The sequence below is a fragment of the Papaver somniferum genome, chromosome 10, assembly GCF_003573695.1.
Source record: "Papaver somniferum cultivar HN1 chromosome 10, ASM357369v1, whole genome shotgun sequence".
NCBI classification, from domain to species: domain Eukaryota; kingdom Viridiplantae; phylum Streptophyta; class Magnoliopsida; order Ranunculales; family Papaveraceae; genus Papaver; species Papaver somniferum.
In genome coordinates, this window is record NC_039367.1 from 41,061,507 (window position 1) to 41,133,595 (window position 72,089).

Below are 72,089 nucleotides of genomic sequence, written 5' to 3' on the forward strand. Positions count from 1 at the left end.
CCAAACGCCATAACATATTCCAATTAGGGTATTCCAAACACGGCTCTACCTTAGTGGCATTAGTCGAAACCCTAATTTCTAGTCGTGACCTAATTACGCCACTTTGGCCCTACAACATGCCACGAGTCATGTGGGACCCTCCAAATCCTAAAAACGACGCCATTCTATAATGTGGTCATCCTTGCGCCTGTGGTTATTCCCATATTATGGCATGCCATGATTCCTTTAATGTGGCCATGGCACCGATTGCATAAAGCGCCACCGTGCCGCGGCTATGCCGTACGCGCTAATTAGGGCTTCGATATGCCAAACCCTAATTTAGCTAAAGTTTCCACGCCAACTAAGTCAAGTAATTCTCCTAAGGACTTAAGTTTGATATAGCAACAGGACCAATGTTGCCAGAGCCACATTTGGGTCTAACACCAATATGCCAAAATAGCTGCCATGGCTACGCCAGGCGCCACTATGCCACTGGCATGCCGCTACATGCCACTACACCATTGGCATGTGCCAGTGACGCCATTGTGCTACCATCAGGCGCCAACAGAATGTGGCCATAATCAATGGCCACCCTTTCTCATGAGTTACGATCTCAGCCGTCCAAATTCGCCACATAATTGACAGGCTTGTGGCAAGTTTTGGGCGACCAACTAAGAAAAGCCAAATAACATCACGTGTTATTCTCTTGTGGAAAGTCTCCTGATTTTGACTTGCCACACATAGCAACCTGCTACATGTTTTCCATGAAAACACTCGAGACATCAAACATGTCACAAACTGGAGGATGCTCATCAAGGTATTGGTCTGGCGGTTTACAGCGTGCGGCGTGCAACACGCCCATTATAAGAAAGTGTCAGAAAGCAGGTCAATCAGTGGCGACAAGAAGTTGTGGGTGTAAACTAACTAGTTACTTCCATAGTGGGAACACGGTTTCTGACAGTTACACATAACCCCACTTCTCCATCACTTAATCACTCCCACTTTCTACGAGATCAGGGTGCGTTCAATATGACTTGTATAAATAGGTTTTACCTATTTTCGACCAGACAACAAGTTTTGGTTAAGACAACAACACAGTATCCAGAAAATACCAAAGAACTGATAGCTTTCATTCCGCAAGCCAGTTCCATTCTGATACAAGTCATAAAATAGCCACACCTTCAGAATTAACCATTCTGGTCTCAACACCTTCTTCGCTTCCCTCCCTAATACCAACCCTTCTCATTCACTTTGTGACCGAAACAAGGCTGGAACGATCATTTCTTGGTTTAGGCCAGGATTGTACAGATTGATCTCTCGAATCTAAAGTACTCCCGTGCAGTGCATTTGTTTTAGGTTTAGATTTGCTTCTCATCCACACACCCAAATTTACCAAAACCAACAGAAACAGTTTTTACCCATAAACATTCACGAGTAAAGATGAACTTGGCCAAAGCGAAAGCTTACCAACACATATTTCGAGAAATAGATAAGCGACATAAACTCAGCTCGAAATAGCAAATGTGTATAATCGAAGTCTATATAGCAATACGACTATTGTCTCAAAATAGGAGATAGAATATATAGACTTTTGAGTGATAGATAAGTTCAAGTCTCCACATACCTTTTGTCGATGAAGTTCCACAAGTTCCTTGAGTAGATCTTCATCTTCATATGATGAACGCCGTGGAGTCTAGATTTCAACTACACTTACTATCTTAATCCTAGACTTAGATACAAGTAGAATAGAAATCAAGACTTATAGTTTTGGAAACGAAACTTGACAAACAAGTTTGAGATAGTAATGCTTGCGAGTTCGACCGAGCAGTGCTCTAACAGGATCAACTACATTCTAGTCCGAAGTTAACTTGTAGTAGGCTAGAGTCTGTAGCGGCTTAATACAGTGTGGTGTTCAAGTCTGGACTAGGTCCCGCAGTTTTTCTGCATTTGCAGATTCCTGGTTAACAAAATTTCTGGTGTCTGTGTTATTTATTTTCTGCATTATATTTTCATTATATAATTGAAATGTCACAGGTTGTGCGTTGTTAAATCATAGTTGTTAAATCCGACCTTGTTTGTTGGATAAAACTTGATTGACACTCGAACATTGGTCTTTGGTACCATCCGAGTTATTCTCATAACAATCAGGTTCACGGATTTCTATCTGTTTGATTTACTGATTGTGTTGAGAAAGAGATAAAGATCTTTGATATCTTTCTTAATTGAGTTTCATTAAGTTGATACTCTCGGAATTATATTGGAGTTTAGTCCATACATATTTCTGAACGAAATAATGGGCGTGGTTATTGTACCCCCACGTTTTCATCATTCTAGTCATTCTCACAAACCAAAGAATATCTCTCTATCTGGACAACTCGGTTAAAGAGAATATTTCTCTCTCTCAATACATCATCATAAAGGCTGACTCGGCTTCACACAAGTGGGGAAATATCAATTAGGGTTTTGATCTGGCGGTCTACGACACGTATGAAAAATACCCGGGCTATTTCTCACCACAGAAGAGAATAAAGGCGGTAGAATAAAGAAATAAACTCAACCTAGGTTATCTTTATATATTCCTGAAGAGATTGGAGAAGTGTTCCGCACGGAAGCAATCCCTATCTTCACCAACCTGAGATTAGAGAATTCAACTATAAATAGGTCATTTATTTCTCCAAGCTAACACATAATTTTCTCATAAACTCTCAGAACAATTGCAAGTTCTCTGATCTCTGTCTTCATCTGCTTCCCTCCCTAAGATCATCCCTAACCTTTCATGTGAATGAAGAAGCCTTTGAATGACTATTGTGTGTGGTTTAGGAGAAGACTGTTCATGCTTAATGAAAATACAAGGGTACCCAAATATTCCTCAATCTAAAACTTTTCCACCTATAAGTTCTTTCTCCGAAAGTGATTGTCTATCGACTGAGCCGAGACAATACAACTAAACGGTTCACACTTCGTGTGATCGTCTACGGATACGAGATCGATACAATACGACAACAAGATAACTTGCATGATTGACTATGGATATAAGATCGAGACAATACAACAACGAAGTATGATTACTTGATAATAGGTTCGTGCTTAACCAAATACAATAGGATTGCTATCAAGTAATTAGGAATTAACGTTTCTGTATTTTACTTCTAATTATAATAAAAACAATTATAATTGCGGAAATAGAAAAGTAAAAGACACAACAAGATTTTTTTAACGAGGAAACCACAAATGCAGAAAAACCCCGGGACCTTGTCCAGAATTGAATACTCTCAGGATTAAGCCGCTATACAAAATCTAAACCAACTTCGTATAGTTGAGACCAAGCAACTAAACCTATAGTTCACCTAGTTCCATTTGTATCCCTGCGCCTCCAACTTGCAATAAGTCACGAACTTGGAACAATTCATTTGGTTCGTATTCCAAACAGTAAAGAAACAACAAATCTGTTCGGTAAGAACTCTTTCCAAACAACGTGATATGAGTTTGACAAAAGGCTCTTCTGTTTATCCCAATAAACTCCTTTTTTGGGTTCTTAGATCAATCTTTTAAACAACTACCAAAGTAATTGTTAAGACTATGAAATCAATACTATGAATCACAAAGAAATGTATTGATGCTGATCTACTCAACTAATTAATTCAATCTATCAAAGATAAACCGATTATAGTTGGATTCCCATCCGGTCAAGTTTTGTGCACACCAAAGATTATGAACTCAAATAAGAAATCTTCTTTGTCTTCAAATCTTCTTAGATCTTCAATAAACACCTGCACACAATCAACTTGAATCTCTTGTGATCAATCACACACAGAAAGGAGACTGTTAACAATGGATTATCATAAGACGTCTTTAGATCTACAAAATTCCTAAAGATCCCCGTCGATACTTCAATCTAGTTTGAGTGAATCTTATATCAGAAGAGAAGATTCTCAATAATAAACAAACTATGTGCAATCAAAGTTCAACAACCGTTAGTCAATCAAATCAATCGAAAACTAATAATAAACTGCAATTATCTAGTTTCCCACCAACGGTACTCGTAGAGATTCCCAATCCCAAAGAAGTCTTTAAAACGAGCGGTCGTAAGATATTTTGCTTAATTAGGGTACTTTCCTCTCCGAATAGACGGCTCCACTAGTAACAACACAACAAGGTAGTTTTGCTGCCTCTGAGGATTAGTTTGCTAGAAATGAAAACTTCAATATTTATAGACCAAAGAAGTTTGGACACCAAGGAATTTCCAAAACCGAATATTCTCAAAGATATGCAATAAACCCAAAATCGATTTTCATAATTCCTGGAAATGCTCTGTCCAAATATTGACTGAAATCTCAGTAGAAAATCTCCAATTAGTAAATGCACATTACCAATTTTTATTTTTTAAGGATATGCATTTAATTGCTGGAAATTAAAAGCATATAAAACTAAAAACCTTAATTAAAAGATTCTCAATTTATTTCGATCCGGGATTCTCCTTTAGTTATTAAGGAATATCTTTGAACAATAATAGATAAGAATTATTGCACGTGTTCAAAGTATGTCGACATATTTACTTTGTAAATCCTCTTTCATATTTACAATCTTGGAACCGATTCGCTACACTTCCAAACGAGTTTAAAATTGGTTCATCTGATTTCCAAGAACTATGTGATTGATCAAAACCATTCAATCACCATTAATTGGTTTAACGGTTCTACCAAAAACAAGTTTCGGTTCTACCTCCAAGTGGCTACTAGGATCGATCACACTAGTTTCCATAAAATGGCTAACTAAGTACCAGGATCGGTTACCACTTATTTATGGTACTTACTTGTGATCTGTTGCATAAGTTATAGGATCGGTTACACCAGTTACTAAAACTTATTAACCTACTACAAGGATCGATTACACATCTTGTGATTAGTCCCACCAAGTTCTAGGATCGTTTACCCAATGACTAGGAATGGTCACACCAATTACAAATATCGATCATACCATCTCAGGTGATTACTTAAGATTGGTTTCACTAATAAAAGTCATACCGATACATAAGTCAGGCATTGTGAATAATTTTACCAAGATAGATAAACAAGTTATGAGCGGTTATACTAAAAACACATATTGGTAATCCAAAGATTTGCAATGAATAACAACACCAATAAGCCTAGCGATTTCCATTTTGATTCACAAAACAAGTTTATGAATGTATTTCTTTTAAACGAATGTAAAATATTTTTTCCTTGGACGAAATCTTCACCCATACCCATACATAATCACAATAGCATTCATACGATTATGTCGATGTCTTATATACGAAGTTCAAAAGATAGGCGTTATACTTCGTATTATAATTCCTTAATACTATGTCTAACTAGAGTATAATCATTCACAGCTTCGCAGTTGTGTTTTCAATATAGCACGACTTGAAAGATATGTTAGGAATGAAATAGTTCAAGTCAAAATATTACTAACCTCAAGAGGAAGGATGATGTCGTCGTTGTAGCTCTTTACTTTTTCACATTCTTCAAGTCTTCGAGTAATACTTGTATGTCTCATATCCTAATAACTTTCTAGATAACCTACACGAAGTTGACTCTAGTAAATAATCAAGCGACTCTTTAAAAGAGTTTTGGTTCACTAAAATATGACAACCAAACTTGACATACCAACGCTTGGTGGGTTCAACCGAGCAATGCTCTAACACTCAACCTCCTGTAACTCACTTTTAGAAACCCTAAAACCCCACTTTAACCTCTCACCGATTTTAGGTAACTACACTTTAGCGACCACGGCGTGAGGTTATCCGCGCAGTTACATATCTCAATCATGGTCTCTATTAGGAAGGAAGCCGATTCCACCAATCCAAATATAAAAACGTCCCATTTATCCAGTCTCTGTAATCCATTGGTCGAGAGGGTTATCTCTATCAAGACTTTTCTCTGTCAGACGATTGTTTGACCTTAGTGAATAGTTTAGTGACATTCAGGATCACATGGATCTCTCCATGCATAACAAAACGCCCCGGTGCCCTATTTCCATGAAAATATGCTACTAATACTTGAAAATATTGGAAATGACCAAGGCGAGCTCCCGAGGACTCAACAGAGTCTTGCAAATACTCATATCGACGTCCTGACTTATCTGTAAACCTCTTTATAATATTCACCAGGGATAGATCTAATAAATCTAGATCAAGTACATGTTCCCTAGAGAAGTAGTACTAAAACTATTAAGGATAACACAGATGGGATCCAGTTTGTCCTCAATTGGCCTCACGGAGCAACCATCCACCTTACCTCGTCGCTCTCAAACACCATATGGCGCTCTACACTTGGAGATTCTGACGAATAGTTTCTCCAAAATTCGTTTACGCTCTACACTTGGAGATTTTGTCGAATAGTTTCTCCAAAATTCGTTTAGGTCAAGGGGCCCTCAACCCAATCACAGGGGACTCGGGAAGTTTACTTCACTTCACTATTTTACTCATAACTCTATCATTCCGTATCCGATTAACCTTGTTTTTTTTCCATTGGATTCGTATTTTCATTGTATACATGATAAAGTTAGCAAATACTTGTAAAGTCTCCAAAATTTTCATGACCTAGTCAAAAGCATTGCAAATCCACCTACGGTCATAAACCGTCATACCCAGCCAAGATACAACTTTTCGCTCTTCCTGCTCCAGAGGGTCATGACCAAAGCGCTGCAAAGTATATCTCGAGACTAACTCTCAAGAAAAAGATCATCCAAATATGCTAATCAATATGCTACCTCAACACCCATCCGCGCGTCTTTGTTATTCCCTTTGTAGTTAAGATAACCACAAGTATCAATATGATATGTTACTCCCCCTTAGTCTATGCTTTACTCTTTCATTAGATATAACATTTAAGCACCATTGTCCTTTCCATAGTGATACCAAATCACTTGTTTACTCCATATATTTCTCCCCCTTTTAGTCACAAAATGACAAAGGTACGAGCAACTAAAGGACAAACCAAAAGGATCTTACAAATCTCAAAAGACTTGCAACCTATAAGAGTTAAGCACGAGGGTTTAGATAAGTCTAACTAAGATCAGAATTAACTTAGTTTATTGTTAAGGCATTCGATTAGACTTGAATAACCAAATCCTCCACTTAGATAAGTCTAACTAAGATCAGAATTAACTTAGTTTCTCTTATCCGGAATCGAATTGGACTAAACTGTTAGAGCATTACTCGGTTAAACTCGCATGCGTTGCTATCTCAAGCATGTTTGTCAATGTTAGTGATCAAAATTATAAGTCTTGGTTTCTAGTCTACTATATCTAAGTCTCGGACTAGGATAGAAAGTGTAGTTGAGCTCAAGAACTCCATGGAAATCATCATACAAGACGAATGACTACTCAAGGAACTGGTGGAACTTCATCGACTAAAAGGTATGTAGATACTTGAACTTATCTATCACTCAAAATTTTATCTACTTTATCTCCTATTTTGAGACAAAAGTCGTTTTGCTATATAGACTTTGATTATACACATTTGCTATTTCGAGCCGAGTTTATCTCTCCTATCTATTTCTCGAAATATGTGTTGCTAAGCTTTTGATTTGGCCAAGATCATCTTTACCTAGTGACGAAAGTCATAATACGTTTCAATCACTTTGCAAATTGCTTACTTTGACGAAAAATAGTTTGTGAATAACAACTATATAATAACGTCCTCTAAGAATGTTTCAATGATTGAAATGAGAGTTTAGATCATATAACCAATGATGGATATAAGCATTATGTGGAAACACATATATGTATAAGTCCTTTTTCCTTGAACCAAAGTTTGCGAACTTTGTTGATCAAGAGAACCGGAAGAAGAGTCATGAACTCAGTCCGCGAACTGGCGGAAGTTCTCGACCCGAGAAAATCTGCTGGAGTTTGAGAACTCCTTCCGGGAACTTAAGTCCGTGAACTAAGTCTTAAGTAGGTTATATCTAAAGACGATTGTTTGTGAACTTATTTATATTAACTAAGGAATGCAAAATGCAAACCGTGGCTATAAAGTTCATGAACCGATTCGAGTGAATCAAATCGTTTTTTCTTCGATTGTGTCTTGTGTAGTTACATAAGATTTCCTTGCAATTGAAAAACTCTCTAACTAGTTCATTTGAGTCATTTGAACTAGTTATGGTGAAGAAGAATATGGTTGATATGAAAGTGCTCATATGGCTAACCATTTGGTTAACTATTGTTGAACCAACAAATGTACATGTTTGGGTACAGTTACACAAACCTATAATCGTGCATTTCATGTGTGTGTAACAAGCTAAGTTTTCGATCCAACGGTTGAAAGATATTAGATTGAATCTAATCAGGTTTTCATCTAACAGTGAATATTGAATGCTTTGTTACCAAGCTAACATTGATTGCAAACCCTCATTTGAAAGACTATATAAGGGAGAACTCTAGCAACTGGAAACATAATCCCCGCACCTCCTGTGTGATACTAGTTGTATTATCTAGAGTTGATTCTCCTTTAACCTTAGGTTTCTTCTTATAAACCAGGTTAACGACTTAAAAACTTCATTGGGATTGTGAAGCCAGACCGATACTACTTTCTCGTAGTTGTGTGATCTGATCTTGCTGATTCTATCATTTTGAGTATAATCGTAACGATTGGCTTGAGATTTATATCTAGGCAAGATAGAAAAGTAGTCACAAACATCTTCGTCTCATCGTTTGTGATTCCACAATATCTTCTTTCGCCGCGTCGATTAAGATTATTGTGAGGTGATTGATAATACTAGGTTGTTCTTCGGGAATATAAGTCCGGTTTATCAATTGGTTCCTGTTCACCTTGATATATCAAAAGACGGAACAAATTTTTTAGGTATTTCTGTGGGAGACAGATTTATCTATTCCTGTAGACTTTTCTGTGTGATACATATTTGTTTATTAAAGTCTTCGACTTTGGGTCGTAGCAACTCTTAGTTGTGGGTGAGATCAGCTAAGGGAATCAAGTGTGTAGTATCATGCTAGGATCAGAGACATAAGGAGCGCAACTGTACCTTGAATCAGTGTGAGATTGATTGGGGTTCAACTACAGTCCATACCGAAGTTAGTTTGTAGTAGGCTAGTGTCTGTAGCGGCTTAATACAGTGTGGTGTTCAATCTGGACTAGGTCCCGGGGTTTTTCTGCATTTGTGGTTTCCTCGTTAACAAAATTCCGGTGTCTGTGTTATTTCTATTCCGTATTATATTTTGTTATATAATTAAAATATCACAGGTTGTGCGTTTGAATCAATCAATTGGAAATCCGACCTTTGGTTGTTGATTGAAATTGATTGATCCTTGAACATTGGTCTTTGGTACCGTTCAAGTGATTTCTCGTGTATTCAATTAGACTCGCAGATTTCTATTTGCTTGAGAAAGAATTGACTCAAGAAAGAGAGATATAACTCTTTGATATACTTTATTAAGATTGAGTCTAGTTGATTCTCTTGAAAGTATATTGGAGTTTGTCCATACAGATTGCTAATCGAAATATTGGGTGAGGTTGTTGTACCCCCGCTTTTTCATAAACAATTGATCCCGAAAACCTTTTTGTTAAGCCATAAACAATTCATACAAACCAAAATAAATCAACTTGTATAATTATTTATCTCAACCGGAAGCAATTGAAACAAAAATAGACATTAAAGCACCGCAATTGCACCGAAATTTCGTTAAGCCTAAACAATTGATACCAAACAATAAAGAAAGATAACAATAGTTTTTCTCAACCGGAAACAATTGAATCACACACACATATCCATACAAATAGTGGAATAAACATCAATTGTACCGAAATTTTGTTAAGCAAAAGTAAAATAAATGCAATAAAATCAGGCTTTTCTTAAAACAGGAAAACGATTAACTAACAAATTCGTTACCTCAAATTCTGCATCCTCTTCTCTCCAAAGATATGTCATTAAGCGCAAGTTCAAGTTAGAACTCTCCCCCATTAATGTTGTCATCCTCTCGCAAGAACAAAAGAACAACAACAAAAAAACCAACCTTTACCAGAGAAAGGTTGAAAACCGGTTTTAACTAATGCATAGCAAAAGTTGAAAACCCCGAAACACATATGCTTTTATGCTAAACCAAAACGATTCAACATATTGTGACTTTTCACACATGATTTTCAATCGGAACCCCTTATGATCCTTTGATAAATTCTACCAACATGGGCTAGAACTTAATCCCGCTAAACCAAAAAGTCACCCAAACCATAAGGGTTCACACAATATGAGATCGAATATCAAGGTCATGAAGACCAAAATCAAACATCCCATAAGCACATAGCAATAAAATAAAGCATTCAAGCACATGCTATGTAATTGAAAACTATCACTAGAGAAATTATAAAATAATAATTTTATTCATATAAGATAGTTTATTCAAAAATAGACCTTATACAATTATTGAAAGAAATCAAACATTGATGTCTATTTTCTTTGATTAAGTATTACAACAAATAACTTAATCTTTAGAAGTGCTCTCATTATTCACCGAAGATTCCTCAGTGTTCTAATTTTTGAGTCCTCTCTTTTCTTTCAGATGATTGAGTCTCCTTTTCAAGAGATTTACTTCCACGATCAACTTTAAGAGATTTGACTCAAGCAGCTTTTCATTCAAAACTGCAATTTCCATAAGTTCACGAGTAACTTCAAAATCTCTCATTAACATAAGCATAAGTTCAAAAAAAATATGATTCTTTCTATGTTCTTTTGAGAAATAGCATTTGAGCTCAACTTGAAAGGTTTCAAGTTTTCGTAGTTGAGATTCAACGTCAATAGTATTTTCACCCATCTTTGACCGCAACCAAAACATAAAGAGAAGTACCGGTCCTATAGATGGTTTATATAACAAATCAAACTTGGTTTCCAAGATTGAGATACCTAATCAAGGTATATTGTTTGTGAAAATATACACTTTCGGAAACAACATAAGAATTTTCCGAATCAGTATGATTGAGAGGATCCGAAAATATTTTTTCCTAAATTTTCTCATGGACTTTTCAAAGATCGAAAGTATTTTTCTAAAAATAGAAAAGGTATTCCAAACATACAAAAACACTTTATATGTTCATGAAATAGATAGATTGAGTATAATACTATACTTCCTTCATGTTCTTATGCTCCTTTTAAGAACTTCCCATTTATTTGAATCGAGCACAACTAGGGAAATTCTGATTTCCAACATCAGGTGTTGAAGTGAGCTTTTGATAGCTCAATTTTTGTGGAACCTGATCTATCACGATATTTTCGAATATCTTCCCATTTGGGAATATTCTAAGAATAAACTTCTTTTACTGAGTCACAGCTGGAGTGATCTTATTTAACAGATCAGTTTGATAAACAGGATCATAAGCTTGACTTGAAAACTTTTGAGTCGTGAAAAAATAAGAACTCTTATATTGACCCAGGAATTTCTTGGAATATGACAACATCATTTGGTGATATTTTTTCCTGGATTCTATTTTAGACAGTTGATCAACAACAAAACAACATGATCTGAAATCATTTGTTTTTGTGTACTTGAGTTGATCTTTCCTTCCGTCTAAGAGATAATTGATGTGTGTCGTAACCACAACAAATTAATCAAGATATTTCCCACTAATTAACTGGTAATATAGCGGTAGTAAGAGATCGTTCCCACAGAGAGTTGTGTAATTGATATGTTATTTAGATAGCAAAACAAAGTAAAAAGGGGGGTTGGTTTATGAATTAAATAAAAAGAGAATAAGATGAAAGGGATGATCAAGGAGTCCTTCGCCGTTACCAAATGTTGACTCAATAATGTACTTATCTATCTTTGTTAGAACCATTCATCACCAACCGTAGGAAAGCATCTAGAGCAGTGTTATCCCCAAAGTTCCTATTGTAACCGGATACCTAAGCGCTCGCATATCAATTTCTATCCAACTGAACCACCAAGTAGTATCACACTCAAGGTGTAAGCCAACGGAAGTTTTAAGTTATGTGAACTTAGGTTGATCCTAGCAGTTAGACTCTTAGCGCAAGGTCCACTTACTAGTGTTGTCTTCACACACAATTGCTCCACAGAATCCCTCTGCGAGGTCTCACGTTCTCTACTTGTGTAAGGATTATTCAACAATTACACGGATATCCTAACCCTTTACTAGCAATAGAATGATCAATAGATGAATCCAGCGTGCACTCCAAACAATCTAATTAATCAATCATAAACCCTAGAAATAGTGAAAACAAACGATTATGTGATTATAACTCCGAATAGATTTATATAACTAATAAAGCTTCACGCTAGAACATTGAATTCATCCTTAATCAACAAAGGTTTAGCTTCTCATGATTACACAATTACCCGGTTTCCCCCTAAAGGGAAAAACCCTAGAATATTTATGAAGAACAAAAGTATAATATGAGATGATTGTTTTGATATTAGGTTAAGAATTGTTTCTTATATAGTCTCCAAATTGTAGAAGTGCCCGTGTCGAATCCCGTGCGAAGTAGGTTGCCAAATTCCAAATTATGTCACGTCCAAAGGGTTGGCCGTGTGGAAGAAATCCTATAATCAGCTAATGGACCACCTCCAAAGCTAGAAAAGTCCAGCCCACGTAACACTACACCGAAATGAAGAATCTGTAACATTAGACCTAACATGTTTTTATTGTTACGACATCGGTAATATTTTTTTGTAATGCGTAACACGCATGAACTATTACGGTTTTGGAACATTTCTTTAATGGGTTGTAACAGTTTATACATGTTACGGTTTTGAGATACACTAGCCAATAAAACACACTCCATAATTAAAATTCCATTCACACTTCCTCGGTGAAATATGTTTCTTTTCTTTTTCTCGGTCAAATACACTACGCGTGTCTTTCTACATACGACCTCCACATTCTTTTCAATTGCAGAACATGGCTTCCCTCTTTCTTCTCTTTCTTTTCAATTTTGGCTCGGAATTTTCCCTCCCAAAATCTTCTCCACTAAGATCGTGGGATGTTTATCACGATCTCAGTTACAGTTTTTTTTGGATAAACCCATATATTTAGTTTACACAGCAAACTTAGCCCTAGAATTTGGAAAAACGAATCAAAGGAATTGGAGAAATCAACTGCTTTGGGTAAGTGAATGATGTTTGGTTTCAACTTTTAATTGTTATGAGGTCTAAATTTTTCTTTATCTTTCTTTTCTTAGATAGGTGCCTTTTACAACATAGTTTCCAAGTATCGTTAAGCTTAGGTGCCTTTTCTTAGATAGGTGCCTTATAAACATAATTTTTCTTTATCTTTCTCTTTTGGTAATCCCTCCTCTTTTGGTAATCCCTCCTGCTTTGGTCAACTAAGATAGGTGCCTTTTACAACATAGTTTCCAAGTATCGTTAAATGCATTAAAAATTTCAAATTCTTTGGATCCTCAGTCCAGACATTGTTGGAAGAATAAACTTGATTTAGCTTAATTAAGAATATTCTAGAAGGCATAATTTGTAAGAAACGAAAGAAATTGATCTGCTAGTCTAGAACATTCTAGCTAGTGTTGTACAGTAGAGATAAGTCTAGGATGTTCTACTCAGTCAAAATTGGCCTGTAAATGTGTAAATAAAGTCGATCACTAGAGTTTTCTAGAGTGGTCTTAGACTAGAGAATTAGAGAGAGGTCTAGAGATAGATGAGTCGCTAAAGTGAATCTATAAATAGGCAGTAGTGAATTCAGTTGAGACCTGTAAGTGAGTGAAAACCCAAAGTGGGTGGTAAGGTCAGTGATCGAGTGATAGCTAAAGTGAGTGGGAGTTTGTAAGAAAGTTAAATCCCTGTACAAACCAAAGTTTTGAAAAGTAATAGAAGTCCACTTCCATAAACTCCAATTGAGTGTCCCGTGAGTTATTTAAGAGTCATACACATCTTCAATACCATTTTTCCCATTAACCCCATAATCATTTCCAACAGACATCGTCGACCACAAGAAAGAATGTTTTACCCCCCGATAGACTCAACTAATTTTTTGTGCAAAGCATTCCATCCTAAGTTTTGTGAATCTTTTTCTGTAGCTTCTAGTATGATTGCCTTAGCAATTTTTGTGCGATCAAAACGATCAGAAACACTGATCCACGGCTATTTCAAAATGGGTTAGATTTTGTACGCTATGATGGTTGAATACTAGTTGGGCCAGAGTAGTCTTGCCAAGACCCCCCATCCCAATGGTAGAGATGATGCGGGGATCACTTGTTTAATCTTAATATCCATATTCGGCGATCTAAACCAAGTTTCTTCAATACCCTCATCTCTCAAGGTAATACATAGGTCGTTATTGTGTTGTTTTTGGTGTATTTGACGACGACATTAGTTGGAGATTTTGAATTGTGTTTTATTATGTTTGGAATTAGTCGGATCTTTGTTTTTTGTGTATATTGTTTGTTGAGCATCTCGGATTGATATGGCTCGGATTCTTATTTGATAATACATAGGTCAATTCCTGCTAATAGGGCTGTTCATGGTCGGTTTTGGTTCGGTTTATAGCCAAACCAAAACCGAAACCAATACTATTGGTTTCTAAAAATCTAAACCAAACCAATCCATTAACCATTGGTTCGGTTTCCAAATGGTTCCAGTTGGTTTCGGTTTTTTCCAGTGGTTTTTGGTTAACCAATAATTATGTCAAATCAAAAAAAAATACACAAATTTACAGATAAAAAAATCGTAGTTGCCGATAGTATTGGTTTACACAAATATACAGACAAAAAAAAAATAATCAAGAATAGTTAAAGCTTACTCTAATTCTAGAGATCAAAAGAAGATATATAATATATCTTAATTTAGTTATTGATAAATAAAAAAGAAGGAAGACGGGAAGAAAAAAGTCGAGTAGCAGCAGCTGTAGTTGGGGGTGGAGAAGGGAGGCGGCTGAGAGAAAGAGGGAGAGTATCATAATGAAATATTAGATTTAGGGTTTCTATTTATCCTCTAAATCAATGGGTAGAATCTAATACTTTTAAACCGACGGTAGAAACTAAGTTTAAAAATTAATCGGTTCCCCAATGGTTTTTGGTTCGGTTTTCAGGTCAAACCAAACCAAACCAATAATGTCGGTTTTTCAACTTTTTTTACCAAACCAATCCAAATCTAAATGGTTTGGTTCGGTTTCTTTCTTATTGGTCTGGTTCGGTCGGTTTCCAACGGTTAACCGACACCATGTTCAGCCCTACCTGCTAAGTTACGTTTTAAATGGTTATGGATCTGCTGTTGCTTCAGTTTATGGTATCATAAGAGTTATAGACTAGTATGTTGTATGTAAGCTTGATGTTGCTCAACTATTCTGAGCTTGAAATACTCTCTGACTTGTTCTGAATTGAAATTTAAGTGGTCACAGACAAGAATTCCACTTGAACTATTTTCTGTCGACCCTTGAAAGCACTAGACTATATATGGAAAACGTAACCCATGTGATTGTGTATCGGTGTCCGGTATTTAGAAAATGTTGGGATTTTCTTTGGCTTTGTCGGAGTTACGACAAATAAATTCCATCTCTTAATTTTATCCTTGTTTATGGACATAAATAATTTCGTTGTCTTATTTCTGAAATGGATTAATGGTTTTCGTAGCATGTTAATTTTCCTGTAGAATTCCATAACTTAATTAGGCTTCTTAAGATTATAGTAAAATGACTTGGCCAAAGGCTAATTAGTTGCTACTGATATGTAACTAATGGGGTTAATTTCGCAGTTTGATTTTAAAGTCACCTAATTGATTGTCCATTACAGATAAGATGTTGATTTATGAGTTGTTTTGATAGATTTATGGAGAGTGGATGCTGGTAGATGTAGTAGTTTGTTTGCTTTGTTATGCTTAAATTGGGATTGATTATTGTACAAGTGAGATAGTATACCTTTTGTTTGAGGATGGGAACAAGGTTAGATGTCTTTGTTTGTGTTTATTTTTGTGAGTGCAGTTTAGTCATCTATGCGATGAGCCCTCTGTGTTATCTCTTTATACATACAGAGAACATTTCAAACTATATTTTGCATTACATATGTATTAATGACCTCAAATTTCCTTTACAGACAACTTAACTAATATCAATTTTGGAAGGTGCTGTGACAACTCAATTATATATCACACACTCAAGAGGTCCCAAGTGCTTCTACGTGGGTTAGTTTACTTTATCCTAACTTAAGTAATGATATGATTGATTTTCTATGGTAGATGATTTGGTGTGTGTTTGTGAGTAAATTTTGAAGTTCATGCATGTTTGATACGTGATAAGTGTGATTAGTTTGAATATATAGTATGTCAGTCCCGATGGACAAAAAGTGGATGGAATTAGAAGATAGATCTGATGTCAAATGTCTCATTTCAACCTAAGACTATTGGCTTCTGTTTACATCAGATACGTTTCTTTCTAGGGCATTGCATAATCATCAACATGTTATCTCAATTTTTACTTTTGAATAAAGCCAGATTAGTTTCTCATTTTTACCACTAGGGAGCTGAATTTTTGTCTGTTTCACATGGATGTTTTAATCTTCATTTAGTTGTATATTCTCTACCTGGAGGGGTCTGGCTCTTTTATACAACTTCTCATTTCCTGGTGGTTTCTCCCTACATATCAGTCATCCGGTTCTTACTTATCTTGTGGTTCCTCTATCGAAAAGTCTCCATGGAGCTAAATGAGTAATTTTTAAGGAAGTAGATGATGTGTTTATTTTTAAGCTTCAGTGACTAATCAATAATAACTAATGTCATTACTTTCCTGATGCAGATTCATCAACTGGCTGTAAATTCTCTTCATAGGAGCAACCAAATCGATGAGATGGAAGGAGGAGCCTTGTTTGTATTTGACCTTTGTATTTTTGAATCACATGAAAAAACTGGATTTCATGAGGCTAGTGCATTTGCATCTGCGTTTGGTATGCAGGTAAGAACTATACCCATTTTCTATATGGCTTTTCTTCTGAGTTTCTTTAATTGTAATCTGGTTCATCATCTTTGCAGTCTACAGTCGAAACTCCATGATCCAGCGCCGCTTTGCACCGGGTATTACACTAGGTAACAAAAAGGATCCAAGTTTTTTCTGTTTGTCTCTGTCCAAAATAATAATAATAATTTGTTAACCATGTGTAAATCAGGACCGACGTAGAATTTTTTCGTATGCAGGTAATAATTTTTTCAAGCTCCACTGGAACTCAAGGAATATACCTCCAAAGTTGGCAGATTTTGTCAGAAAAATGGTTACTATTTATGTGCCATCAAGTTAGAAAGAGCAGGTGAATATTGTAAAGTGTCTGATTGAGATCATAACTATGGCGTCCAGGAGGCTATCATTTTCATCATGGGTATCTCTAGCAGATATCCTAACACGTAAGTTACTGTAACACAGTTTATATAATTAACAAATCACATTATTAAATTCTTATTGAAGTCCAACTTTCCTGTAGCTATAAATCAATCATTGCAGTACCTTGCATGTGGATTAGACACCTTAGTTGAAAGCAAAGGTACTTCTGAAGTTAACATTCAATGTCCAATGTTGAGTCTCAGTTTTTATTCTTTAGCATATGTTTGTAATTTTGTTTCTGTTGATATCCATGATCTGGATAATTAATGAAATACGCAAAATGAATTGACAGTGCTAATGATCTCTTTGATAGGTTTCTTGGAGAGTTTCTCAGAAGAGCCTGCTCTGGTTCAGTTACATTTGCTTACAGTCACTATTAAATTTTTTATGAAGAATCCAACAGAAGGCGCACAAAGAATGATTTAGGTTTGTTGCTTCAATGCTTGATATTGATGCTCCTACATTTTCAATTGCACCATTGCAGGTAGTCCTGAATAATGCTATTGTTGAGGCGGACAATCCAGTTCTGCGTGATCGGGCTATAATTATTTGCAAGTCTAACACGGTATTGCCAGGCTGTAAGTCCACAGAAGTAATCGTGTTGAGATAATAAATATAGTGGAGATGTCTTCAAGTCCAACACAGTATTTGCCAGGATTTAAATGTTAGGAAGAACGTACAAGTTTAAGCTTCTCGCAAAAACCATCAAAAAGGATGGGCGACTAAAAGATACCTTGACACTACTAACAAACTTAGTTTCGTTTTCTTGTATTTGTAAAGAAAGAAATGATCCAATCTTTATCTGTTTGACTCTTTGCTTGTTTCAAAAGCATATTAATAATGATATTACAAGAAATATTGTACTCTTTATCTTTTAATTTGATGTGGCGAACATCAGAAATACAGATACATATCTTGAGTATGATGTTCGAGAACTATGTCAGCTGCAGATGGTGACAAATAACCTGATATATTTGTGATTTTAGTAACATCCAAAGGCCTAGTCTTGGAACAGTAGTTCTCTGTTACAGGAAAAAAATTTAGTAACACTATCCAGGTGTGACAGATTGTGGAAACGTGTTACTACCTGCACGAAATGGAACGGATGGTCTGGTGCTTTGAAAAGGTTACTGGCCATACCCGAAACATTTAAACTGTGACAGAAAATCTGCCCACCTCAACAGTAACGTTTATCCAATGTTGCTGAAGGTCTTTGTAACATTCTATGAACCGTTACAATTAGGCTCATTTGGTGTTTGTAAATTTCAGCTGCTTCAAATGGCCTGTCAGCTCTGTGGAACTGACAGCCTATATTCTTCTTCTCTTATTACGGATGGGTTTTCTATACGGAACTTCTCCTGTAACTTTTCACAATTTTCTTCTTTTCAATCACGGCTGAGACTTCTAGCCGTAAACTCTCCTGTATGTTTAATTCTTTTATAACTTCGAAACTTCACTGCCTTCTCTAACTTCAACTCCAGCAACAACAAACTTCATCCAAAGCCACTATAAAACTCGAGCCATACTCTTCTATCATCCTCTGTATAATCTTCATGACCTGCTCGAAGTTCTTCCATGCTTCACCGTTGCACAACACCAACTGCCAAACATCAGTGTTCCATGATCATCACTGCAGCGTCCCTGTTCAACTATGTCCACGGCTCCATTCTCGTTCACCATCATTACTGCTTTCATCTTCATCTTCTCATCGCTGCCACCTTCATTGCTTGCTTCTCAACAGCATCACTTCCATGAACCAGAGCTGAGAACGCCACCTTTCTGTCGAGCTCGTCATCACCATCTTGATCATATATCACGATCATCAGCATCACCGGTAATAGCAGCAGCACTTCCAACTAAATCACCATCAGCACTGCCTTCTTCATATATAGCTCCTCGTTCCTGTCTTAAACTCGATCTCTTCATTACAAAGCAACAACGAGCTTCAATTGCTGCTGCCATCTAACAGAAGCACCACTGCACTGCCAATCTCGTCATCTTCTCACACTTCTTCACTCATCGACAGCAACAGCACCTTACATCACCACGATATCTGAACTTATCTTCTCGAGCTCAGTCCATCAGCCTCTAACCGAAGCCAAGCTCTTCTCGACAAAAACAATTCCATTATCTTCATTCCTTCCTCACCGATATTCACAGCGTCCAATAATCTACAGCTCTTTCAATCGATCACCCCTGCGACCTCCATCAAAGGCAGTAACATCCTTCTCTTCTTCCCTGCCATAATCATCGATGCATGGCATCAATTTGTAGTACGTAACCATGGCTCGTCATCTCTCTCAACAGCCATCAAACCATATCGACTACACCATTTTAACTGCCAACACAGAATCGAGTATCTCCTGATGTTACTCACTCCATGGCTGTCATTAGCCATTTTAGTCCAACTGTCAGTCTTAGACGACTGATAATGCAATTTCCATTCCGTGGCTGCCTTGAGTAAAAGGCACGTCTGCCTTTAACAATTCTATGTGTTCACAATCTCGCATCTTTGACTAGCTTCAAATGTTCGTAACTTCTTCATACGTGGTCGGAATGACTCCATTATTTCGCCATTGCCTTCGTCTTTCCGCCCTCTTAAATGTGATAGCAAGAACTCCTAAGTTTGAATGAGTTCTACTTGGTCTTTGGCCCTTCTCCACTTGTAGACTTCACTTTTGTAGCCCTTTTCACTTCTTTTCGGATGATTCACCTAATAAAAGATATAAACTAGAAAACAATAATAATACAAGATAATATGCTAGAAATATAGCTAAAACAAGCATGGAATTGACACTCAAAACATGTAAATTAAGCACTTATCAAATTCCCCCACACTTGGCTTTTGCTAGTCCTCGAGCAAACTACCTAAATTAAAATACAACAACTCCATGTCGTTGAGGATACGTTCACACTTAGCATGTGTAACAAGCCTTTAAACCCTTAGGTGTCCCTAGTGGATGAGTTATAGTCTCGTGAAGGCTTACGAGAGGTATACCCACAAAACCTACTCGAACTTCAAAGCGTTCCAGTTTCCCAAGCATCCAAAAAGCTATGAGGACATAGAGTTTCTAGTAACGAGAAGTTAGAAATACCAAAGAACATATTCTCATTCTTAAATGTTGAGTGAGAAATAACCACACCATAATGAGAGAACGCGTGTTTGAGAGCGATCAATAAGAATTTCGCCTCGACTTCTGCCTCACTTAAAAGGATTTTATGATAATTGCACTCAATAAGACGACTTTTTTTATGGGTCTCACATGTGTGCAGGTAGGAATGAAAAGATAAATCCTATATACATTGAATGGCGGAAACAAAACCTTCCGAATTATTTCTGGAGACTCCACAAAATAGTGAAAAACAAAGATATTTTCTGATGATCTCTAAGAAAGGAAATCAACCATTATTACGAGGATGAGAGTACTTACCACCTTCACATCTGATTGCAATGATGATAACACCACTCTCACAGCATCCAATAGAAACGTAGTCTTCAGCTCGTCTTCTTCATCTTCTTGGTCTTCGGTATTCGGTCTTCAACTGTTGATGATAAACTCTTGAATTTCGTAGAACTCTGACAATTTATAACTCTTTTCCTCAATTTCCTTGTTGTTTGAAACTTCTTTATATATTTTTCTTCCCTATGGCCTTATTGAACAAATAACAACCTAAATGCAAATCTTTTTGTATTTTTTTCTTTTTTCTTTTTGTATATTTTTTTAATTCTTTTTCAATTTTTTTTTCTTTTTATAAAAAGATTATAACTACAAAAAATGAAACCAAAATTAACATGGCCATGAAAGAAGTACTTTACCACTTTGATCTTCACAACTTGTATTGTCTTCGTATCATAAACTTCAATAGATCTCATCTTTTGATTTTCTTCGCTCTTGTACTTAGTCTTTCACTTTGATATAGAATTTTGCTCCTTATATGTGTAAGTCTTCAACATGTATATAAAAATCTGCTCATTGTATGTTGCTTTACTCAGATGTGAAATTTTTTCTTTTCTTTATATTGTTGCTTGTAAACCTCAAACGTATTCAACTTTCCTTGTAGATTTTGTTGTTGCTCCCTTGTTGATGATGATTGTGTTTCTATGGACCTGTTGTTGGCGATAGAGAGAATGGTGCTAACTGCAAATCAAACTACAAGAAGGTGGTTTTCATCTATATACGTCACCCTCATGATTGACAAAATTATCACTCAAGAGATCAAAGAGTAGTACTTTTATTGGTGGGAGGTTGGGTAGCTCACCATTCTACCCGAAATTAACGTACAACGATACACACTCAAAAGAAAGCTCTTTAGTCGGCTATAAAGAAAATTTGGTTTGGTACCACTATTGCTATGAAAAATAGGTAGTCTCTGTTGATACATGAAAAATAACACCCCTTAATGGGTTTAGGGTGTTCCCAAAGAATTAGCTAAACTAGGTAAAAGCATGAGGAATTGGGGACTAAGCCCAAGTCCAACAAGAAAGTATCCACTAAAAGGGAAGGACAAGGAAGGGATTAGTAAATAAGAAGAAGGTTATCTTAAGAAATGGCATTAGGAGTAATTAAGGAGGTCTAGGACACATGGCATGATGTCATAAAAGAAGAGGCTTTTGGAAAGCCTATATAAGAAAGGACAAGGTACAATGGAAAGGGGACTCTCTCTCTCTCTTGTTATTCTTAGCAAAGTGAGGTCATTTGGTTAGCTAGGACGGGTAGAACCTCAAACCTAAATTCACCCTTCAACATTTGGCGAGCACACCCGGAGGCTCGTACCTATCTCACCATGACACAAATAAGGCACTATCTCAGGCGCGTTAGGAAAGCAAGCAGCTGATCTACCCCTTAATCTGGACGAGGTGACGATGGAAGATGATAGCGAGGAGGAAACACCGATCCTAGGCGTTATCAGGAAATCGGAAAGTCACATATCCCAGGATAGAGAGGTAGCAACACCACGGGAAAAGGACAGACAGACAGCTCGACTAGCGAAACCCGTATCCTCAACCTTACAAAACATGCAGAAAGAATTGAATGAGCGCTCACGAAGGAGGCAAGATATTGAAGATTGGATAGCACAGGCAGTAAAAGCAGGACAAAGTACGCCTGAAGAGGAAACAAAAAGAGGAAAACTCAAAGGTGCCAAGGCGACAGTGACATCGCAAGAAGAAATCGCCGAGTACCTAGAACAGAACTATCATGTGGTAAAACAAGACAACCATTGCCACGTGAATAGTCCGTATCCAGCGCACACTAGAGAATACTTATACCCCGATGACTACACCTCTCCCAAGTTCAAATTATATGAGGGTAAAGGAAATGCACGAGAACATCTCAGCCGATTTTTATCAGCAATGAATGACAGGGCTATAGACGGAAAACTGTGTTTAAAAGAGTTCCCCAAGTCACTTACTGGCACCGCGTTCACTTGGTATGATAACCTAAAGGAAGAAAGCGTGGATTCCTGGCAGACTTTATCCACACTCTTCCTTAGGAAGTTTTACTCATCCAAAAGGAAGATAACGGCGATAGACCTGAGCAAGGACGGGCAGCGAATAGGCGAAGAAGTAAGGAAGTACATCTTACGGTTCTGGTGCCTGGCATTGGACTGTCATGAATACATCGACAAGGAAGCGCTTGTTGAGATCTGCGTACGCGGAATGTTCCTAGCTTTAAAGAGGGGTTTAATTAATTTCAGGTTCCAAACCTTTGTTGAGCAAGAAGAAGAAGCCGATAGGATCGCTGACTGCATAGAAGAGATGCCGACAGACGCTGTTTGGCGCACCACAGTTAGCGCTGAAACGGGAGCCTCACACAATGTGAGACCTAATGTTAATGAGGGTGGGAACCAATACCACGTGGATGGAAGAAATCAAGGGAGGAACGGAGGGAGAAAGCGCGAGTACAAAACGCCACCACCTCTCCCCTGCAGTAAAGAACGCGCGATCAAGCTTTTGAATCAATGGGTCGCTGACTGAAAAATTCACAAAAGGTCTCAGGGCAGCCAAAGGCGCCTGATTGACTGACAAATTCACAAAAGTTCTCAGGGCATCCAAAGGCGCCTGATTGACTGACAAATTCACAAAAGGTCTCAGGGCAGCCAAAGGCTCCTGATTAACCGACAAACTCACAAAAGGTCTCAGGACAGCCAAAGGCGCCTGACCGACTGACAAACTCACAAAAGGTCTCAAGATAGCCAAAGGCGCCTGATTGACTTATATTTACAAAATTATCGGAGCACCAAAGCCCCATTGTAAAAAAAAGAGGGGGTAGGCGCGTTCTACCAACGCCCATCTCACCCAAGCCTTATTCGGGGGGGGGGGGGGGGGGGGGGGGGGGGGGGGGGGGGAAGGAATAGGCACGTTCTACCAATGCCCATCCCACCCAAGCCTTGTTCGAAAAAAGAGAGAAGGGGAATAGGCTTGTTTTACCAATGCCCCCCCCCCCCAAGACCTATTTGGAAAGAAAAAAAAAGGAATAGGTGCATTTTACCAGTGCCCACCACACCAAACCCCTATTAGAAATTAAAAATGGGGGAGTAGGTGCCCGGCTGACTGACAAATTCACAAAAACCCCCAAAGAAGCTAAAGGCGCCAGGACGACTAACATTCGCGGAAGGTCTTAGGAACGCCAATAGCGCTTGACCAATCGGAATCCACAAAAGGCCTCAAGACAAGTTTTGCTAATACCCGTTCTTTCGACCCCCCCCCCCCCCCCACCCCCCCCCCCCCCCCCCAAATAAAACGAAGGGGGGAAGGCGCGTTCCACTAATGCCTGCTCTACCAAATACCCTCGAAAATGCCCACACAATTCCCCGGTATTCACTCTGCCTAACAACTATTTACAAATTAAGACGAGGGAATAGACGCGCCCTACCCGCACCTACCCCTACCAGAGCCTACTGATCGGTAAAAAAAAAAGAGAACAGATGTGATCACCAACGATGAGCATACTCAACAATGCTGCAAACATTCACCTAAACACACGCACATTTCAATAATAATACAAGAAAATTATAAACAAGCAAAACAACCAGTAAATAAATACCAGCAACAAGAGAAATTAATCCAAACATCAACAGAATATCCCACAATCCAAGAGCAAACCAACAATAAATCCAACAAAGGGAAACGAAGAAAAAAGAGAGAGAGACAAAGAGAAGCCAACATAAGAACGAGGCGCCTTTAGCGAATCATAGTTTCTCCAACTCTTGTCGTTTTTCCTCGAGTTCTGCACGAACCGCCTTCTCATCAGCCTCAGCACGCAGTACCTCGTCGGTTGCTAACCCAACGTCATCGAGCAGAAGGTTTAGCGCGCACCACCCTCTTGCTGGAAGTCGTCTCCAAACACTTATCTAGCTTCTCCTCTAATTGAGAGATTTGACCAGACAGACGACTACGAGGATCATTGCGGCTCTTTACCTTCGCCAACAGCTCCTTCAGCCACACTACAGGGAACTTGACGTTGAGTGCGGATTGCACGGCGGCTTCTCAGCTACGCATCCTCGCCTCATCGACAGGATCCTCCCCTACACGGGTGAGCTGGTCTTTAATCTCCAAGAGATTCCTAGTCATGTAGCACAGGATAGGGACAACCAAAAGACCCTCCGTCGCCATATGACCACCACCACGCTCAACGATGTCTCTATAGGTGGCATCAAAAACAGTCGGAACCCAAAAGCCATGGACCAGGGTGTGGGTAGCGGGATCTACCCCAGCCTCGACAACGGTCACTACCAAAGGGAAGCGGAATCGCACATCCTCAGACTCCTCCGTTACGACAGAGTTAGTCGTCACGTCAGCAACATGAGTATCGGTCTGCTTCTCCGAGAGAATAGATGAACTGCCGACATTCACTCTAGTGCACTTAGAAGATTCGTCACCACCAGGAACTGCGCGCCTGATACCATCCATGTCGGGCTTCGTGGGTTCCTTTCTCTTCTTACCCATACCCTAACGCCAGCCACAGTGTTAAAAAGAAAATAAATACATAAAATAATAACAGTATGAAAAAAAAAACCAACCTCGGGAATTGACGAGTCCAACGGAGTATCAGCAATCTTGGGACGAGACGCGAAGGAACTAGAAGACGATTCAGAGCTGCTAGTGGAGCCTGACAAATGAGAAACAAGCATCATCACGAAACAACTTAGATTTATAAGAAAATAGAGGAGATAAAAGCAAAGAGAGAGGAATAACAAAAACAAAGACACGTACTAAATAGGGAACTACCTGCAGGATCATTAACGGTTGGTGCCACGTGGGATGAGGACCCACCAAAGATTGACCGGATGGACCCAGAAGGGATCATTGACTGCAGAACGACACTAGGAGATACTGGAAGCTCACCCCTACCACGTACGGTCTTAGCCCTGAGAGGGTGAACTGATGATACATGAAGGTGCGGCGTTACCCAACCAGCCCTTGTAGGGAGGCTAACCCCTAAGTCCCTCAGCTGGTCCACAAACGAAGGAGTCGGGATGGCACTCATATCCCTAGGAGGCTGTGATGCGCTTCTCCGATGACTTTGACGAGTCTGCAAAGGCGCGGTATTAGCGGAGGAACAAGGGCGCGGGGAAGACGATTGGTTCGCTTCCCGCCTAGCTTTTTTCTTTAGACTACTCTTAGTCTAGTCACACTCAGGCATGTTCAAGTATTCCTCCATCACATAAGAAGGGGGCTTCCACCCTAGGTGACTGGAAGGAGTAGTTCCTTGAGGAAAAAATTCCCGCCACTCATCTCATCAAAATAAAGGGAAAACGAAACGATGAATAGTGAAACACAAGGTGGAGGGAATAGAAAATACCTGAGGTGCCAAAGAACTAGCAGCTGGTTTCACACTTAACCTCGGAGGCTTACGATTGGAAAACAACACCTTTTTCGGCTTCGTAGGCTCACAACCCTCAGGTGGGGCCCAAGAGGTCACCACGGGATCCAAGCGACCCTTATTAGCCGGAACGAGGCGATGGTCGGCAGCTATGGCGTCATCAAGTTTGATTCGACCAGACGCATGAAGCTCCCGAAGATCCTGAGCAGTCAAGTCGTGAGAAGGAGAAGACTCGCGCAAGAGAAAGTTCAAAGCCCGACGCCGTAAGAAATCATGATACTCGTGGGACCTTTCAGTAACTGCTAGGAGCTACGCAGGTATGGGTTTCCTGAATAAAAAATTGATCCCTCGATCAGACAAGAGCGTCGCTCCTTTGAAGACGTAACGATTGAAGCTAGCAATAACATCTTCGACGTCGGAACTTTCCAGGGGAGGGAACCTGTGAGGAACCCCTTGATCGAACCCCACCTGCCGAGCCGCGCGGTCAGGGTTGTAGGACATGGCAATGAACTTACTAGCATAGAAACCAGGAAGATAACCCGGTAACACGGCCATCACTGAATCAAAATCGGCCTCTGGAAGGAGTTTTGTCGAATCCAATTCCGCGTCAAAAGGTGCAACAAAATCATAATGCGTCGGACCTGACCGACCGTCTTGGTAAGGGAATGGTTCAAAATCCTTGGCCACATCCAAGTGTTTACCAAGATCGCCCTTGGGGACTTTCCCTTTCAAGTTCCAAAGAGCCATCCGCGGGTAGCCGTAAACAACGGGGAGCTTCTTGACGGAACCATTGTCCTGTTTCACATCTTCTTCCCAGTGAATCGCGAGTTCATTAGGCTCAGGCGCACACGGGGGAACATGCTCCCAGTACCAAGCCTGCATAAAAGAAGCTGGGATGTAGGTCTCGATCTTATGAGACGAACCCACCGTCTGAAGATCTCGATAGAACAAATCAAGATGGCGGTACAAACCCCCTAAGATCATTGGTGCAAGTGGAAAAGAGACGCCGCGGGACAGCAACACTGCCATTGGAACGAGCTCACCCTTGATGGTATCCTGGGGACTGTATTCAAATATGTCGTGACAAAGCCAGAATAAAATGAAGGCAGCTAGTTCCGCGCGGGGATTCTTCTTCTTGCGTTTAGGAGGGAACACCTTATCACCGATCATCTGAGGAGCCCAATATTTCAGCCAAAGAGAAAAAGAAGCGCGACGATTAACTTTAATGACCCATTCAGGATCAGCTTCTATCGGGTATGATGAACCATGGATCGACTCATAGGCTCGGATGGAGCTGGATAACAGGCGATCGCCAGGAGGGCGCCTGGGAGAAGCTTCCTTATCTTTTACCCACTTAGCCTTCCCCTTCTGAGCGGATGAAGACGCACCTTTCTTATCTGTGTCAGCAACTCCCTTGTCCTTACCTCACCCTGATGGTGCATGGCTCTTTTGTACTAGTTCACGTCGGGAGTCATCTTTGCACTTCAACAAATAAGTACACAGTTCCTTGTCCTCGTCATTTAGTGCTCCGAAGATGGCTGCCTCATCATATGAATGACTTCCATGAATCGGTAACTCTGTAAGAGCGACCACGTCCTCTAGGAGGATAGTGGCTTCCACCCATGCTGTGAGAAGGGTGTGAATGGGAGGAGCCCAGCGGCAGAAAAGTCGTATTATATCACGATTGCACCTATTCACCTCCCATTTAAGAGACGATTCTATAGCTCCATTAATACCCGCCTTCCGAAGAGCAGCTGCGTGGTTGGAGTTGGAGCGTATAGAAGATTCCCAATGTGGCCACACCGGGGGAGTCTTCGATTTAGAGCGGATGTCGATAGCAGGGAGATTATAATCGCCACAATGGATGGCCATCCGCGGCACAGTCTTGAACGCAAAAGTGTCCATGGTCTCTGACTCGAGGCGCATAAGCTATCCGGGATCAAAAGGGTAAGGAAGCACGGGCGGATTTAAAAGGAGAGAGGTTAGGATATCATCCAGAGGGAAAACGTGTTTACCTTCACGGAGTTCTCTTAACCTCAGGGAGCGTTTTAAGGCAGGGCCGCTTGTGAACTCAGCAATAGTATACAACCTGCCATCTACTGGGGCGGGTAGGACGATCTCATCCTGATCAGAATATTCGGCTTCCTCGGAGCCATCATGCCTAGGTTGCTCAGATTCGCTAGACTCCTCGGACGAAGAACTACTGGAAGAGCTACTATACATAGCGAGTGTACGGGTACGTCTGGAAGAACGAAAGAAGAAGAAAAGTTGAAAGGAAAATGAATTGACAGCTCTACATATAGAAAGCCCTAAAGATCGAACGTGGCAGTTATGCACGGCAGAAAAGTAACCGTCAGAAAACCAGAAGGAGAAGCGGTTTTGCACGATGAGGAGTCGAAACGTCACCCACAACCATAAGTTCAACAAAGGGAAAAGACCCACCTCTTTAATGGACTATAAAAGAGGGCGCTCAAAGAGGGTTCTTTGACTATTGGGTCATTATAAAATTGACCCAATAGTCAGGGGACTAATGTTGATGCATGAAAAATAACACCCCTTAATGGGTTTAGGGTGTTCCTAAAGAAGTAGTTAAACTAGGTAAAAGCATGGGGACTTGGGTACTAAGCCCAAGTCCAACAAGAAAGTATCCACTAAAAGGGAAGGACAAGGAAGGGATTAGTAAATAAGAAGAAGGTTATCTTAAGAAATGGCATTAGGAGTAATTAAGGAGGTCTAGGACACATGGCATGATGTCATAAAAGAAGGGGATTTTGGAAAGCCTATATAATAAAGACAAGGTACAATGGAAAGGGGACTCTCTCTCTTATTATTATTAGCAAAGTGAGGTCATTTGGTTAGCTAGGACGGGTAGAACCTCAAACCTAAATTCACCCTTAAACAGTATCCACTAATGATTGATCAACAACTCTAATAATGCTTTTCTCTTTGCTCCTCATTTGCATCACCGGCATGATTAAATCCATTATTTAACACTCTAACAAGCAAGAAATCCGAACGTATTTCCCTAACACTTCCAAGTTCAGTTATGTCGGTCAGAATTCTCTATGTAAACATACCTAGAAGTATGCCAGTGACTCTAAAATCTCTACAAGTTGGAGTTTTTTTTTATGAAAATTTAAATTTTTTTGAAATACTCTATATGCAAAATATCCAAACACTCCCCCACACTTAAACTTTACATTCTCCTCAATGTAATTGACTCGTCCTAAGTAAATTCAAGGTGGGAAATCCTAATATGATATGCAAAAGAAGAAAAATAAAAACAAAAGGATATAAAATACAAACCAATGGGTTGCCTCCCATTCAGCACTTAGCTTAACGTCCTCAGCCCGACATTCTCGTTATCGGCCATACACCAACAATATGAATATTTGGTAGTCCTTCCAAACAATAATTTGCAATTCCAATAACAGCTTCATGAAAACATTAGTGCAAAATATAAATATTGAAGCTATCACTTTATTGAAGTTTCCCCCACACTTAGTCCTTTTTACACTCGGAAGTGGATAGAGAACATAGAATTCGGGAACTTCAAAAGGTTCTTCAGCTTGGTGAACCTGCAAACTATTAGAATCAAACACATCAAGTGGTGGATACTTAGAAGCAAAATAATCTGTTAAAACTTTGGAAGCGCACAACTTCAATCCTAAGTAAGGTATTTTCCTAAAATATGGATTAACAACTCTTTGAGAAGCTATTTCAATTGGATGGAAAGGATCAATAGATATATAATTACGCAAAGGATTAGACAAACCTTGTATCAGATCCTCGTCTTTTATCTCTATTGAATTATTTACCTCAAGTATATCGTGGTCCTCTATCGAACTTTTAATTTCTGCTTCAACCGAAATCTCAGCATTATTATGTTCCTTGACAAGCTCAATTGAGTCTTCCACGACTTCAATCAATTTGGTTTCATTATCAATCTCTATCTCTTCACAACCTCTTCATCGGAATCGGAATCCTCTCCTAAGTTTGAATGAGTTCCACTTGGTCTTTGGCCCTTCTCCACTTGTAGACTTCACTTTTGTAGCCCTTTTCACTTCTTCTCGGATGATTAACCTAATAAAAGATATAAACTAGAAAAAAATAATAATAATACAAGATAATATGCTAGAAATATAGCTAAAACAAGCATGGAATTGACATTCAAAACATGTAAATTAAGAACTTATCAATAATAATTCTCAGATGGTATTGACTGGATACTAGTCATAGGATTACCCCTTAAATCACATCTATTTTGATTCTTGTAAGTGGTTAGACTATTAAAATCACAATGTTGTATATTAGTTAAGAGATTCTGGGGATTAGAATCACATATCCTTGTTTTAACTAATATATCCCTTTTGGATTGAACAAAGTCAAGTGCTTTAGATTCAGCATCTTCATGAATCAAAGATTCTCTGACGATCTTCTCGGCAGATGGATAATATATATTATCCTTTAAATTATATGTTTTAGCAAGCTTTATGAAAAATTTAATCTCATTACTGTCATCTGAATCTGACTTGTTTGTCACAAGTATTTGCTTTCGTATTAACTCATCATGGTTAATATTTCCTGAGTTGTGTTCCACCAGTGAACTAACAGTGCTGAGTTGTTTATCAGGTTTTGAAAACAAACATCCTTTCTGAAGTGTATCATCTTCTTGCTCTACGTTAACTGAATCACTCATTAGATTCAATTTCTTATAGCTTGGATCGCACCAAACACAGATTGTTAGATCTTTTCGTGTTTGCCTACTCTGATACCAATTCAAAAGACGAGGGTACCCAAATATACCTCAATCTAAAACTTTTCCAAGTATAAGTCCTTTCTCCGAAAGTGATTGTTTATGGACTGAGTCGAGACAATACAACTAATCGGTTCACACTTCGTGCGATCGTCTATGGATGCGAGATCGAAACAATACGACAACAAGATAACTTGTGTGATTGACTATGGATAGAAGATCGAGACAATACAACAACGAAGTATGATTACTTGATAATAGGTTCGTACTTAACCAAACACAATAAGATTGATATCAAGTAATTAGGAATTAACGTTTCTGTATTTTACTTCCAATTATAATAAAAACAATTATAATTGCGGAAATAGAAAAGTAAAAGACACAGCAAGATTTTGTTAACGAGGAAACCGCAAATGCAGAAGAACCCCGAGACCTTGTCCAGAATTGAATACTCTCAGGATTAAGCCGCTATAAAAAATTTAAACCAACTTCGTATAGTTGAGACCAAGCAACTAAACCTATAGTTCACCTAGTTCCGTCTGTATCCCTGCGCCTCCAACTTGCAATAAGTCACGCACTTGGAACAATTCCTTTGGTTCGTATTCCAAACAGTAAAGGAACAAAAAATCTGTTCGGTAACAACTCTTTTCAAACAATGTGATATGAGTTTGACAAAAGGATCTTCCATTTATCCCAATATAAACTCCTTTGTCGGGTTCTTAGATCAATCTTTTCAACAACTACCAAAGTAATTGTTAATACTATGCAATCAATACTATGAATCACAAAGAAATGTATTGATGCCGATCTACTCAACTAATCAATCCAATCTATCAAAAGATAAATCGATTATAGTTGGATCCCCAGCCGATCAAGTTTTGTGCACACCAAAGATTATGAACTCAAATAAGAAATCTTCTTTGTGTTCAAATATTCTTAGATCTTCAATAAACACCTGCACACAATCAACTTGAATCTCTTGTGATCAATCACACACAAAAATGAGTCTATTAACAATGGATTATCACAAGACGTCTTTAGATCTACAAACAGTTTAAAGATCCCCGTCGATACTTCAATCTAGTTTGAGTAAATCTTATATCAGAAGAGAAGATTCTCAAGCATAAACAAACTAGGTGCAATCAAAGTTCAACAACCGTTAGTCAATCAAATCAATCTAAAACTAATAATAAACTGCAATTATCTAGTTTCCCACCAACGGTACTCGTAGAGCTTCCCAATCCCAAAGAAGTCTTTAAAACGAGCGGTCGTAAGAGATTTCGCCTAATTTGGGTACTTTCCTCTCCGAATAGACGGCTCCACCAGTAACAACACAACAAGGTAGTTTTGCTGGCTCTGAGGATTAGTTTGCTCGAAATGCAAACTTCAATATTTATAGACCAAGGAAGTTTGGACACCAAGGAATTTCCAAAACCAAATATTCTCAAAGATATGCAATAAACCCAAAATCGGTTTTCATAATTCGTGGAAATGCTCTGTCCAAATATTGACCGAAATCTCAGTAGAAAATCTCCAATTAGTAAATGCACATTACCAATTTTTATTTTCTAAAAATATGCATTTAATTGCTGGAAATTAAAAGCATATAAAACTAAAAACCTTAATTAAAAGATTCTCAATTTATTTCGATCCGGGATTCTCCTTTAGTTATTAAGGAATATCTTTGAACAATAATAGATAATAATTATTGCACGTGTTCAAAGTATGTCGACATCTTTACTTTGTAAATCCTCTTTCATATTCACAATCTTGGAACCGATTCGCTACACTTCCAAACGAGTTTAAAATTGGTTCATCTGATTTCCAAGAACTATGTGATTGATCAAAACCATTCAATCACCATTAATAGGTTTAACGGTTCTACCAAAAACAAGTTTCGGTTCTACCTCCAAGTGGCTACTAGGATCGGTCACACTAGTTTCCATAAAATGGCAAAAGTACCAGGATCGGTTACCACTTATTTATGGTACTTACTTGTGATCTGTTGCACAAGTTATAGGATCGGTTGCACCAGTTACTAAAACTTATTAACCTACTACAAGGATCGATTACACATCTTGTGATTAGTCCCACCAAGTTCTAGGATCGGTTACCCAATGATTAGGAATGGTCACACCAATTACAAATATCGATCATACCATCTCATGTGATTATTTAAGATTGGTTTCACTAATAAAAGTCATACCGATACATAAGTCAGGCATTGTGAATAGTTTTACCAAGATACATAAACAAGTTATGAACGGTTATACTAAACACACATATTGGTAATCTAGAGATTTGCAATGAATAACAATACCAATAAGCCTATCGATTTCCCTTTCGATTCACAAAAAAAGTTTATGAGTGTACTTCCTTTAAATGAACGTAAAACATTGTTTCCTAAGAAGAAATCTTCACCCATACCCATACATAATTACAATAACATTCATACGATTATGTCGATGTCTTATATACGAAGTTCAAAAGATAGGCGTTATACTTCGTATTATAATTCCTTAATACTACGTCTAACTAGAGTATAATCATTCACAGCTTCGCAGTTATGTTTTCAATATAGCACGACTTGAAAGATACGTTAGGAATGAAACAGTTCAAGTCAAATATTACTAACCTCAAGAGGAAGGATGATGTCGTCGTTGTAGCTCTTTACTTTTTCACATTCTTCAAGTCTTCGAGTAATACTTGTATGTCTCATATCCTAATAACTTTCTAGCTAACCTATACGAAGTTGACTCTAGTAAATAATCAAGCGACTCTTTAAAAGAGTTTTGGTTCACTAAAATATGACAACCAAACTTGACATACCAACGCTTGGTGGGTTCAACCGAGCAATGCTCTAACACTCAACCTCCCGTAACTCACTTTTAGAAACCCTAAAACCCCACTTTAACCTCTCACCGATTTTAGGTAACTACACTTTAGCGACCACGGCGTGAGGTTATCCGCGCAATTACATATCTCAATCATGGTCTCTATTAGGAAGGAAGACGATTCCACCAATCCAAATATAAAAACGTCCCATTGATCCAATCTCTGTAATCCATTGGTCGAGAGGGTTATCTCTATCAACACTTTTCTCTGTCAGACGATTGTTTGACCTTAGTGAATAGTTTAGTGACATTCAGGATCACATGGATCTCTCCATGCATAACAAAACGCCCCACTGCCCTATTTCCTTGAAAATATACTACTAATACTTGAAAATATTGGGAAATGACCAAGGCAGGCTCCCGAGGACTCAACAGAGTCTTGCAAATACTCATATCAACGTCCTGACTTATCTGTAAACCTCTTTAGAATGTTCAACAGGGATATATCTAATAAATCTAGATCGAGTACATGTTCCCTAGAGAAGTAGTACTAAAACTATTGAGAATGACACAGACGGGATCCAGTCTGTACTCAATCGGCCTCACGGTAGAAGATGAAGCTCATTACAAACGTAACGGAGCAACCATCCACCTCACCTCGTCGCTCTCAAACACCATATGACGCTCTACACTTGGAGATTCTGACGAATAGTTTCTCCAAAATTTGTTTACGCTCTACACGTGGAGATTCTGACGAATAGTTTTTCCAAAATTCGTTTACGCTCTACACTTGGAGATTTTGACGAATAGTTTCTCCAAAATTCGTTTAGGTCAAGGGGATCTCAACCCAATCACGGTAGAAGAGTAAGATTATTACGAACGTGATGGAGAAACCATCCAGCTCACCTCGTCGGTCTCAAACACCATATGACGCTCTACACTTGGAGATTCTGACGAATAGTTTCTCCAACATTCGTTTACGCTCTACACTTGGAGATTTTGACGAATAGTTTCTCCAAACTTCTTTTAGTTCAAGGGGCCCTCAACCCAATCACAGGGGACTCGAGAAGTTTACCTGACTTCACTATTTTACTCATAACTCTTTCATTATGTATCCGATTAACCTTGTTTTTTCTTTTCCATTGGATTCGTATTTTCATTGTCTACATGATAAAGTTAGCAAATACTTGTAAAGGCTCCAAAAATTTCGTGACCTAGTCAAAAGCACTGCAAATCCACCTACGGTCATAAACCGCCATACCCAGACAAGATACAACTTTTCGCTCTTCCTGCTCCAAAGGTTCATGACCAAAGCGCGGCAAAGTATATCTCGAGACTAACTCTCAAGACAAGATCATACAAATATGTTAATCGATATGCTACCTCAACACCCATATCGTCATACCGAAAAGGAACTAGCCCTAGCAATTTTATGACTAAGTCTCGATGAGCCTCCAGCTCAGCTGCACCAACGACTATCGAGTTTTATTTGCAGATGGGACCTCAGTTCACCCAGGACAGAAAAGGAGAATATCTTTGCAGCTGAATCTATCAAGGGAAAAGAAATCTATAGTAATAATCATGAGGTCAGCTATTTGGATAAACACTCCACTACTCGACATACAACCACAACCATATGTTGTCACTGAAGTACACATGGGAAGGATCCGAGACCTTATCTCCAGACCATAAGTTACTCATATAGAAGCTCCTACCAGTTCCCGCAGTCAAAGTCTTCTCTCTTTAAAAACTGGCTCAACAAGTTGCCCTATGTGTCAGAATCAGATGTGATAACTGGAGAAAAAGATAAGACAACTACTTACATCTCTCTCCGTCCCAGAAGGTGTCTACTACTCTCAATTTCGGTTGACCATCTCGCAGAAGCAGGATATATCTCAGCAGAGAATTTGCAACATAAATTCACATGATTTCCTATAAAGACATCTGACAGAGACAAAAGAATACAATTTTGTCTCATCCCTGAAGACTCAATCTCGAGAAATACAGATATCTTTCCTGGATGATCAAACATCTCCCGTGATAAGAATCCTTATTCATACCAAAAACTGGAGACTAATGAAGAAAATGCATCATACATCTGTGTGACCAACATGAGGTGGCCCAAACATCTAAACCTTATATGACGGACTGTTACACCATCGACACAAAGATTCCAGTAGTAGACGTCAGAAAGTTCCAAGTTAGAGACTTCTCACTTGAGGCATCTTGATAGACGCATTTATGTGTCTATTTTGATCTCTATGATGTGTATTGTTAGTGCTAGATTTTGTACTTATTTGATTATTTTATGGTTTTGTAGGTGTTTTTGGAGAAATAAATTTTTGCGGAGAAATTGGCTCGAAAAGTTGTATTTGCACTCCCAGACGACGTACTAAAGGCGCCCCAGAAATGCATCAGAGGCATCCTTGAAATGTGTCAAAAACACCCCAGAAAAGTGATCAAGGCACCCCATGGATGTAGGCACCCAGTTTTGGTTATTTATACCCAAGTGTTAAAGACACCCCAAAACCGGATAAGGGGCACCTTCTTCTTTCACTTCTGAATCGAATTTTGGCGGGAAGATAAAACTCACATGCGAGACTTTCTGGGAAGAATTGTGACGTGATTTTGTGAGAGTTTTTCATTGGATTGGATTTGTTTGGGCCGTTTGTGACGTAACAGGGTTGGTAATGGGTCTTGCTTCGAAGGAAAAAGAGATGATAACATATCATGATAAAACAGGGACGAGAAATATTCTCGTCTTTGTGGGTTCGATTTGGCAGAAACATAGCCGGTGTATCTGTTGGATTGGTATCACCCTGTTACTGCTAACCAGGGATGACAATGAGCTGGAATTGAGAAAAACAAGGAAGCACACGGTGTTTTTGTAAAAACAAGGAAATATGATGACCCGAGAAGTCATTCACGAGATCGAGTGAGGGGAGGCGTGTACTGCACGTGTTTGAGGGACTGGAGATGCAGTTTTGAATGTAAAGGAGTTATCAAAGTATTCTACGCCATTAATCGACACTAGCAAACACATGGAGAAGGTAAAAAAGGAAGTAATCACCGGGAAGAAGAAAGAAAATATTCTCGAGCAATTAGAGAAGATATTTTGGTCATGTTTTGTATAAATAGGGTGTTAAGACCTAGACGGAGGGTTATCGAGAGTTAGGGGTAGTGCAGAACAAATCCCTGTAGAGCGATTCTGTAGCAGCAGCAGAGAAGAAGAAGGAGAAGTTGCAGACGACACCATTGAAGTGTCGTTCTGAAGAACACGAAGAACAGACACTAAAGAACTGTCGTTGTTGAACAGTGTCTGCGATAGTACCTTTGTAACAGTTAGGTTTAATTGCAACACCCGGCTTGTAACAATGACGTCTATAACATCATTACAGCGTTGCAAATCTCTATCTTATACAATTTTTTCAATAAAAACACCTTTTAGAGCTATGAAATATTGTTTGGAGTGTGTTTTTATCATGATGAGCTAAAATCTGGAGGAAGCTGGATTTCATCTATGTGGTAACCTGAATTAATTCTTTTATACTTTTTCACTGTTTATTAATTGTTTTATGATTTTATTAAATGATTGTTTTATGATTTCATCATGCTTAGCTTAATGATTTGATGTCCTATGCTTTAGATTTACAGTCATTGCTTTTAAAAATCTATCTTGGCAAATATTAAGAGTCAATAAATTTTATTATTTGAGCCTTAATTATCCTAAGATTAATTTCTAAACCACATGAGTATGAGAAACAGTGAAATCCTAAGTCCCAGTAGATCTTGCTCTTATTACCTTTGTTTACATATTTTTGCTAGTTTCAATATTTTCTTTTATTAAGTCTAAAATCAATAACTTCCCAAGTCCGAGAATCGAATCCCTCTACTTATCACTGTAAAAATTACATCAGTTTTTGGCGGCGCCGACGTGGACTTGCCTTTAGGTTAGGTTTTAGATTATTATTATTATTATTATTATTATTATTATTATTATTATGAAAAGAATATATTACAAAGTCAGTTTTTACATCGAGGGTGTTGGTAGCCTAGCAACAATCTGGGCACCGACTCCCTTTTGAATAATAATACCTAATCTATGAAAAAGAGACCCTCCTACTTTACAATTGGCATCTTGACTAGCAAGATAGTTCCTCAACCTTCTCAAAAAAACACAAGTATCATCACCTAACTATTATTATTATTTTTTATTATTTTGGTAAAATAATATTCATAAAAGATTGCACGGGGTTGGTTGGGAGCCTAGCAACAAGTTGCGCCCCAGCTCCTTTTTGAATATCTAAGCCTACCCTATGAAAAAGAAAACTGCCTATCTTAGAATTAGCATCATAATTGGTTAAGCAATTTCTCAACCGGTTCAAAAAGACAATAAAACCATCTCCTAGTTCACCTAAAGTAGAAAAGGCTAAAACCCCAAAACTCCTTTTTTTAGTTTGATTTTTTTATTTTATTTATTTTCTTTGATTTTACTTTGGGTATAGTCTTGTCTTTGTTGTGCAGGTTATATTTCACATTTATTGTTGATTTGCCTACCAAAAAGGTAAGTAGCGTACTCAAGATTTTATTTTTCTAAATAAGGTAGTATTAGTTTTTTTTATTTGTACATAATTATTTTATTTCTTTCTTTGTAAATATTTTATTTCGTTTTTTTTAAAAAAAAATAAAAATACACGTGCACACATCAACTGCATTTTCGTCTGGCACCGATTTTAGGAAAACACGTGGTTTAGTACGGTGAACCCTCTGTGCGTTATCATCCGAAACACCACAAGCCTTATCCATGTACCGTTGACCAGTCTTTGATTGTAGGTATATATTGCTAAAGGTAACCCAAGCTTACCTAAATTAGTGAACCCCAGCATTTGCATGTGCACAAATTTTTGGTTACCATTAGTGTTTCTACTTGTGTATGCGTCGTTGGAAACGGGTAGGAGATAGACTTGAGGATAACGACCTTTTCAATTTGAGTCCGACCCGCTATACAGATTTAGGTGGTACTTCGATTTTTTCCAAAATGGTTAATGAAAATGATGGTGAAGTCCCGCCAACCAAAACCCTAAGGGATCGTTTGAACCCGTCTAGAGTAGTGCGTGACCCAGGTGTAGATATACCAGCTTCTACGGTCCAATTTGATATTAGACTTGAGACTATTGGCATGCTTCGTACCTTTAGGGGGTTAGAGAAAGAGAAATCGTATACCCATATAAGAGACTTTGAAATGATTTGTGACACAATGAACTATCCGAATGTCTCCAAAGATGTGCTTAAGTTACGTTTGTTTCACTTCTCTCTCGATGAGAAAGCCAAAGAGTGGTATCATTCAATCCCTTTTAAAACAATTACCACCTGGGATGGTCTTGTAGAGGTATTTGTTAAGAAATTCTACCCACACCATAAGACTGCTGCTGTTCGGCAGTCTATCCAAACCTTTAAGCAAAAATTAGGTGAAACCCTTCATGATTATGTAGAATGGTTTAGTGAATTGCTATACCGATGTCCACATCATGACTTTGAGAAAGCTCACATGGCCCAAATTTTATATGAGGGCCTTGATAGTAAAACCCGTATGCAGGTAGAAACAATTAGTGGTGGAGAATTCACCCATCAGGACCCAAATGCTTGTTTTGACAAGTTTATCGAGTTAGCTGAGAAAATTAGACAATGGGCATCTATGAGAGAACCGGAATTACCTAGAAATCATATCCATAGGGTCGATAGAGTTGATTATGGGTCTGATATTCTTAGGCGTCTAGAGGCCTTAGAAATGAATCAAGGGTCACACCATGCTAGATACGAAGAGCAAGCCCATGCTCTTTATAACAACTCTAGGTTTGAAAACCGTCAGAGGTTTGATCCATATTCTGATACCTATAACCCTGGTTGGAGGAACCACCCTAATTTTTCTTGGTCTAAGGGCCAGAGTCAAGGTCAGCCTAGTAGTTCTCAGACTCTCCCGGGTTTTGGGTATACTAAGAACCATTTAGGGCCCGATCAGTATTAGAACCTGTCGGATAAAAAAATCATGAGCTTAGAAGAGTCTTTCACCATCTTATCTCATAACAGTGCAGTATTTAAGCAAACGGTTGAGAAAGGTTTACAGGAAAACTCTCAGGCTATTTCAGAGCTAAAAAATCAGGTTAGTATAATTGCAGAGTTTTTGAGCGAAAGAGAAAAGGGAAATTCCCACAATCAACCACTACCCAATCCCAGAAGAATTCATGCACTATCCTCTAGAGAGAAAGAGTTCGATCACGTGAACTCTATAACAACCCTTAGAAGTGGTAAAACGGTGGACAATAAGGTAGTCATGCCTGATAATGGACATACTGTAGTTCCACCTTCTACTCATGAAGAAGAGCCAATAGTAGAAGAGACTGATAGAGTCTCTAAAGAGTCCAATGCGGTTCCTGATAAAACTACCTTTGTGCCTAGAGCCCCATATCCACAGTTATTAGCTCCAACCAAGAGAGAATCGACTTTCAACGAAATAATGGAAATATTTAAGCAGGTAAACATTAACATCCCTTTACTAGAAGCAATTAGGAAAATGCCTGCTTATGCCAAGTTTCTTAAAGATCTTTGTACACGAAAGCGTAAGCTTAATGTCCATAAGAAAGCCTTTTTAGCTGGTCAGGTAAGTTCAATCCTTCTAAACCAAACAACCTCTAAGTATAAAGACCCTGGATGCCCCACCATATCTTGTACGATTGGCAATCACATGGTTGATAAGGCATTACTTGACTTAGGAGCTAGTGTTAACTTACTCCCGTACCATGTGTACACCTAGCTAGGTCTTGGTGAGTTAAAACCGACAAAAATGACACAACAATTAGCTGATAGGTCTGTCAAAGTACCTTGTGGTGTCATAGAGGATGTACTGATTGAGGTTGATAAATTTATTTATCCAGTGGATTTTGTTGTTCTAGACACTCAACCTGTTCAGGACCCTAGTGCTCAAATACCGGTGATTTTAGGTCGCCCATTTTTAGCCACATCTAATGCTATCATCAACTGTAGGACCGGAATTATGAACATATCCTTTGGTAATATGACTACTGAACTAAATATATTTAATGTTACTAGACAACCTTCTAATGATTTAGAGGAAGTAAATATGATTAGCACTTTAGTTCAGGATAATTGGAACGACACTTTATTGGATGATTCTTTGGATGAATTTGATGAGATTCTCTTAAGTCAGTTAGGTGACCAAACTGTTGAACTAGAAGAAGCTCTCTAGTACTTTAAAGACTCTACGGACCCTGAAATTCAATCCATGGTGCTAGGCGTTACGAAGAGTAGCGTTGACCCTAAGTTTAGGGGTAATGATCTAAAAGAATCTCTTGAGTATTTTAAAGACTCTGAGGATCCGGAAATTCAAGCAATAGTTAGAGGTTTGTCCGAGAATACTAACTACCCTAAGTTTGGGGGTAGTGATGGTCAAGTATCCCCATTAGAAGTCCCTAATTTGGGACTCGAGCCTATTATACCTGAGGTATTACTTGAGTCTCTTCCGATTCCTCAACTTGATCCTCCTGATACTGTCCAGGAGGAAATCCAGCTATTAAAGCCCTGGAGTGCGAATGAATCTATTTGTCAAGACACTCGTATGAAGCCCAAGTGGGCGCCACAGATAAAATCAGTTGTCTTGCAAGAAATTTTAGATCAGGTTGTGCTCCGACTGTTAATTTTTCTAATTCGGTGCAGTTGTCTCATAATTGTGGCAATTTTATTTGGTTTTGTTGACCCACAGTTGTTTCGGCTATTGATATATGATTTTAAAGGATATAATTAACCATTTTGTGATATTTAGCGTCTGGTTGAAGACTTTAAACTTGCACTACTTGGGAGGTAACCATGCTCTTGCAACACGGTAATATCTTTCCTTAACTCTTTTGCTTCAAATGGTAACAGTTTCTCCTTGTTCATGCTTTTAATTTTATCTTTATAACATTGAGGACAATGTTAATTTAAGTTGGGGGGTATGGGAGAAACTTTTTAGTTGCAATAAATAAACTCCAGGGACTAGAAATTGATGCCTATTAAGGATGGCACTAACCAATCTAAGTGGATGGAAGCATCTTGGTTGTAGGAGTTGAGGAACCAATCTGAGTGGATGGAAACATCTAAATAGAGTTTATTCATAAAAGCACATAGCTCAGGTGTTAGAAATAACATGGTAGTTTCACCATATCTCGTTGAGTCCTTTTCATCTTCTGTTTTTTTTTTAAATATGTTTCTAAGTGATCGAATTGTTACCACTGCTGACTGAGTTACTAAAAAAAATCCAGACCAATTAGACAAAACGAAATAATTAACACTTGGATAGCAATATGTGGGTATTCTCCCTGTCTCCGTCGCCTAAACAAGCGTGGAACGCAGGATCCATGGGAATTACCATATAATCTGCTGACAAGAAGCATGCGCTTGGATCCAAAATATCTAATCATGTTGTTAAAAAAAATAAAGAGAATCCAATGAATAAATCGACCGCGGGTTCCCTTGTATATGCCAGTTGTGTTGATCTAGAATTAGGATTATCGACCGCTGGTCCCCTTGTATATTCCAAGCTATGTTAATATTAGTCCAGACCAGTATCTCAGTCCATTAGGATAGGTTCATCTTGGCAGTGGCATTCAGACAGATATGGGAAACACCATTCACCTTAGTCAACATCAAAACCATCTACGTTTTTCTATATCCATCTTCTTAATCTATCCATGTGATTTGTTGACTTTGGATATTGATGTCCATAGTGGGACTATCTGAGTAAAGCTCTGTCACTACTTATATATGAATTTTAGTATGCTTGTGTGCAAACTCGTGTACAACAATTGGAATTTCGCATCAGGGTACTTCCTCTTGTAGTCAATGAGAGTATGCCAACCAAGGAGATTCTTTAGTGCCTTCCAAGGTTCTGCGTAGATAGCTAGGGTTTGGAGTAAAGGTTTTGTGGGTACACCTACTGTAAACCCTCCCGAGACTATAACTCGGCCACTAGGGCCACCTAGGGGTTTAAAGGCTTGTTGCACATGCTAAGTGCAACCGCGATGCCTGCGACAGTGAGCTAGAATTTAATTTTCTAGATTAGATTTACTCGGGACTAGAAAATAATAAGTTTGGGGGTATTTGATAGACGCATTTACGTGTCTATTTTGATCGCTATTATGGGTATTATTAGTGCTCCATTTTGTACTTATTTGATTATTTTATGGTTTTGTAGGTGTTTTTGAAGAAATAAACTTTTGCGGAGAAATTGGCTCGAAAAGTGGTATTTGCACTCCCAGACAACGTACTAAAGGCGCCCCAGAAATGCGTCAGAGGCATCCTTCAAATGTGTCAAAAACACCCCAGGAAAGTGATCAAGGCACCCCATGGATGTAGGCACCCAGTTTTGGTTATTTATACCCAAGTGTTAAAGACACCCCAAAACCGGATAAGGGCACCTTCTTCTTTCACTTCTGAATCGAATTTTGGCGGGAAGATAAACTCACCTGCGAGACTTTCTGGGAAGAATTGTAGCGTGATTTTGTGAGAGTTTTTCATTGGATTGGATTTGTTTGGGCCGTTTGTGACGTAACAAGGTTGGTAATGGGTCTTGCTTCGAAGGAAAAAGAGATGATCACCATATCACGATAAAACAAGGACGAGAAATATTCTCGGCTTTGTGGGTTCGTTTTGGCAGAAATATAGCCGGTGTATCTGTTGGATTGGTGTCACCCTATTACTGCTAACCAGGGATGACAATGAGCTGGAATTGAGAAAAACAAGGAAGTACACGGTGTTTTTATAAAAACAAGGAAATATGATTACCCGAAAATTCATTCACGAGATCGAGTGAGGGGAGGCATGTATTGCACGTGTTTGAGGGACTCGAGATGCAGTTTCGAATGTGAAGGAGTTATCAAAGTATTCTATGCCATTAATCGACACTAGCAAACACATGGAGAATGTAAAAAAGGAAGTTATCACCGGGAAGAAGAAAGAAAATATTCTCGAGCAATTAGAGAAGATATTTTGGTCCTATTTGGTATAAATAGGGTGTTAAGACCTGGACGGAGGGTTATCTAGAGTTAGGGGTAGTGCAGAGCATCAAACAAATCGCTGCAGAGCGATTCTGTAGCAGCAGCAGAGAAGAAGAAGGAGAAGTTTCATATGACACCATTGAAGTGTCGTTCTGAAGAACACGAAGAATAAACACAAAAGAACTGTCGATGTTGAACAGTGTCTACGATAGTACCTTTGTAACGGTTAAGTTTAATTGCAACACCCAGCATGTAACAGTGACGTCTGTAACATCATTACATCGTTGCAAATCTCTATCTTATACAATTTCTTCATTAAAAACACCTTTTAGAGGTGTGAAATATTGTTTGGAGTGTGTTTTTATCATGATGAGCTAAACCCCGTCACTGGGACAAAAGAGGAAGTTGGATGTCATCTATGTGGTAACTTGAATTAATTCTTATATACTTTTTGCACTGTTTATTAATTGTTTTTTGATTTTTATTGAATGATTGTTATTTCAATTGATGGGTTATGCTTAGCTTAAATTATTTGATGTCCTATGCTTTAGATTTACAGTCATTGCTTTTAAAAATCTATCTTGGAAAATATTAAGAGTTAATGAATTTTATTATTTGAGCCATAATTATCCTAGGATTAATTTCTAAACCACATGAGTATGAGAAACAGTGAAATCCTAAGTCTTAGCAGCTCTTGCTCTTATTACCTTTGTTTACATATTTTTGCTAGTTTCAGTATTTTCTTTTATTAAGTCTAAAATCAATAACTTCCCAAGTCCGAGAATCGAATCCCTCTGCTTATCACTGTAAAAACTACATCACATATTAGTGTGAATAGGATCTCCCGAACGAGCCTCAGCTTCCATAGCCGAGATTCAAACACAATTCAACAAAGATTCCTCTTACAGTAACATGCTTCAACCTTTGCGACCAGATGATGCTATCCCCTGGGGACTGGAAATCATTCCCGAAACAGAGATGCCGGAACACTTCCACAAGTCGAAGATTAGAAGATTCAAAATCATGTTTCCCCGCATCCAGAGCAGGACTCACCCCTAAAGACAAATCAAGGGTTTATATCATGACCAAGCAAGCTAGTTTTTTTACCAAACTCGTCTAGGATTTTCACATATGGAAACATTTATAGGGATTATACAAAAGGAAAATACGTGTTCAAATCCTTCCTCTTCTCAAGATTCACGCATGAGACAAACTAGGGTTTTGTGTTGGGTGAAAACAATCCTACAGTTTCTCTTATACTGAAACTGCCTTATACTTCATCCATCTAACTCGAAAAACTGGGAAAAATAGTTAGAGAATTTGACAACATGCCTTTGATAAAAAAATATTCGTCTACGTCTCTCCTGCCATGTGATAAAAGGGAATGATGTTTCGAAATACGATCCAAGATATATCATCAAAACACTTGAAGGAATTGCTGCTAAAAATCTCTGAATTCCCGATTCAACTTCACATGGACTTATCACTGGAAAAACGAGCTTTCAAATCATAATTTTTCTCTAATAGCTGAAAGGAAGGTCTTCTATGTTCTATAGTTGGGGTTAACCAATGCGGACGTCAAATGAAGTTTATTGATCCTGAAGTGAAGGTCGTGCAAGGGAAGAACTCTTATTACAAATTTAACTTAGGGTTTTCACCTACTCGCATACCCGACGGAGCAAACCAGGTTTTGCATCAAGTTCGAACTGACGAGGGTCCCCTTCCTTTACCAGATGCATACATGAAAGGTACAGAAAGGAACATATCAATCCTGAAGAAAATCAACCAGTTTAGGCCCGACCCTAGAGAAAAACTCTTTCTCAATGTTCAGCTGCTTTACTTTGGCATCTGCATCTCCAGCTGCTTGCATGCTCTTCATCTACCACACACTCCTCCAGATTAATAACCTCTCCAAAAAGAACGAGGGCTTGAACTCAACTCACTTCAACCGACTCTGACAGAATTAAGTTATTTTGGCAGTCATCTCATGTTGAATGGAATATTTTTACAGGAGGTCATCAAGTTTCCCAGATTTATTATATTCTCAGAAACAAGGTTGTTTAGTGTTATCATTCTCATGACCCTAAACCCTCCAACAATTGTCTCATCCGAAATCAAAGAAGACATTATCCCATGAAATCACCTTCAGGTCGGTCGGTGGTCCCTCTGAACCTGAAATCTCTTTCTGAAGGCCCTCTAAAATTGTTGAAGCCCGCCTCATCCTCAGTTTACCAAAGTAAAATTCCTTTTCACCATGAAGAGTAGTTGTTTGCATAAAAATCCCGATTTTCATGTGACTCTACAAACAAGAGAGGAGTTAAAAGAAGTGCACTAAGAGAATAAATAAACATGGAGACAAACGAAATATAACGAAATGTGAAGGTATGAAGGTATGTATACGAAGCAAATTGGGTTTGGATTTAAGAAATATATATCAAGCCTAACAAGCAAGAGACAAAATATACCATCATAATTAGAGATCCTACCTTTATTTTAATCCTAAGAAAGTTAATCCATGTCCTCAAAGATACTCATAGGTTTTGTTCGAACCCATATTCCTAAAAGAGCCACAAAAAATACGTTTTGTACAACAAAGGGTAAAAGCATATATTCATGCCGCGGGCGGGTCTCCGACTTAAAGGGACCAAAATCACGTCTTATACTAAGATAAAGAATATAATGAAGTCACAATACTCCAAGGGTCATGCTCAAGTGTCGGAACGCGCCAGGAATTCAAGAAACGCAAGGATTTCTCCTGCAATTAGGGTTTTTGCAGCAGGGAAACTTGCTGACCGGTGATAATCCGAAAGGAATTTTGCGGTACTATTTGAGAAAATATGTTCCCATATGTCTCTAGTACAACATATCAAAATGGGAGCCTCAATTGGATAAACGAACTAGGATTTGTGGCCCCGATACTAAAGTAAGTGCAATCTGAAAAACTCCTGAAATTTTATACGGGATTTATGAAAGCAAAAGTATACATGGATTTGATTGGCCAAACGAACTCGGAATCGAGTCATTATTTTTTCATTAGAAATCTTATCCTATTATATTTCAAAGTTGGGTCCGACGACTCAAATCGGAGTCCGTATCAAGAGTTTACAACCATTTTACACAAGTCTCTCAAAACTGAAGTATTATGACAAACACCCAAAATAGTGAGAAACTAGTTTTATTTTCAAGCCTATCCCAAAAGGGAATCCATCAAGCAAAAGGAAAGGGAATTAGAGTCAAAAGAGGAAATTAAAGGAATTTGGCTCAAATAAGGAAACCTAGGGTTTCCCTTCTTCCAAAACCTCTCCAAACCGCGTCCAAGCCCGTCCCACGTGCATGGATGTGCTCCCAATCCACTGGGATGTCACTCATTCTCTCGGAACTTCTCGGAACTTCTCGGAAGCACCAAAGTTGAAGAGAAATAGGGTTTTGACCCCCTAATTCCAAGAATTTGATAAAGAAAAGGGACTTCTCTAAAAAAGAAAGGAGCCAAATCTCTCTCACTCCGTCTCTCATGGGTTCTTCTTAACCATTTTCTATCACAACCCTTCAACAAAAACAAGCTCATAAGGGATTTTGACCAAAATACCCTTATTTCACAATTTTGAGTATTTTTTAAAGAAGGAGAATCCAACATGACAGGGACCGATCAAGCACTCCTATAATCATCCCAATGGCTTCATAAATGTGAATATTAAGTTATATAAGTGTTCAAAGAACAACATGATTGAAACAGAATCCATAAAGGCGAAATTTCAGAGAAAATAAAGGGATTTTAGCTCACATAGGGAAGTTGGAGCTCATAATTTCCAAAAGCGGAACCGGATACACGTCTCTCTCTCTATCAATACATTAATATAACTAGGTAAAATCACAGCCTATATCATGCCAAAGAAAAATAAAGTGATGAGTGCCAAATATTGTATATATCTATCCCTTTTTGTTGGCATTTAACTCATCTTTTATGCATTAATTCTACATTTTATCCCATATTCTGTATTTTCATTGTTTTCGAGAATAAATATTTTTATTAATTAATTTTGCATTTTTAGGTAATAAATAAAGTCTGGATGACTTGCGGAGCAAAAAGAGCAGAAAAGTAGTGAAAAGCCGGGAGAAATCACGCAAGGAAGCCGCGAAGAATGGTGCGCACAACCTCATTTTCTACACACAAAAACGCCTCCGTTCTCAGCCATCAGATCAGTTCTCAGAAGCATCCGATGGTCGCTCCTTCATAGAGCATCAAAATCTGAAGTCTCTGCCAAGCACCACAGCGCTGAAATTCCAAGCCTTCAGATTAGATGGTAGTTGAATCCAACGGTTGCTCCCTTGCTGTTCATCGAAGTTTGATATCTCCGCCTTACACTACAGTACCTAACTCCATCAAGTACCGTTCGTTTCGTTGTATCCCTTCATCCGACGGTCGCTCCTCGCTTGCCTCCGCATCACCGTCCGATCTACCTACCAGCTCCACATCTCACGGCTTAGTCTCGCTGAACATCAAAAATCGATGAAGCCGCCACACACTGGAGCACCCGAACCCTAGACCTCAAACAAACAGCCCCTACCCTAACCCATATCGACCTCTCCTCCCTCACCTCCCTATGCAGAACCACCTTCTTCACCTGCCGCACCACCATCATCACCAGCACCTTCTTCACCTGCTACAACCATCATGCAACCACCATACCATCATCACAACCACCCATATTACCTAAACCACCTAATACCCCTCTCTCTAGCCCTCTATTTCACTGATTTCTCACCATTCTTTTCTCTGAAACCCTAGGTGAGAAATCAGTCAAATAGGTGAGTCTCGAGTAGTAATTGAAGCATGAGAATGGAACAGAGGACCAAGGAGAAGAATGGGTCGAAGAAAAACTCGTCAAATCACATCAATTTGGGTAAGAATTTACCAAACCCTAGTTCTGTCAATTTGGGGGTTTTTACATAAATCCTAATTAGGTTGAGATAGAGCATGGAGAAGATAAAGTGGGTGATATAGGGTAGGTAATTGAATTTAACTGTGATTTTCTGTCACATTAGGTAGAACCCTAATGTCTACTGTTTTGGGGATTTTTGGGTGAAAAGGGTGTAAACCCTAATCATGTAATTGGGTATAAAAAGGGGACTGTGGTGGGTGTAATGGATTATCTCTGGACTAGCCAGTGTATCCCCATGAGGGCTGGACTAGCCAGTTCCTCTTGGGTAGATTTTTATTCCCTGTTCTGTATTTGTAGACTTAATTTTAATTTGCAATTTTAATTCCAAATTCAGTTTTAGTTCATCATGTTTTCAATTCATGTGTTTGCTATCCATGTTTTTCCATGTTCTGTGTATTGTTCAATTTCTCCATTAGTTGTAATGTTAATGTTCCTGTTAATGTGCTTGTTTTCATATTCTGTTGATGTTCCTGTTAAATGTGCATGTTCCTGTTGATGTTTGTGTAATGTTAATGTTTAGTTCACTACTGTTAGTTTAATGGAATGCTAGGCTAGAAACCTTTGAAGCACTGAATTGATTGAGTAATGGAAGAAATCAGTGCTCATAGCAAGCTGATTATCTTGCCATTCCATTTTTGTATGCTTAGGTGCATTGTGTTGATTGAGTAGTGGGGAGAAACTAGTGCTCACTAGTGACAATGAGCAAGCTAGTTCTCTTCCCACTCTAGATGAATGCCTTAGCTTTGCTTTGTTACTTCTTCTCCACATCCCTGCCCTTGGCCTTAGGCCTTGGTTCATTTATCTTGTTCACACTGTTTTCTTCATTGTCATCTTTCTTTTGCTGTTTAGTTTTTAGTCTGTTTAATCTTTGCTGTTTTTGCCATTCTTTTGTTCTCTGGTTTGCTTCCATCTTTGGCCTAGAGCCACTGTTTACACTCCTCTTTTGCTACTAAGCCAGAAGCCCTTGTGCTGTTGCTTTTGCCCTGTTGTTGCTTCCCTACCCTGCTACTCAGTGCTTGTGCAGCTGCTTTCCTTGTACTGCTGCTGCTGTTGCTGCTGTTTTCTCCAGCTTTGCTGCTGCAGTACTGCTGCTTTCCTTCTTCTTTGCCTTGTGCTGCTGCTGCTGCAACCCTGTTGCTGCTGCTGCTCCCCTTCCCCTGCTGCTGCTGCTGCTGCAACTGAGCTTGGCTCACAACAATCCCAAAAGCCCAAGCTCAGTTCTAAGCCCACTGTCCATTGTTTGTACAAACTGAAGCCCAGGTTTGAACCAAAAGTTGAAGCCCATTTCATCATTGGGTGAAGTTAAGCCCAGTCTACTGTGTACATAACTGAGGCCCAATTCAATCAACTGTGGGCTTAACCCAAAAGCTTAACCCAAAAGCCTAACTCAAAGCCCAAGGCTCAGTTCAATTCAAAGGCCCAAGGCCTAAAGCACTTCATCATTACAAACAAACCCACTAAGCCCAAAGCAAATTTAGAGCCCAATAGAAATTTAGAGCCCAAATAGCTAAACACACAAAACACTCCCAATCTCTGTGGATCGACCCGTACTTGCACGAGCTACAACCGACGACCGTGCACTTGCGGTATTACTGTAGGCCCGCGTTTTCATTGCGCTTAATTTTATACATATCTCCGGGCCCACCAAGTTTTTGGCGCCGTTGCCGGGGAACATTTTGCATTTAAATATAATATTTCGACGAGATACTGCTGGTCATGTAGGCTCTGTAGATACGTCCCCGACGACCTTATGACCCAGAGCGGAGACAACATGTCTTCGGTAAGCACGACTCACCCTATTTGAGATTAATGACTGATTCCTAGTACAACAACACGAGATACACTGTTCACGTCTACTCTAGACTCTGTCTCGACTTACTAAGGCTTCTGAATAATTCCTAGGACATCCCCGCGAGATACGCTGGTTATTCTGCCTCTAAGACATTTTGACAGACTCCTAGAACATCCTTTCGAGATACACTGGTCATGTCGGCCCCACAATACAAACACAATTGACTCAGAGGATGGCTAGAGCCATGGTAGTAGGCTAGTGTCTCTATATGGTCATGTCGGCCCCACACTACAGACTTAACTGAAATTCATCAAGTATGAACAAATGTTCATTAAGCTTAGTCATTATATTTCGAGAACAAATTATCAAGATAAACTTGTCTCAAAATTCTTATTTATGCATAACATTCTAATTAGTTATGCGACATCGTCTCAATGATAAAAAACGAATATAACTTGAGAAATAGGTGGCTCAGTCTTCACTTACCTTTTGTTGATGAAGTTCTCCAAAAGCTTCGGTTGATCTTCACCTTCAAACGGTCGAATGCAATGATGACTGCCGTGATCCACTATTTCTCAACTATATTTTTATCCTAATCCGAGACTTAACTAATTGTAGAATAGAAATCATGATATAGTTTTGACAACAAGCTTGAGATAACAACACTTGTGAGTTCGACCGAGCAATGCTCTAACATGACTCATCCTAGTCGTTCTCACAAACCAGAGAATATCTCTCTATCTGGCCAAATCGGCTAAAGCTAATATTTCTCCCTCTCAATACATCATCACAAAGTTGACTCAGCTTTACACAAATGGGGGGATATCAATTAGGGTTTTGGTCTGGCGGTCTACGACACGTATGAGAAATACCCGGTCTATTTCTTACCACGTAAGAGAGAAAAGGTGGTGGAATGAAGAGATAAACTCAACCTAGTTTATCTCTATCTATTCCTAAAGCGACAGAAGAAGTGCTCTACAGGACAAGCAATCCATATCTTCACCGAACTGAGATTAGAGTATTTAGCTATAAATAGGTCCTTTATTTCTCCAAGCTAACACACAACATTCTCATAAACTCTCAGAGGAATTACAAGTTCTCTGATATCTCTCTTCATATGCTTCCCTCCCGAAGACTAGTCCTAACCTCTCCGGTGATTGAAGCAGACTTTGGATGCCCAATGTGCGCAGTTTAGGCGAAGACTGTTTGTGCTCAACCTCCCATAACTCACTTTCAGAAACTCTAGAATCCTACTTTAGCCTCTCACTGATTTTAGGTAACTACAGTAACGTCAGTGTCTCTAATAGCAAGACCTTCCACTTTGGTAGGTTGGCAAATAGAACTCCAATTGATGGTGGGTTGCTTCCGTCCCAAAAAAAACTTTTAGAAAAGAGTTATTTAACGTTTGGTACCCATCAAATGTCCAACACCTAGCTTTGGTACCCAACATGTCAAATATTAAGGTTTGGTACCTTGACCCGTAATTGACTGTCTGGTCAAACTGTTGAGTGAACCAAATTAATATTTCCATAACAGAATATGGTCATTACATGATTAGACCTATAAATTATACCAATTATCAGATTTTTCTTAACGTCAAGTTAGAGTACGCGTGTCTCGGGTATCTCGGGATTCATCTCTTTCTTTTCATTAACTGCTTAATTCTTTTACTGGTTTTGTTCAAGATTCAGCATTAATTCCCGATTATACTAAAATCCATTTATTTCTCTCTTTCTGTTCTACTAGATGTCGAGAAAAGAATAAGAAATCGTTGATGCCATGGGAATTATGGTTAAGTTTGAAGGTCCTAAGATAGATTCTAATTGGTGATAGAGAAGAAAGTAAAGATGTAGTAGCTGCTAATGCTGCCATTGATTTTCAAAGGTTTCGAAAGTTGATGCGTAGACAAGAAATGGGTTTGATGGATGTTGCGAGAAGAAGAAGAATGTGTTTGAAGTGGATATGTAATTGGCAGAGAAATGTGTTAGCGGTTTGAGGTTATAAATAACAAAGAAGTAATACGAAGATGAATGGGAAGGAATGCTCGGAAGATTTATGAGCCTTGAAGTGGAAGATGGAGTTACTGCTGGGGTTTTTGATGTTGAATGATTAAAGAAGAAATTTATGATATGTGATAATTAAAATGAATGGGTTTGTCTTGAATTCATGATTAATTGCAGGGAAGGAGATGCGGTTGGCTTAGAAATCAACAACATAGATATCTCTTGGTTACTAGATTCACACACTTCATGTGTTTGTAAAAATGCATGAGAGACGAGTTCTTTTTATAAAATATGGTTCCGATGAATTGGTTCGACTAGGAAGAGTAGTAGAAGTTCAAGCAAGCAAGGAGTCAGTTTTGGCTGTGATGGTGCTAAGATAATGGAGTTGAGATGGTTAAGTAGAGTCTGGTTGTCGCGGTAAGAACTCGATAATAGTATCTGAATCATTTCATTGTAGTCCGTCAAATCAATATACTTCTAACCTTCCAATCAAATCAGTTTGATCCCAATTTCTTCTAATAAGTCAAATATTAAAGGTCAGTTAACGTCGTTAAGTATTTATCATTTATTATTTACTTTGATTATTTGGTTAACAGTCTGTTAAATCAAGTGTTTGACCAGACAGTCAATAACAAATCAAGGTACCAACCCTTAATATTTGGAATATTGGGTACCAAAGCTTTGCTAGGTACCAAACGTTAAAGGGAAAATTAGGCGCAGGCCCAAAAAAAAAATATTCTCATTGTCAGACCCACAACTAATTTTAGGTACCGTGACACCCATAATTATTTCCGTGACACCCATAATTATATGAAATTATTAAAAATGTCTGCATGACGGATTATGCATCCGCATGACGGGTTATGCATCAGGGGTATAATTGACAACGCAACTTGGATATAACATATCTAAAATTCCGCGCTTTGGAATTTTACAAATTTTATATCGTTGGAAATATTTTTAAGAGAGCTACGCAACGAGTACAAACAAGAATATCAAATTTTTTTTTCACGAAAAAATCGGAGGTGGTCATCATTTTAGGCAAAATTTTCGAAAACTTGATACATAACTATTATGCAGCCACCAAAACAGATGCATAACACATTCTGCAGACGCATAATGAATTATGCAACCATTTTCTCCACTGCATAACAAATTATACATTTGGATAACAAAGTTATGTAACCATTGTTTTGGTTGATTTTAGTGCGTACATAAAAAAATTGATGCATAATGCACTATGCATCCATATTTACGGATGCATATCATGTTATGCATCTATTTTCTCGATGCATAAAAGATTGTGCAACAATTTTCTCGATGCATAATGCATTATGCAGTCATATTTTTGGATGCATAATGCATCCATTTTCACGACTGCATAACATGTTATGTAGATATTATTGTAGGTGCATGACAAGTTATGCAGCCTTATTTTTTGTTGGTTTCAATACTAAGAAAAAAGTAGTTGTATAACGTGTTATGCAACCGTTTTCTGGACTGCATGACAAGTTATGCAAAAAAAAAAAAAGCTGCAGAACGTGTTATGCAACCAATTTCGAGGTGATGCAGTTATGCAGGTGAGATGGATGAGGCTCTCTGTTGAAGATGCGAACAATTGAAGGGGGTATGAGATGATCCCTGTGAGTGTATTGCGCCTCCTTTTTATATCCATGCACCTGTAATTTCGTATCTGGTCAAGACCCCAACATTTCAAAACCCTGATGGCCTCCAAATCTCAGCCCTTCAACACCCTAAACTAACGGCAAGGCCACCATCTGTTGGCTGTTTTCTGGGCAAGATATTATTTTCTTGAACTGAAACAAATTGATACCCAGACTTCCTTTTCCTGTCGACTTCTAAATCTGCAATCTATCTAGTGCCAGACACGCATCATACACAGCCGTTGAACCATGCTACAACAGCATAAGCAACTGTTGGTCTCTTCACTGCTTTCTCATCCAAACCAGATTAAATTTTTAACACTCCTTGTATGCAGTTGAACCCATCTGAAACACCCACCAGATATCATGGCTAACCATCAGTAATGAAGCCTAAATCTCTTCTGTTCATCTGCAATATCGATGGCAATAACGGAGTTGTTTAGCTGAATTCAAGCCTAAGAAACTTGTACAAAACTGTGACCAACTCGAACCCCTGACTCATTTCCTTCCTGCCTTCAAAATTATTTCTTGACCCTTCGCAAATACCCATCAGTACCATGGCTAGAACCTAGGTAGCGCAAAGAAAGGTGATGTAAACTGATTGGTACAAGACATACCTGTGGTTCAAGCATTTCGTCAAACAGTTGTAGTGCGTCTGGAAAACTTGTAATGGTTGGATAACGGCTGCACTGTGGAAGCCGCACAAATCAGTCCTTCCCTGCAATTTCATTCAGATTCGCACAAAACCCATTGCTCTACACATACACACACACACACAAACATTTTCAATCTTCGTCAATTTACTACCAAAATCAATGGCAGTTCAGCAACCCATCTTCCCTGTATTTCCTCGGTAAAAACTGAAAACAAACAGATTGGACCCAAACTCTGAGTCCATCTAAGCTTCAATTCCGTGTCTATTCTCTTAAAAAGATCATCTCTTTAACTCTCGATCCATCACTTTAATTTCAGAAAATCTAAGAAGACGACTAAATAGTATCCCCCGATGGTAAAACAAGAACAAGATTGGAGGAAAACCTAGAGATAATTTCAATTGATTCGATAAGAAATCGAACTCTCAGCTCATCCGACCGAGAAAATCAAATGATCGAAAACTGAAAAAATAAACAAACACAAATCTAAAAACGAAAGCATATTTTCAGAAAATATGGACCTGCGCCTAATTTTTCCTCCATAAAAGGGTGCGAACGCGAAGTTTTTTAGCCGTGGGTTCGACAGTGGAAAAAAACTGAGAAATGGGTTTGACTGTAGTTTTCACAACGTTAAATAACCCTTAAGAAAACTAATTGATTTAGTTATGAACTTTCTTTGGCATAAGGGAAAACTAGGCGCAGACCCAAAAAAAATAATATTCTTATTGTCATGCCCACAATTAATTTTTAGTTCCGTGACACCCATAATTATATGAAATTATTAAAAATGTCTGCATGACGGATTATGCATCGCATGACGGGTTATGCATCAGGGGTATAATTGGCAACGCAACTTGAATATAACATATCTAAAAATCCGCGCCTTGGAATTTTACAAATTTTATATCGTTGGAAATCTTTTTAAGAGAGCTCCGCAACGAGTACAAACAAGAATATCAAATTTTTGTTTTCCACGAAAAAATCAGAGGTGATCATCATTTTAGGCAAAATTTCTGAAAACTTGATACATAACCATTATGTAGCCACCAAAAAAGATGCTTAAAACATTATGCAGATGCATAACGAATTATGCAACCATTTTCTCCACTGCATAACAAATTATGCATTTGGATAACAAAGTTATGCATCTATAACAAGTTATGTAACCATTGTTTTGGTTGATTTTAGTGCGTACATAAAAAAATTGATGCATAATGCAGTATGCATCCATATTTACGGATGCATATCAGGTTATGCATCTATTTTCTCGATGCATAAAACATTGTGCAACAATTTTCTCGATGCATAATGCAATCATATTTTCGAATGCATAACAGGTTATGCATCCATTTTCTTGACAACATAACATGTTATGCAGATATTATTATAAGTGCATAACGTGTTATGCAGCCTTGTTTTTTGTTGTTTTCAATACTAACAAAAAGTAGCTTCATAACGTGTTATGTAACCATTCTTTGTACTGCATAATAAGTTATGCAAAAAAAAAAGGCTGCATAATTTGTCATCCACCTACAACAATAGCTCCATAACGTGTTATGCAACCATTTTCGGGACTGCATAACAAGTTATGCAACAATTTTTTTTAGATGCATAACACCTGCAGCACAACCAACTCACACCAAGCTCAGCATCTCAGATTCAAGCTTCAGAAATCCTTGGCAGTGACATCAGTTCCCTGTACAGCAAGGTAACAATCAATAACTTAATTTTCTTAGACCGTCATCTCCCAAGTTACTGGTGAAGTCTGTGAGCGTAGTCTTATTGATTCATTAAAGATAAAATTGTGTTAACTTCTTGTTTCAACATAAAATTGTGTTGACTTGTAATCTCGTCAGTTTATTAAAATAATACAGTAACCTAAGCTGTTAATGTGCTTATTTTATTTGAAACTTGGCCACGACAGAGTAAAACAAATCATTAATCTATGCAATTACACACATGAGCTCTTGAATTCCTCCCGGCTCCCACCACGCCACATTAGTAGCTAGCCAGTGCATGAGGAGTAGAGCATATGGTACTTATGGATGACAGATGTTGTTCATGTAATGTTGTTGTCAACACGTGGATAGACATCATGCCACATCATGCCTCTTAAAATGAAATGATCCGAGGGATAAGTGTGTACAGAATATCCCTACGACCTTTAATTCATAACTCAAAACGTTGATATTGAAGGAACATAATGAATAAAATGTATATAATGTCCGTCATCATCTGCTCTAGCAACAAAGGTAATGACTGAATCCGCTGTTTTAATTTATATCTGCTCAAACAAAAATTACTGCTCTAGTTCCATACGTTTCATTGTTAAGCTTAGTTCCTCTCATTTTTAGTTCTAACAGTATACCATTAAATACCCTGAAACAGTAGCTTAGTTCTTCTTGAACAATGTCTCATAAAAGAAATGAAAGACTAGCAGGAGAAAGTAGTAGTCACCCAAAACCAAAACCTACAAAGTGTTGTATATAATCACACCTGATCCGGAAGACACAAATAATAATTAGGCCTAGGAAACCTGGTTCTGTGACTTCCGTCTAGTTCCCTGTTTACTTGTGAAGTCTGTGAGCGTAGTCTTCTTGATTCCTTCAGATTCTGTTCTCTTTGCTGCAAGTTAACAATCAATTGCTTAATTTTTTTTCATGGGTTTTGTTTGAATTTCAATGTGCTTTGCTTAATTGAATTGGTTGATTGATTGATTGATTTTTCAATTCATATTGTTGGGACTTCAAAGGATTTCTCAAAGAAGAAGAGGTCAGCTCCAGCTACATCAGATTCAGAAGAATCATACACTAGCAGTTGCACTCACAGTCATCAACAACATCATCATCACCAGCAGGCTGAGAAGATCAAAATCCACTTTACACCATCAACACCACCGCCAACAATGGTAAACTACAGAACTGCAAAAAGAAGAAAAGGAATTTAGAGTTTATGGATTCTTCTGAATCTGATTTTGATGGACAATTTGGTTTTGGTTTGGATTATGAAATTATTAGATACAGAGAAGAGGAGATTAAACTGTTAAAAAAACGGAAACAAAATTCTAAAAAATCTGGGTTTAAGAATATTTTTGACCGAAAAAATAGATGCGCGCCTGAGCTTTTTTGTCGGCGGATTTCACAGTGTCCAAAATCTGAAAAATGGATGTGGCTGTAGTTTTCACTTGGCATAATAAAGATGGAAAAGCCCAATAGAACAACATGCCTGAAAGGACAGCTCTAACTCGCCTCCGCCCAGCCATAATTATTCGGACAGCTGATAATAGCCCGGTGATATTCTTTCCATAACTATTTGTCCGTTGAGAACGGCCCGACTCAGAACGAAGATCGTGCTGGTTGTAATAATAGTTAGGATGTTAGAATTTGGGTTGAAAAATCAAATTTCTATTCTAAATTCAGAACTAGAATAGAATTCTGAACAAAAGAAACTTAAACAAGTTTCCGTCTCTCTCTCTAACCCAGATCGTGTTCTCTTTGAAGACCTCTGCAGAAATCAAACTCTTCCTCTTCGATTGCTCAGAAAATCTTTCTCTCGCTCTATTGCTTAATTATTAGGGTTTTTGAACGAACAACTTATCATCTGATACATATATATTTTATTAACCTCAGGTAAGTGAATCAGGCACTTAGATTTCAGTTTTTTCAAATGGTTTTTTTGTTTTTGTTTTTGATGGATTATGAATTATACTATTTATTGAGATCATTAAATCTCTAATCTTGTTTTAGATTTCAGTCTCTAGTTACTTGATTGTCTGAATTATCCGTCTGATTTGATGAGTGATTTTTAGAGAACATTGTATTCAGATTTCAATAAAAGATTTGACCTTTATGATTGCTCAATGTTTAATTCCGATCAGAAAATTCTAGCTTTCTCGCAAAAATTTAAAATTGTCAATATTTTATTGGGGAATGTAACTGAGATGAAATATTCCATTTATGAGAGATCTGTAAGTAATACTATTGATTTATTGTATGTGAGATACTATCCATGTGTTAATTCTGATTTATGCATATTAGAACTTACAGTCCTCGTTGCCAAAGTGATATCTCTAGGTTTTTGAAGCAAGGCTATGTGTGCAGTATGGCCAGTGCCAATGAGATGATGCCGATATACATGCCATTATTTAAGCAATGAAAATAAAATTGTAAACTTAGCTGGCTCAACTTTATTTTGTTTCAATGGATTGATAACCAGATTATACCTTAAAGTTAAAGAATTTAGTATGCAAGGAAGTGCAGTATGCGAAGATTTGCATCAAATCTTTGACTAATATGCAATTATAGTATATAAGCACGTTTTTGCTGACGTACTAGAAGAATGCTGCAATGAGAACCACTTTAACTCTATGATTTTAGTTTTATAATACAGGAATCGAGAATTATAACATGGTAATTTCTGTAAGTTTATACGTTTCCTGATTTACAACTACAAAACATTTCGGGATAAAGAAACTCTAGGTATAAAGGACATAGTTTGCTGGATTGCTTTAATGGTGAAAATGTTGTTGTGGCTGGTTCTTGAACAGTGTTAAATCTCAGTATGATGGCAGATATTGCAGATAATTGTTGTTTCTAGTTGTCATCAAGTATACTCCTTATCTTGTTAAGCATTTATTTTTGAGAAAGGCCAAGTGCAAGCTGTTAATAAGGACTTAAAGAACTAAATTCTGATTCCTAGTCATACTATCACAGACCTAATACTGTTAGCTGGAGGGACTGTGAGGGTCAAGATTCTTCTAATCTGTTTTTTAAAGCTGCAACCGTCTGTAAGATGTGTGCAGTTGCTTGATGTTCAATATTGTGTTTAGCATTGTACATCCAATATGATGCAGTGAACTTATATACTATGAAGTCTGAGCTTATCATGATAATGTACTCTTATGATTCTTATGCTGAGCTTTTACAGATGCCGTATTTGATGTTGCAGGTTTGGAAGATGGCACTTTGATAAGTTATAAAATTATACGAGTAAAATGCAGCCCCCCATGGGAAATGAAAGGCCCGGGCCTCCAAATTTCCCTGGAAGACCTGCAGCTTCACTTATGGTTCCTGCCCCTGTTCCGACAATGCCTGGACCTCCTAATTTCCCTGGAAGACCCACAACCTCATCTATGGCTCCTGCTCCTGTTCCAACAATGCCTTATTCATCCTCCGGACCTACAAATTTCCATGGAAAACCTGCAGCTATGCCTAATGGTCCATATGCACCACCTTCACAAGTCTCAGCTAATGTAGGTCCTTATCAACGTTTTTCGACACCACAGATTACACCACCAGCACCACCTATGTCTCCATTCGGTGGCCCACCTGCTGGTCAATCAACATTACCCGCTCCCACTGTTCCTTCTGGAGGTCGACAAGCTTTTCAGCCCTCACATTCTCCGTTTCACTCACAGCCCCAGCTTTCATCAATGCCTATGGCACCTCCACCTCAACTTCAAAGTGGAAGTTATCCGACTCAAAGAGGGAGTGCTCCCCCGTCCGCTGTAGATTCATCATTTCCCTCAGCAAGGCCAAATGTATATGGATATCCTTATAGGCAAGCAACTCCAGCAACTCCAGGTCCTCCACCGGTGCAAAGTCCTGGTTTTCTTGGTCGCCCATTAGCTTATGGACCACCTAATCCTCATGCAGCTCACACAAATTCATTGCAACATCCTGGTGTAGGTCCTCCTGTAGGGGGTCTTCCAGACTTAGTAGAGGAGTTCCGCTCGCTATCTGTTGGATCTGCTCCAGGATTAATGGACCCTGGAATTGATCACAGATCACTGCCAAGACCGTTAGATGGTGATGCTGAGCCAACATCCCCTGTTGGAATGTACCCCATGAATTGTGCTTCTAGGTACTTTCGGCTCACAACTAGTGCAATGCCAAATTCCCAATCACTTCTTGCGAGGTGGCATTTGCCTCTTGGAGCAGTTGTTCATCCTCTTGCTGAAGCTCCAAAAGGGGTCAGTGAGTTGGATTGTTTTCTTTGATTATTAGAGATGCATTGTGTTAGTTACTATTTTCTATATGCAACTACCTTCCTTTAGCTTTTTACTTTCTGTCTCAGGAGGAAGTGCCGATAGTCAATTTTGGACCCACTGGCATTATTCGTTGTAGGAGATGCCGCACATATGTCAATCCATATGTGCAATTTATGGATGCAGGACGGAAGTGGCGCTGCAACATGTGTGCTTTTAATAATGATGGTAGACACACAATAAGCCATTCTTATTCATCTTTTAGAATTTTGGCAAAAGTTATTTAAAAATAACAAGTAGCTGTGGTAGTCTGTTTTTGTTAGAATTATTATTTTATTTATTGTACTCTTGTAAGAGAGGAATCAACTCCATTTCATCAATTTTCAAGTGTCGGAAAGGTAGGACTGAAAGCTAAGCTATTTGACTCCAATTTTTCAGTTCCCGGTGAATATTTTGCTCATCTGGATGCTAGTGGTAGAAGAATTGATATGGATCAACGCCCTGAACTGACGAAGGGTAGTGTAGATTTTGTTGCTCCAACCGAATACATGGTGCGACCTCCAATGCCGCCGCTATATTTTTTCCTCATAGATGTATCAATTTCTGCAGTCAAATCCGGTATGCTCGAGGTATGGAAAATTCTCTGAAGGATTGTTTTGATTTGAACCACCAAAGTCCCCCTTGCATCTTCACTTTCCGTGCACTTGCATATAGTTAGTTCACTGCTGATGCATGGTATAGATTATGATTGGCTTCGCTAGTTATTCCTTATACTATTTATTTGCAATTGGCATATCAGAAAAAGATTATGAGTAAGTTTTACATGTTCTTTATCCTGGTTAAGTTGAGCCTTGGTGAATTCCTGATCTTTATTATTCTTTGGCAGGTTGTAGCGAAGACCATAAAGTCTTGTTTGGATGAGCTGCCTGGCTCCCCAAGGACACAGATAGGTTTTATAACTTATGACAGCACATTGCATTTCTACAATATGAAGGCAAGTTTCCAAATTAGTATGATATGATATGGTGTTTCTTTCCAATGTTGATTATAGTGGCTAGGCTAGTCTCCCAATTTAGTCCAGCTTATGACGTATTCCACCCTTTCCTTGTGCCAGTCATCCCTGACGCAGCCCCAAATGATGATAGTGTCAGATCTAGATGATATATTTGTACCATTGCCAGATGATCTCCTTGTAAACTTGTCTGAATCCAGACACGTGGTGGATTCGTTCCTAGATAGCCTGCCAGCCATGTTTCTGGACAATGTAAATGTGGAATCCGCGTTTGGGCCAGCACTGAAAGCAGCATTTATGGTTATGGTGAGTTACTTATTTGCTTAGATGCACAACTTTGATTTATTTTTCTAATTGATTCTTTATATCCATTTCAATTGGATTTGTATTATGTTTCTGAAGCCTTTAAGACATGTAATTTACCAATATATTAAATCATGCCAACCTCCATCGCTGCTCGTTTTAACAGAACCGACTTGGGGGAAAGCTTTTGATCTTTCAAACAACACTACCAACTCTTGGTGTTGGCCGGTTAAGATTACGTGGCGATGATCTTCGTGTTTATGGAACAGATAAGGAACATGCCTTGAGAATACCAGAAGATCCTTTTTACAAGCAAATGGCTGCTGATCTTACTAAGTTCCAGATTGGTGTGAATGTATATGCTTTCAGTGACAAGTACACCGATTTGGCTTCCTTAGGTATACTTTGTATTAGAAGTAATGTATTTTAATTTTCTTAAGTTGTTTCTTTAATAACATTCCTTTTTTCCTATATATAGGAACACTAGCAAAGTATACTGGTGGCCAGGTATACTACTATCCAAGTTTTCAAGCAGGTATTCACAAAGAGAAGTTGACTTATGAGTTAGCTAGGGACCTTACGAGGGAAACTGCTTGGGAAAGCGTCATGCGTATAAGATGTGGAAAAGGTCAATTGACGAGTTCACACATTTATGTTTCTCAACTTTGATTTTTATGGGTGTATTGAAACTCATTGCTTGCATAGATGATGAATGACGGTTTTTTAAGAGAAGTGCTATTTTTCTTCAGGAGTACGATTTACCACGTATCACGGACACTTTATGTTAAGGTCGACAGACTTATTGGCACTTCCAGCTGTTGATTCGGATAAAGCCTTTGCAATGCAGTTATCTTTAGAAGAGAATCTACTGACAAATCAAACCGTATATTTCCAAGTTGCATTGCTGTATCCTTTGTCGCCTGGATTTAAATTTTGGAATGCATCGCTATATTAGAAGAAAAAAATTCCTAATTTTTTTTTTCCTGATAGAAGTTCGTATATGATTGTTACATGTTTTTTTCATCAATTATTCAAAATTATCGAACTACGCTTTCCTCTGGTTTCCTCATGTTTTTTTTCCTCCTGATTTCAAGGTAGTCAGTTTCATATGTTTAAAACTTCAATATCTATTAATGCTAACTGAAGTTTCCTTAGCGAGGAAAAGATATACTTCTTCTACGGGAGAGAGGCGTATCAGGGTCCATACAGCTGCAGCACCGGTGGTAGCTGACCTTGGAGAGATGTACCGCCAGGCTGACACTGGTGCTATAGTATCTGTGTTTAGTAGGCTGGGTAGAATTTAAAAGCTCTTTTCATATATATGACGGTCAAGTCTTGAATATGATCTTTTCCTCTGGCATTTATTTATTCTTAAACAAGCTACACTCTTGCAGCCATTGAGAAAGCTTTATCATATAAACTAGAAGATGCACGTCATTCTGTGCAACTGAAGATTGTCAAAGCCTTGAGGGAATACCGAAATCTATATGCTGTGCAGCATCGTTTAGGCGGAAAGATGATATATCCTGAATCACTGAAACTCTTACCTCTATATGGGTTGGCGTTGTGTAAATCTGTACCTCTTCGTGGAGGATTTGGTGATGCCCAGCTTGACGAACGTTCTGCAGCTGGTTATACCATGATGACATTGCCTACTTCGAGGCTGCTAAAGCTTCTCTATCCGAACTTAATTCGCATTGATGAGCACCTTGCAAAGGTAGAACTAGCATATTAGATTTTGCATTTTCCTTTTTATATATTTGAATGCTGTAAATCTCACCCTACATCACATCAATTTATGTTTACAGGGACCAGCAAATGCTGATAATTTGGCGAGTCACTTGAAGGAATTACCTTTAGCTTCAGAGAGCTTAGATTCCAGAGGCCTTTATGTTTATGATGATGGACTCCGCTTTGTTATTTGGCTTGGCAAAATTTTATCACCTGAAATAGCTAACAATTTAGTTGGGGTGGATTTATCAGGTTTCATTGATCTGTCCAAGGTATGGTTTTCCTTGCTGCAGTCTGCAGAACTTTCATACTTAACAATGACACATTGTAGCTAAATAATATACAATTCAAGAAAGAAAGGCAGATCCTGAATTCATTTTCTATCTAATGATTCTTGTTTTCTTTCTCTCTCTTTTTCTTTCTTTCTTTCTTTCTTGTGATTTGGGTTTATTTAACTTCTAGTTTGTAAAGATGCTCTGGTCTTTTTCTTTTTACGTAGAATTGCTACTCTTCGTATTGATCTTTTAGTGTGCTTTTGTGGTACCCAGATTAACCTTTCGGAGCAAGATAATGATACATCAAGAAGGCTAATGGCGATACTGAAAAGACTAAGAGAGAAGGATCCTTCCTGTTATCAGCATTGCCATCTTGTAAAGCAGGGTGAACACCCAAGAGAAGGTTTACTGCTACTTGTGAATCTAGTCGAGGACCAGATTGCTGGAAGTAGTAGCTATGTGGACTGGATGCTTCAAATTCATCGTCAGGTTCAGCAGGCTGCTTAATACTTATAAAGGTAAGTTATTAACTTATTACCTTGTCGTGCTTTGCTCCAAATGATCCATGTGTGTACCTCATCATTAAAATTTGTGATTAGACAACTTCCATAAGTAGAAGAGGTGTTCTTTAGTTGTGATGATCTCTGACTATAAATCAAATCTATGTATGATTGGAATTTTGACATGAATCCATTTACTGAATGCGGTACTTTGGGTTTGCAATTTCATGCAGCAATTCCATTGTTGTCATCACAGCAATCATCTTTACATACAACTTTCTTTCTTTATCTTTATGTAGGTTATATATATATATTATATATAGATGTCTTGGTAGACTTGCAAAAGTTGATTTGGTCAGCAACCTCCGAGATTATTATACTCTGATGTCAACTTCAGATGGACTGATGGGGAGATAGAACATGTGAAGGAGAAGAAGCAATTAGAAGAAACAATTGAAATAGGTGGATTTCAACTCGAGGGTCTGGGCTTAATGGTTGATTACCGCCTACACCGCGATATGGTTAAGAACAGTTAAGCGCTGTTATTTGATCAAATAAATAACTAAACGAGGGTTAGTTTTAGTTTAATGTAGTGTTTTTAACATTAAAGAAATAAATTTTGTGTTCCTGATGTTATAACCTACTTTTTCTTTTCTTTTTTAGTTTCTTATTGTTTATTCTTTTATGTTTTTTTGTGTGTGCGTCTTTGGGAGTATGTCAAAAAGAAGATTTATATGAAAATTTATCACAAGTGTTGTAGTACAAGCGTAAAACTGGTTTTTATTTTCTTCGGAGTTCCCTTGAAAGCGCTTGTTGGGTACTCTTGGAAATTCTTGGAAATTCTCCTTAAGAGCAAGTTTTATGGTGGAATCCATCCATCTTCCACGCCACCTCAGCACTTGGAACTGTGGATGGAAGCGCAAGTGTAATGGTGGAATAGTAGAAACGCTATTCTTAATGGAGCAAAAAAAACGCAATTAAGAATGGAGCTAAAAAAACGCTCTTAAGAATGAGGATTTTTTCTCAGTCGTTAGATTTCAACAACTCATTTTAAATCTACGGATAAAAAAAAAACGCAATTCTTAATGGAGTTTTTTTAGCGCGATTCTTATTAGCGTTTAGCGCTATTCTTATTGGCGTTCAGATGGATTCCACGAACTCTTCCACGAAATCGTGGAACCTTGCTTGGATTTTTGTGGAAGACTCCAACTTGGAAGCCATTAGACTTGACATTCCATGGTTTTTCCACACTTGGAATAGTTTGGATTCCACCATAAGACTTGCTCTAAATGCTGTGAATGTGCACTGTTGGAACTCTGATGTGCAGTGTGCAGTTGTATTTTTTTTAGTATTTTTTTTGTGTGTAAATTTATAAACAAACCTGCCTATTATTTTGAAACGGGGGGAGTATTTGACAAGTTAAAAAATGAAACCATAAGGTTTCTATAATCTTATCTTATAAAAGAGCTCTTTTTGGTAGGAGATCCCTAAATTACTTAGTTGTCCCATTTTTTACATGTTTACGTAGATATCATTGTTTTAAAAATAGATTAAATTTTTTAAAAACTTAATATCTTTCAAAATATGCGTTGGATTTTTTTTATATATTTTTGAAAAGCTCTTTCAATTATCTATGTAACAGGTACAAATAAAATAGTAAATTTTTGTTTTAGGAAATTCTTTTTATGACTTTCAAATTTAGTATTGTTAGATGAGAAAAAATTCAAGCACGTGCATCGCACATGTGTCCTTGCTAGTTATTATGAAGTTAGTTTCCATTTAATTATGGTTTGCCTTACTTTTTTTGCTTTTTTTTAGCTTAGGCCCCATGTGAATTAGTCCGGGCTTCGTCCCTAGAAAGAGGTGCTAATGATGAAGCAATTGATAAAGAATCAATGTCGAGGTGCTGACGATGAAATTGATGAAGAATCGAAGACGGTGAAAAACAAGTTTGATTTGCCATTAGAGCACATTAAATTTGCCAAAAAAGAAAAGGTTTGGTAACGATATACTCTTATGATAAATTAAAAGTTCAAATGAAGTTTTACCAAAAAAAAATAGGTTTTTAGTTACACCCACACCCGAACCTGACATGACCTTATCCGACCAGGATGGTTCTTTCTATTAGTCATTGAAAAAGTGTGTTCAAATAAAGATCATGTGAGAACACATGTGTCATGTACATGCTTGAATTTGGCTCATTCACCAATATCAGATTGGAAAGCACTGAAATTTTTTGCGTAAAATAAAATTCATTATTCTTATTTGTACTTTTTACATACATAATTTAAATGACTTTTCAAAATATATAAATTTTATAAAAATCCGGTGTATATTTTGAAAGATATTAAGTTTTTAGATTTTTTGATCAATTTTTAAAATAATGGCATTTCTGTAAATATGTTCTAATGGTCTTTTTAATCCGGTGTTATTTAATATACGTTGCTACCATCTATTTCTTGTGCATCCATGCACAAGATAACACCCAATCATTGCATTGGGAAAGTGCAAAAACAATTAAAAAAATAAGAGAGATGGTTTCATAATAATAAAGAAAGAGTATTGTCTACCAAGATTAGACAAGGAGTACATAATAACAAGATCTTTATCAGGAACAGATTCACCATTTCTGCTAGAGAATCAAAAATAAACTTAATCTAGTGAGGAAACTCAAAGATAGAAGAATTGCTCTAAATAGAATGTAACTGAGATCTAAGCTGAGAAGAAAGAAATGCCGAGTGAAAATATTTGAAAGATGATTCCATTTCTGTCTAGCAATAGCTTTTCCAAGTAACTCTGAAGCCAAGGAAAGGAAGAATGATTGCATTGATGCCAGCAAGATCCAACAAAATGATCCTTAGATCGCCATTCCAGATACAATGGATTGATAATATGAACATTATTAAGAAACATAAATTGTGATTGAGGTTCAAAAGATCCATTAATATGTCCACATAAGTTTCTAGTGATCATGGTATACAAACGAGATTTGATATCTATCTTACAAAAACGAATGTGTTCTTTTCCAGTCTGGCGGTTCTGGATGGGCCTTCGACAACGATCGACGACTCTAATTATTTTGAAGCTGCAAAAGATAAATCGTGGCTCAAAATGAACCCACATTTTACGCCCTCATCCGACGCCTGAGAGTGTCTCACGTACACAACATATTGTACTCTCTTTCCTAATTAAAAATTCCCTATTCAATGTGTCAAATTAATGGAATCTTTATTAGGCGTCTCAAATTCCTGGAAATCAATAGAGTGGAATGGAAGCTCATACTCGCTCACAAATGTTTCTTCTTCATAATCTCATAAGACCGCCAACTCATAAGCTCATACACATCGATAAATCGGTTTAAAAGATCGAAAAAGAACAAGTATGAGTCATTGGGTTTTTATTCTTCTTTGATGATCATTTCTCTCCAAATATTTGGTTTTCTTTTTTGCTATCAAAAGGTTAGCGGCTAGATTTTTGATTCACAATTTTATTTTTTTCAATATCTATTGATTCATTAATGGTGTGGCTACATCATCCATCCCACGAGGTTTAGGTATGTTGTATCGATTCTCCTCAGTTAACATCACTGTACTTTGGTTTTTAACATAACTGTCTATAGAACTTTAACACATCCATCTTTATATCTTTGTTGAGTGTTGTTATGTTTTTTTTTTCCTGATATATCAGCTAGATGTTGTAATGTTTAAATCTACGGCATATTTGTGGTAATATTCAAGTCATACGTCATTTTTTTGTCCGTATAATGTTTATATGAATGTAACTGTGGGTTCTTCACAACATATATATTTAAGTCATAAAACTTTTCAAATTTAGCTGTATTTATAAGAAGCCACCTAAGATATTTGAAGAAATTGAGGTTTTGTCATTTATATGTAGACAAAACCAATAGCTGTAAAATATTGAAGAAGAGCCCAGAGAAGGAACCTCGGGAGAAAAAAACAGTGTTGTTAGCTTACCAGGTTACATTTTTTACGTACTTTCTATTGTGGTTTTAATTTTAAAATACATGGAATGATTTTCGGCATTTAGGTTTCTAAACTCGAATTTGGTCTACCTATTTCGCAGTATCTTTATTAGAGAAAGTACGCAAGGAACCAGATGGAAATTTGATTATAAAATTTGATTCTAGAAGTTGAAGAATCTTATGACATCACTCTTGAAGCCATGACACCACTGGATATCAACTATTGCATACCAAGTAAGGATAATTTCGTTTGAACTATATCTGTTCTGAGATACGTATATGCTTTAATTTTGTTAAACCGGCTTACACTTCACTTAGTCTGCATATCCATATGGAACACGAAAAAATGGAGATGTCAGTATGCTATTAATTTTTGGTATAGTATTGTTTCCAATACAAATGCTAGCAATAATACAACTAATATTGTCCATTATCAGTGACAGTTAAACCTCTAGAGTCTATTATCCCTTTAGTATATTGTTCTCTAAAAGAAAGCATTCATATTTATGTTTCCATGATTTCCCATTTTATTTCAACTGATGTTTACAGTATTAGTAATGCTGCTTACCGTAGTATTTCATATTCTTTGATACACACATCATTGTTTATCCCGTAGTAAAAATGTGAAGAAAACCTGATGGGGTGAGTCAACGAAAAATTAATCCATAAAATAGACACGCATGGAACAAAGGAAAGACCTGTGATTGTTATGGTCTCATCGTCATATATAGAAGAATATCAAGGTAAATCAACCAAACTACCATTTTCCATATTAAATTACTAGAGTTGAACAACCGTTGTTATTTGTGTGCCCATGTTTCTTCTCAGGGACTACACTTTATCCTCCATGGATGTTGCTACGGTCTTCTCCAACCTAGACACGATCATGAGGTTCGTGACATGTGAAAAAGCGGCGGTCTAACAACCTCACCCAATATTTCGTTTAGGTAATATGTATGGACAAACTCCAATATAATTCCAAGAGAATCAACTAGACAGTCAGACTCAATCAATGAAAATATATCCAAGAGTTCTATCTTTGTTTCACAATGTAATCAGCAAATCAAACTGATATAAATCCGTGAGCCTGATTATTATGTGAAACAACTTGAACAGTACCAAAGATCAATGTTCAAGTGTCAATCAATTTATATCAACAACCAAAGGTTGGATTATCTAATTGATTGAACTACGCACAACCTGTGATATTTAAATTATATAAAAAAATATAATGCGGAAAAGAAATAACACAGACACCAGAAATTTTGTTAATGAGGAAACCGCAAATGCAGAAAAACCCCGGGACCTAGTCCAGATTTGAACACCACACTATATTAAGTCGCTACAGACACTAGCCTACTCCAAGTTAACTTCAGACTGGAATGTAGTTGAGCCCTAACCAATCTCACACTGATCAAGGTACAGTCGCGTTCCTTACGCCTCTGAATCCCAGCAGGACTCTGCGCACTTGATTCCCTTAGCTGATCTCACCCACAACTAAGAGTTGCTACGACCCAACATAAAAGTCTATTGAATAGATAAATCTGTCTCCCACAGAAATACCTAGAAGTTTTGTTTCGTCTTTTGATAAATCAAGGTGAACATGAACCAATTGATACAACAGACTTATACTCCCGAAGAACAACCTAGTAATATCAATCACCTCACAATAATCTTAATCGTATGGTAGCGAAACAAGATATTGTGGAATCACAAACGATGAGATGAAGATGTTTGTGACTACTTTTTATCTTGCCCATAGGAGATTAATTCTCGAGCAAATGTTAAAGAAGATAGTGTTTAATACGATAGAAAACAACAAGATCAGAACACACAACTACAGAGAAAATAGTAGGGTCTGGCTTCACAATCCCAATGAAGTCTTCAAGTCGTTAACCTACAGGGTTTTGGAAAAAACCTAAGGTTAAAGGAGAATTGACTCTAGTCGCAACTAGTATCACACATGGGGTGTGGGGATTAGGTTTCCTAGTTGCTAGAGTTCTCCCACATATAATCTTCAATCAGGGTTTGCAATCAATGTTACCTTGGTAACAAAGCATTCAATATTCACCATTAGATGAAAACCTGATTAGGCTCAAGCTAATATCTTCCAACCGTTAGATCGATCTAAGCTTGTTGCACACAAATGAAAAGTGACTTCATTTAGATATGAGTAACCGTAAATAAACGTGTACACCTTGTTGGCTCAACAATAGTTAACCGAAGTTAGCCATATGAACATTTTCATATCAACCTTGTTCATCTTAACCATAACTAGTTCAAATGACTCAAATGAAACTAGTTCTAGAGTTGTTCAATTGTTTATATTCTCATAAAAGTATACAAGACACGATTGAAGCAAAATCGATTTTGATTCACTCGAATCAATTCATGAACATTATAGCTTCCGTTTGCAAAAGATTGCATTCCTTATTATATATAAATGTATTAGTTCATGAACAAACTGATTTTAGAACATAACATACTCAAGTATGCAAACGGGTATGCATACCTAAGTGGTCGGACTAAGTTTGGGTTCGCCAGTATGCGAACGGGTACGCATACCTTCTCAGTTGAATTTCCGGACATGAACTTTACGCCAGTACGCATACTGGTATGCATAATAAGTTCTCGGACTTTCATTAAATCAACCAGTACGTATACGGGTATGCATACTATGGTTCCCGGAGTTGGAATAACTTGCAACAGTTAGCATACAAGTACGCATACTGTTCTATATCCAATCATGGTTAATAATTCTAAACTCCCATTTCAATCATTGAAACATTCTTAGAAGACGACAATAGCTGTCTCACACAAACTATTAGCTTCGAAGCAATTTTCAAGTGATCGAATGATCAATACGAAATATTCCGAGTCTACATCAAATGATTGTCTCACACAAATCATGTAAGATGTTACCAGAAAATTTTCACATGATCATGTTTTGACTTTCCTCATGAATATAAGATGAACTTGGTTAAAACGAAAGCTTACCAACACATATTTCGAGAAATATATAAGCGAGTTAAACTCAGCTCGAAATATCAAATGTGTATAATCGAAGTTTATATAGCTATACAAATTTTGTCTGAAATAGGAGATAAAGTAGACAGACTTTTGAGTGATAGATGAGTTCAAGTCTCCACATACCTTTTGTTGATGAAGTTACACAAGCTCCCCTTAGTAGTTCTTCGTTTTCAATCGACGAACACCGTGAAATCTAATACTCAACTACACTTTCTATCCTAATCCGAGATTTAGCTATAAGTAGACTAAAAATCAAGACTTATAGTTTGGGCAACTAAACTTGACAAACAAGCTTGAGATAGAAACCCTTGCAAGTTCGACCGAGCGATGCTCTAACAATCTCCCCCTTTGTCAATTTTAGTGACAAAACTATCAATACATATGTATTACAAAATAAATAAACTTTGTAGCTTCTCAACCAAATGCTTGATTTCCTTGGTTCTTCAACATTACTC

At 38.0% G+C, this 72,089-nt stretch overlaps 2 protein-coding genes across 4 annotated transcripts; both read left to right on the forward strand.

The window, feature by feature from the left end:
* The first annotated feature begins 12,970 nt into the window (after window positions 1-12,970).
* On the forward strand, window positions 12,971-18,083 carry LOC113319716 (beta-adaptin-like protein C). Of its 3 annotated transcripts, none has more exons than XR_003345766.1 (7): window positions 12,971-13,089; window positions 16,023-16,110; window positions 16,721-16,876; window positions 16,954-17,007; window positions 17,116-17,319; window positions 17,397-17,456; window positions 17,610-18,083. XR_003345766.1 is itself a non-coding variant. In XM_026567960.1 (3 exons), the coding sequence occupies exons 1-3, from the start codon at window positions 17,262-17,264 to the stop codon at window positions 17,720-17,722; spliced, it is 231 nt and encodes a 76-aa protein (XP_026423745.1). In that variant the 5' UTR covers window positions 17,056-17,261; the 3' UTR covers window positions 17,723-18,083. The 3 variants fall into 3 exon arrangements, 1 of the variants encoding a protein (XP_026423745.1); XR_003345765.1 differs by lacking the exon at window positions 12,971-13,089 and adding an exon at window positions 13,704-14,254; XM_026567960.1 differs by lacking the exons at window positions 12,971-13,089; window positions 16,023-16,110; window positions 16,721-16,876; window positions 16,954-17,007 and having other exon boundaries at window positions 17,056-17,319.
* A 40,164-nt stretch (window positions 18,084-58,247) lies between these two features.
* On the forward strand, window positions 58,248-65,392 carry LOC113315128 (protein transport protein Sec24-like At3g07100). The gene is made up of 14 exons (XM_026563438.1): window positions 58,248-58,441; window positions 59,760-60,783; window positions 60,888-61,026; window positions 61,237-61,427; window positions 61,685-61,792; window positions 61,913-62,116; window positions 62,280-62,511; window positions 62,592-62,741; window positions 62,863-63,019; window positions 63,279-63,406; window positions 63,508-63,830; window positions 63,922-64,116; window positions 64,393-64,637; window positions 64,919-65,392. Exons 2-13 carry the CDS (start codon window positions 59,806-59,808, stop codon window positions 64,624-64,626), a joined length of 3,039 nt encoding a protein of 1,012 aa, XP_026419223.1. The 5' UTR covers window positions 58,248-58,441; window positions 59,760-59,805; the 3' UTR covers window positions 64,627-64,637; window positions 64,919-65,392.
* Window positions 65,393-72,089: the final 6,697 nt, after the last annotated feature.

Coding starts and splice junctions, on each gene's coding strand:
- LOC113319716 (XM_026567960.1), top strand. CDS start 17,262: ATGGCGTCCAGGAGGCTATCATTTTCATCATGGGTATCTCTAGCAGAT. Junction 17,320..17,396: donor TCTAGCAGATATCCTAACAC/GTAAGTTACTGT, acceptor ACTTTCCTGTAG/CTATAAATCAATCATTGCAG. Junction 17,457..17,609: donor CACCTTAGTTGAAAGCAAAG/GTACTTCTGAAG, acceptor TCTCTTTGATAG/GTTTCTTGGAGAGTTTCTCA.
- LOC113315128 (XM_026563438.1), top strand. CDS start 59,806: ATGCAGCCCCCCATGGGAAATGAAAGGCCCGGGCCTCCAAATTTCCCT. Junction 63,020..63,278: donor TATTTCCAAGTTGCATTGCT/GTATCCTTTGTC, acceptor AGCGAGGAAAAG/ATATACTTCTTCTACGGGAG. Junction 63,407..63,507: donor ATCTGTGTTTAGTAGGCTGG/GTAGAATTTAAA, acceptor ACACTCTTGCAG/CCATTGAGAAAGCTTTATCA.